Genomic DNA, 71530 nt, shown 5'->3' on the forward strand with positions numbered 1-71530 from the left:
ATAACTTAAGTGACTAAATTTTGATGACCTCACAGACAGCTGTGTCTGTAAATTTTTCTGCGGCAACTTCCTTCGCGGTCATCGTTGGCGTGGGTTGCCATAGCCAAATATGGTCATGTTAACCAGTTCACCAATAAGGATGCTATGCAGGATGCCCTGCATAATCATGTGGGCACAAGAGTGGGCGTTCAATGTGGGTGGGCAAAGCTGGGGGAAGGGGGGGGGGGGGGAAGGGGGGCGTCCCATCACTTCTCCAACGAGAGGCGATATGTCTGGAAGTTTCTTATTTCTTTTCCTGTACTTTCCCTCTACCTTTGTCTTTGTGAGCTTTGAGAAGAAATTCTGCGCTTTAAAAAAACTGTGAGACGGCGTCACAGGAGTGATGGGTATAGTAGTACAGAAGACGGCTCCGCCAAAACACTTAATCTGTGGAACTATGCCATGCGCATGCGTCTCGTCGAGACGACCGACTGGCGGCGAAACGAAGAAAGTACCAAGAGAAAGCGAGACAGCAAACAAGTGGCGTACCACTGCCACCGCGGCTGCAGCAGGAACAGCTAGACCCAAACCGGTAGTGCCGCAGTACGGGAGGGAGGAGGAGAGGGGTGGCCAGAGCGGTGGCGCTCCCTTTCGGGGCCCACAACAGGTGCGGTCGTTGCGTGGCGGTGGAGCTCTCTGCCTGGCGCTGTTCCGATCGCTGACACCGCGTCAGCGATAATGAAAAGGTTGACCGCGCATCGCGTGCGCTCCGGAGTGAGGTGAGCAGGGTAGAGGAGGGGGGGGGGGCGCTTTTTCATCCTCTACTCTGAGTGGGAGGGAGGGCTGCTAAGGCCAAAGGGTTTTTTTTCCCTGTTGGATGTGATGGTGGATGCGTACTTCCTTTCCACCCTCTCCTGTTATTCTTTGTACCCTTTGTTTTTCGCGGAATGACGGGCGCGTATCCGAAGGCGGAACGCGTTCTCCGAGTTAAGTGCAGCACTGGCCTTGGAAAGTACGGCAGGGCAGGCAGTCTCGGTGCACGGACGCGTGCTTCTCCGGGACTGGGGAGTTCTTACGCTGTAGCCACCATTGTCGGAGGGGAGCACATGAAATGATGAGCCTGAACCGAATGAAACATTGCGGTACGTTCCGTTGCGCCTTGAATGTGCGCCTCTTAAAGCGGGATGAAGAAAAGGCGTGGTGGAAACGGCAACATAACTGCTTTCTTTTGACACACCCCTACAATGCGTACAATAATAACAGAGGGATGTTTCTGTAAGTATTCATCTTCTCTTTCTCACATAAGCTTTCCATATTTTCTTTCATTGTTGAGTTAACAATGCCTGAAGAGCCGAGAGGAAAAAATTCGCGGTGGTTTGGGTCTGGTTAAACCTGGAGTGACGCGATAGCTACAGCTGGCCGAGTGGAATTTGGTCACGTGACCAACCACGTGATTAGCCACGGCACCGCGCCGACGGCAGCTGCTCCGCACCACGTGACAGCGTGGCGGCGCAGCCACGCTGTCACGTGGTTGGTCACGTGGCGCGGAGCAGCTGCCGGCGCCGCCACGCTGAAGCCTCGAAATGCTACCGTAATGTAGCTATCGCTACAATATCAAACCGCAGCGCTGCAGGTTATTGCAGCTAAAGTGTTGTAGAAAACTTTCGAGTCGACTCTGTGATTCATAGTCTGGACAGAGACAAATGCATTCATCGCATAAGTTACAAATTTCCTTTTTTTTTCGTGAAAGGGTAATTTATCCGCTGGATTTTATCCCGAGTGCAGGTGCTCGAAAGGCATCAGGATGCGATACTGCGGTACATAGGACTGCATGTACCAATCCTTAAGTACCTTTAACGGTAGATCAGACTTTTATTCTCACAAACCTAACATTGAAATAATTAAAAAGAACTGCCACATGTTCGCAGCCGCAATGGTACACAAGTAACACAGATCTGTCGGACAGGTATATATATGGCTGCTTGCTTTCTTTTTGACAAGCCTGCACAGCTCCGTCTGTAGTTTCCAGGGCAGTTTTGTGCAAGAAAGCAGCACTGATTTCTCCGTGTTTAATAGAAGGATTCCAGCGTTTTTCCTGCGGCTACCGTATACATCTTTCTTTGCGAAAGCCTGTTGGGATTCTCAGAATTGACAGCTGTGCTGGTCTCCATTTGTGATCTATACACCATTCGTCGTAGAAGCCAGGCTAAAATCTGAAAACTGCGCGTAAAATATGGTACCCTCTTTCACACAGTCACATGCTAACGAAGATGGATCACACAACCACATGGCAACGAAGGTAGACTTTTGGGCAGGTCTATATTCTATAAGTATACGTTGGAGCACAAAAGGGACATCGGAGGGACGTTGCTGGATGTATAATCTACGTCTGCCCGCGGTGTCCATTTGGCGCTATGGGCTATACATATGTATGACAACGATTATGAGGAAGGGGGAGAAGTACTCTCTGTAAGAGCGACTTGAATACCTTGAGCTCAGCCAAGCGACTACGTTCAGGTTCAAGTTAATCGCATTTTCCTCCTCCTTATACAGTCTTTGAATTCAGTGAGCTCTGCTGGCTCCCCAGACCGCGGTGGCGCTTAACTCCTTCAAGGCCAGCCGTGATTCTTAACTTCAGAGCCTACTGCACGGTACTGTAGACATCGAGTCCTCGTCGTCTCCTGTCGTCATCAACCAGGCGGTGAAAAAAAAATGAAAACAAGGCATGGCATAAGGCCCGAAGCGAGACCCCCTCCCTTGCCAGCCAGCGAGGCACGCGGCTAGGCGCATCCAGTCTGTGACAATCGGCGTCAGCAGCGCCGGCGTGCCGCCTGGCGGCGGCCACGCGAGCGTCGGCGGTCGGTCGCGTGCCGACCGTCCTGCCGCTCTGCGGCGGCGGACGCCGTTGTCCCCCTCGTCGGCGCTCGGACCAAGCTCGTGCCTCTGCCGCCGTTGGCGAAGGGCGTTAAACGCTTTCCGGGAGTGGCGGCGCGTGCTGGAGGCGGCGGCGGCCGCCACGCGACCACCGACAGCGCCCCACGGGTGTGTTTGCTTTTTTTTGTCCGGAGAATAGAGCGAGGGAAGCGGAGTGGGTGTGCGACGGACGTCTATCTGTCCGTTGGCGCGTGCGCAGCCGCAGGTTTGTCGCGTGTGTACAGGAAGCCCATAGCTGGGAGGCGACTGCCCGGCCGAGATATCAATTTGACCGGAGAGCAATTTAATGCTCATCATCACAGGACAGAGAGCGAGAGGAAGCAGATGTTTATTTCTCTTCCTCTTTCAGAGCGATGGCGGTACAAGGAACTTTTTCGCGAGTATGGACAGCGTGGGCCTCGCAGTGGACTATAGTAGTAACAGTAGTAGTGGTAGTAGTAGTGCAGCAGCGGTGTAAGTAACAGAGAACAGGCAGGAAACTGTGGGCTTTTGGTAGCTCTGGTATATTGGATTCATTGTTCCGAAGCTGCGCGTTGAGGAACACAGCACTGGAGAGCTCGTATTAATTTCCAACACCTGGGGTTAATTCGCATACACTGGCACCGCTCAGAACACGGCCATCATTTACACTTGCTCTGCGTCGAAACACGGCTGCGGCATCCCGGGATTAAGCCCTCGAACTTTTGGCCCGCCGGAAGGACGCGGTAGCAACTGAACCGCCGTGGAGAGCCTGTTGCCGAAATGATGGTGCGCCATATCAGGCCAATAGTGCTCCGAGCCGAATGATCAGAATCTACTGCGAACAACTCTACTCATTCAACTGCGTACACTCAACACTGTTCGTTGAAAAGGAAAGGAAACTGGTGGTCCAAAGTCTACGCATTTTAAAACACCCTGCTTGGCTCATGTTGGGCCTAGCGTGGCCCAAACAGGCTGGCGTATGCTTTCTGAGGAGTCATGAAACCTGTGTGTTTTGTGCTCAAAGCTCCTCTGCTCTGGCTTAATGTCCCGTCGCTGCAGTAGGCACGAAAAGCTTCCACTGCAGTTTTTTTAAGCACGAATCGTACCTTGAGTTTGTGGACGGATTAATGTCCCGGCGCTGCTGTAGCCACGAAAAACTTCCATTTCAGTTTTTTTTTTTCAAAGCAGGAATCCGTCCACAAGTTTGTGAACAGAGGTGTAGCGGACCATCCAGCATTCGTGCAGCACTAGAAAGCTATACGGATGAGCTCTCGACAACATGGGTTCAAAGAAACGGTACTGTTCTTCCTAGTGTTTATAAAATGAAGTCATTCCTCTGAACTTAGGAATGGGAAGAAACAACTCATTATTTCCCAAATGACAAGGTTTTATTAAAAAAAATATTTTTCCACTGACGGTATCTCTTAAGCATTGAAGCGTACCCCTTTTTCCACCCGCTTGGGCCATGGGAGCGAATCGGCCGCCGAGGATTAATAGCGTCATGCCTCATATAATGATATCAAGCTTTACGACGTCATGCTTAGCTGGCGCTTCAGGTTTGAATCCATCTTTCGATATAACACGAGCTACATTATTGGGATATAAAGCTGACTTTGGCGGACTTACACTGAAGGGGAGAAATTGACCACTGAAGCGTTGAAGGCGGTAAATTATGGAAGAGAGATACAGGAGGACTGCGTACCTATGAGGATGGGCGTACGTGTTTAAAGCCCACGCAGTAAAGAGGCGAAACTCCAATGTGTATGCAACAATCCGATGAAACCAATTCACTAAAAAACCGAGCTTGGAAACCGAGTTCTTTTTTCTATTTTGACATGTGCATTACGTAACCCAATCACAGAACGCTATGAGAGATTTGATTACCTGGAAAGGAAACATGAAGAAAAAAACTGCACAATGTCGCATAAACTTTGCGTTTAGGAAGCATTATCACAGAGTGATTCAGTGAAGCTGAAACACACGCTGCTATGACTGACGTAGGCTAAAACGACCGAGCCACAATCTACTAAATAAGGTGTTTTTGTCTACGGGCAGGATTTTCAGAGGATCACAAAATGAAGATAAAGAAGCCAGTAAAAATGTGTCGGCTACTTTTTCTGAAGGTTAGTCACGCTAGGGAATTGCTGTCTAGGTAACAAGCGTGCATGTGGAGTATACGCGTATCAGCAGGCTTGGGGAAGCTTAACGCTCAGTCACGCAGCAGTGGCCACTACACTCTTATCGGTGAATTCCCTATCTCAGCACGTCATGTTGGAACGTTGCCCCTCGACAATCTCGTTCGTCGCTCAGTCGTTTCAGGCGTTGGCGACAGTTTTGCTTGGCAATGAAAGGAAGGCTACAGGGGCGGAACAGCCGTAACTGTGTCACTGAGCCAAAGAGTTCGTCAGCACGAAGGTATGCTTGGTTGGGGTTACAGGTGCGTTATTTGCTGCCCTATAGGGGATACTGCACAGCTCCCGGGACAAGGGATTGGGAATAAGATTGGGAGAGAGGGTTGGGCATTGGCTAGAAGCACTTGGGGCAAGGGTGAAGGCCGGAAGGCTTTGAAGGGCCTGAAGTCGCTGTTTGTTGGGAGTACAGTATTTGGGTTTCTGTTTCGGCAGGGAGTCCCAGGTTGCGGTATGTATTAAAGAGCGCGATTCTCTGTGTCGTAAGTGGGGCAGGCCATAAGCTGGTGTCTAATCGTTTCTGTGTAACCACAGGATGAGCAGTTAGGAGAAGCGGCGAGGCCTCTGGAGTACCTACTGAACTCCGTCCAGCAGCAGCCGATCCTTAGTCACAAAAGAAGTGAGCGTTCATGTCTGGTGAGACCATGTTTCGGGAGCAGCTTAAATGGAATGCCAGTGGAAATTCTAGTGTCTGGATGGTATTTGGTGAGGGTTCTTCGTATGATGTGGCGGGAGTAGTCACAGGGAGATACGTAAGGTGATGTGGGGGGGGGGGGGGGGGTTCTTCCTTATGGGCTGCCTTTGCTAAGGTGTACAGTTCTTCATTCCCCGGGATGCCCAAATGTGATGGTATCCAGTGAAGAGAGGGTCCCCACACTTGCAGAGGCTGGAGTAAGGCCACTATCCCTCCTTCTCCTCCAACGAGACCTACACGTAATTGATCGTCTGCACCATGCCCCAGGGCCCTCCTCTCAAGGCTCAGATCCAAACCATGTCCTCAAGAGCAGGGAAGCTATGCACAACATACGATGGGATCAGTGCTCGTCCCATCTGCCCCAGATCAGTTCTCCCTCCACCACCTACTCGGCCTTCCCTAACCATTTCCACACAACTTGAAGGGGTAAAAAAAAGGCATTCTCCTACCGCCCATATCAAGCAGACAACCTATGCCATCCTTGAGGAGAAACTTAAAGACAAACTCCTTATCTTCACACATAACTCTGCTCTCCCAACTTCCGGGAAAGCCACGAAGGTGTGCCTGTCCGAGTGTCGTGCTGCTCTCTCAGCGGTAACTTCTCTCAATCACTGGTGCAGTTGGCGCCCTCTATGGAAGCTTCTTGTAACTAGGTCTGCCTAGCAAATTGCTTGTCATAATAAAAAAAAAACTTATTTTCTTAGCTCTGAACGTTGAAAGTTGGCAGGTGTGTTAAAAATAGGCCTCAAATAACAAATGTATGAAATATACTATGTTTTAAAAGAAAACTAATTACTGCAAGCGGGGACTATTTTCTGCTACGTAGCCACAGAGGGTGCATATCTGCTCCGTAGCTTCCGCTCCATTGCCAGAAAAGTTGTCGTGTAGTATAGAATGTGGCCGTTCCCCAAGCTAAGATGCATGGCTGCACCATGTCCTTCCGCAAAAGGACCTCTTCGGAGCCTTTGCAGCACAGCGCGTGTTCAGTCAGCCTTGTTATCGGCGCAGTCACAGTCCAGCCTGCTCGTTGATCCAGGTCAGGTAGGGAGCGACGGCTGTGTAGATGCCGGGCTGGCGTGGCTTGGCGCATCCGACGCCGGTGGAAACGATGCCCACCAATATCCACTGGCTTCCGTTCCTCGTCACGAGGGGGCCGCCACTGTCACCCTGAGGTAAAGGACAAGTAACAGTGCGCAAGCCCGAGTTGGTTTGGCAAACATTGGTGCGGTCAAAGCCGCTGTAGCAAACCCTAGAATGTTTCCGAAGTAATATAACAGTTATAACAACAATAATACCTTTATTTTCCATTACGAAGTGCGTAAATTCGCTGATATGCAGACAGATGACTGCTTTTCTCAATGCTATAGGCGCACCAACAGGCCACGAAGAAAATGCCCTTTCTTGCAGGCAATAGCCTGTAAGCAGCCCTGTTACCATCGTTGAAAGTACATCACAGCATGTTTTGATGCAGTTCGGGAGTTATAAGGTTCTCTGCTCCAATCTGCTGGGCACTGCGGCTCTAACACTCTTAGGCATTTTGCAGTACCGTGACATGTGCTCCTGTATATGTGGTGATTGAATTTAAAATGATGACCTTGTGTAAGGCGATCGCCTGTGAACGCATGTATCAAATATAGGCGAAAGCCTGCGTATGGCACTACATACCGCATCTGCACGGAAAGCTGTCGAAATCACGTGAATGCGTGCCAACTCCTGACTGCAGATCATAAGCACTCTGCCCTTCCGGCATAGCCCCATGCACGGCTCAAAATTTGTGGCCCCTAGATTGCAAGTTTGGTCTGCGCAGTAAAATGGAGTTTGTTGCGCACTTTAATGACTCTTGAGATGCCACTACGCGCGCTTGGTCCCCCGCCGTCACTGAAAGCAGAATACGTCAATAGAATAAAGATATTTAACGCTGGAATATTCAATTCAGAGTAATTAAGGAACCTGCGGTTGCTATGGCGACGCGTCGAAACTGTGTCGAATAGAAGTCAGAATAAGGCAGCATTGAACGCTAGGGCGGAGGTGCGTGCAGTGTAGAGGGGGGTTTCGGTGGCTGCAGCTGTGAGACGCGACCCACGGTAGAACATGCAGTACACATGCGTTGCGTGCACAACATAGTCGAACCTCGTTATAACGAAACGGTTTATAACGAAGGAATGAAGATTCCCCTTTTAAGCTCGGTCAACACGAACTATAACGATACTCCAGCTTTTTAACGAAGTAACAATCGGGCCCCTTCAACTTTGTTGTAACCAGGTTCAACTGTACACTTAAGTTCAGGCTGATTACTCAGAAATGTGAAGGCTAGCGAGCGAGCCTCCGGATCATTTCGAACGCGCATCTGTTTGATGGTCCCGAAGTCGAAGTGCTGAGGATGAGGTTTCCTTTTAGTTGTTAAAGGTTGTGGCAACAAAGCGACGGATAACGTGGCCGTAATATGGGGTTTCAGTGCCCGAACGCTGCTAGACTTGATTGCCCTTCTTTTGCCCTTCTATGCACTTAACATGTCTTGTGTCGCGACAGCAACCTCTATTCGGTCACAGGAAACCCGTTGTGTCTTTTGAGACAATGGTGCATTATGTCGGTAGGATTATGTCACGGATGCACAGCTGAACTTCGTTATAATGTAGTCGAATGGGCCCCGCGGTTTTCGTTATAGCCGTTGCTTCGTTGTAACGGCACACAACCTTGGTTGCAATTGTTGCATGCCAGCGGCCGCACCTTCCACTGTGTATAACGACGGCAACATAGCCGGTGTTTAGTGTGCCATCAATACGCACTATAAAAGTTTTCAACACGTGCGACGAGCGCCCACCAGGTGGACGAATATACGTACACCAATCAATTAGCCTTGCAAACGCACGCCTATGTCCTCCGCAGCATAGATGGGGTTCAGAGCCACGCAACGAGGTTTGGAGCAGTAATGTCGCAGAGGACAGGCAAAGGCCTGTTAAGATTATTCAGCCCTGTTTTCTAGGTATTCAAGCAGATAGGGCCGCTGTAAAAGGGGACTCGCGAGTGCGGTTTCTTCGACAGTGCATGTTTGAGTTAGCTTCGTCGCACCGCTTGTTAGCGCGAGGGCCATACCACTTCTCTGCAGGACAGAAATGCCATGCGAAAAATGCCAGACCTAAGGCTTTGATGAAGTATGCCTATTAGTTAACGGGATTTATTTTACACTTCCATTTTCCGCCGCTTGACCCTGTGCAACCAGTAGGACCTCGATACCTTCAGGAACACCAAGCACACTGCCAAACGTGTTTAACCCCGCGACTATGCTGCGAAAACGGAGACTATACTTCACATATAGCCAGAGAAGCACATCGTGTTTGCGTGGGCCATGTGCAGTGAGGATGTTGGAGAACGGGAGAATTGCAGTTTGCCACATTGAATCGGTACTGAAGTGTTCGGCACCAAAGACATTGAATCGGTACTAAGTGTTAGGCACCATTACATTGAGTTGCTCAGAGCGAAATGTCTAGTGGGGTTCTATGGAGGCACGTTATCTCACCGTGGGACAATGTTGATTCGTAATAACAAAATATCAAGTACATGGCCTTATGTAGCAGCTGGTCAGAGGAATGGCTACCCCTTCATTATATACATAGTATTGTTATAAAGAGTTTCGTCATAGCGAGGTTCGGCTGTACTAGCGGCACATGTTCAGACCGCAGTCTCATTGTGCGCATTACAGCCAGAAAACTGCACTCGACAGAAGTATTAAAAAGCTCGGCTTTTCCGCACATTGGTAGATGTTTACCTGGATAGCAATGACTGAGGCCCATCTCAACCGTCTCGATAGGTTAAGCCTAAAGTTAGCACCTTCACATTCGCCCTGACTGCACTGTGGCCTGCCGATGATGACGCTGCCGAAAAATCCTGCCTTCAACACACGGCAATAGTGGCGAATGTCTTACTGAACAGGCGTCCCTGGCTCCGCGCTCGTAGCCGGCGCAGAGCTGCATCTGCCCGATCTCGCGGTCCGTGAACCAAGTCTGGCACTGCTTGCGGTCCACGACTGGCAGCGCCACCTCGCGGAGAAAATGGCGGCTCTGGGTCCCTGCGTATCGTGTTCAAACCACGTTACAGAGTATTCTGACTGTAAAGCGCAGAGAGCAGATGCTTTTTTAAAAAAGACAAGGCGCCACAAGTACGCGCACAAAAACACAAGTATAGACGAAGAACAGGCGAGGAGACGAAGGACAGGCGCACTGTCTTTTTCAAAAACGCAAAACCAACTGGCCCTGACCCTCATCTCCTCGTCTTTATGTGCGTGTACTTGTAGCGCCATGTCTTTTTTCAAAAATGCAAAACCAACTAGCCCTGTCCCTCGTCTCCTCGTCATGTTCGTGTACTTGTAGCGCCATGTCTTTTTCAAAAACGCAAAACCAACTAGCCCAGTCCCTCGCCTCCTCGACTTTATTTGCGTGTACTTGTAGCGCCATGTCTTTTTCAAAAACGCAAAACCAACTAGCCCTGTCCCTCGCCTCCTGGTCTTTATGTGCGTGTACTTGTAGCGCCATGTCTTTTTCAAAAACACAAAACCAACTAGCCCTGACCCTCGTCTTCTCGTCTTAATGCGCGCGTACTTGTAGCGTCATGACTTTTTCAAAAACGCAAAACCAACTAGCCCTGACCTCTTCTTTATGTGCGTGTACTTGTAGCGTCATGTCTTTTTCAAAAACACAAAAGCAACTAGCCCTGTCCCTCGTCTCCTCGTCTTAATGCGCGCGTACTTGTAGCGCCATGCCTTTTTCAATAACGCAAAATCAACTAGCTCTGTCTCTCGTCTCCTCGTCTTAATGCGCGCGTACTTGTAGCGTCATGCCTTTTTCAAAAACGCAAAATCAACTAGCTCTGTCTCTCGTCTCCTCGTCTTTATTTGCGTGTACTTGTAGCGCCATGTCTTTTTCAAAAACACAAAAGCAACTAGCCCGGTCCCTCGTCTTAATGCGCGCGTACTTGTAGCGCCATGCCTTTTTCAATAACGCAAATTCAACTAGCTCTGTCTCTCGTCTCCTCGTCTTAATGCGCGCGTACTTGTAGCGCCATGCCTTTTTCAAAAACGCAAAATCAACTAGCTCTGTCTCTCGTCTCCTCGTCTTTATTTGCGTGTACTTGTAGCGCCATGTCTTTTTCAAAAACACAAAACCAACTAGCCCTGTCCCTCGTCTCCTCGTCTTAATGCGCGCGTACTTGTAGCGCCATGCCTTTTTCAAAAACGCAAAGTCAGCTAGCTCTGTCTCTCGTCTCCTCGTCTTTATTTGCGCGTACTTGTAGCGTCATGTCTTTTTCAAAAACACAAAACCAACTAGCCCTGACCCTCGTCTCCTCGTCTTTATGTGCGTGAACTTGTAGCGCCATGTGTTTTTCAAAAACACAAAACCAACTAGCCCTGTCCCTCGTCTCCTCGTCTTAATGCGCGCGTACTTGTAGCGCCATGCCTTTTTCAAAAACACAAAACCAACTTGCCCTGTCCCTCGTCTCCTCGTCTTAATGCGGGCGTACTTGTAGCGCCATGTCTTTTTCAAAAACGCAAAATCGACTAGCTCTGTCTCTCGTCTCCTCGTCTTTATTTGCGTGTACTTGTAGCTCCATGTCTTTCAAAAACGCATAACCAACTAGCCCGGCAACGTAAGTTAAATATGCGAATCAGTGAGGTAGAGTACGGTAGCCGAAACAGATTACGACAAATGTGCAAAAATTGTCCTATACATTAGGCTGTAATTTATAAGAACACAAGTTGGCGACAGCAGACCACGACCCACCGTATAGCTGTGCTAACCAATCACAGCAGCAAACTAAATCTACATTCCTCCGGTCCACCCCGATACGAGGTTGGCAATTAGGATTTTAAAACTTTTGTGCTTGTAATTTAATCTTGCCGTTGTCTTTTACTTTAGCGAAAAAGAAATGCTTTAAAGAGATACTATTATTTTCCGCGGGGGAATAATCGGCCGCGGTCATGTATGTATTCGGAGCTTCACTGTAGATTTAAGTTTCATACGAGTATAAAGACAAGCTATAAGTAGTGTACAAAGCTAGGACAATCATTTTCTTGATTCACAAGCCGCCGCTTTAATTTGATAGCATTGGTGCCGGAGCGATTGCCCCGAAACACATTTTCTAGCACGTTCATCCCCCTTGCTTCACAATAACTTTGTTCTGTTGGCGTAAATAAAATACCTATTGGTGCGTGGTTTTCAACCTTATTAAAATCACGTTGACAGGCGCTTTTTGAAGAACATTTATAAATGCCGCACGTGGACGCAAAATCGACCCATGTTTTGGTTTCTTTTTTGCGATTGCTACAGCGGTGACTCAGTGGTTATAGCGCTCGGGTGCTGACCCGAAAGACGCGGGTTCGATCCCAGCCGCGGCGGTCGAATTTCGATGGAGGCGAAATTTTAGAGGCCCGTCTGCTGTGCAACGTCAGTGCACGTTACAGAACCCCTGGTGGTTGAAATTTCCGGAACCCTCCACTACGGCGCCCTTTATAGCCTGAGTCACTTTAGCACATGAAACACCCATAAACCATAAGCCATCTTTTTGTGATTAGCACCCTTCGCCAGGGCCTGCTTTTTCACCGTCACAGCGCGTGACAGACGTGCACACTCTAAACAGAAAGGAGTGAAAAGGGAGTAATCTGTACTCTAACGATAAGGGAGTGCGCTAGAGGAGAGCTTACACCCATTTAACTCCCATATAAGCGTATTCGTTTTTTAGAGTGCACGTAGAAACAGACGACAAATAATGGCGACAAATTCTGCCGTCCGCGAAGAGTGTTCCAAGGCTTCCAGACGCTGAAGGGCCTCTGAAAAAGTCCTAGGCTCTGGTATTTTCATTCCTTCTTTAAAACGTGAGAATGTAATAGTTTTCTTAAACTCGAGTCAGGCACTCGTCATATTTCTATCGATGGTACGGCAGAAACACAAATTCGAAACGGTCGAGCGTTCCATTTAACAGTTCCTTAGCTTAGAGATCCCGCTTGACTACCCTTTCACACGATAACGGTGACGCATTTTTCCTGCGAAAGTAATAACGCGACAGCCGATCACGTTCGAGTTTTACCGTTACTAGCAACCCGAATGAGAGACGTTTGGCACGAGCGCTCTTTTTGGCAAGAGAAACAGAATTAACTTTCAAATATTAGAAGGGCTGGTCAGAAAGAGTGAAACAAGGTAGTGGCCCCGTAGACCAGGCGCATGTTCTGGAAGATGTATTCCTTACATTTGCTCTCGTCTACGAGTACCCGAGAAGTGGGCGGTGAACTCCAGCTCACTACTTTTCTGCAATGCAGAGAAAACTGTCAAAATTCCACTGTGCAGAGAAACGTCTGAGAAGTGCCGTTCCTACTTCCTGCGTTCGCTGTCTTTCTTTTAATGGGCCGCACAATTTCTTTTTTAATGCGCCTTTCTTGAGCAGAGTTTCTTTTTCCAGCGAACATATTAACCATTTCTCCGCAAATATGGTTCTATACCCCAAGAAAGGAGCGCCGCACTACCGCTGTTGTCGAAGTGATCGACCAGTTCATTGTCCAGAAATTAATAGTGTAAGAAAAACAAAATAAATCATATGTACCGGTAAAGAGTTATTGACTATAAATACTAATAAGCGCTTCTAGAGGTCCTATAATAATGCTGACATCATTACGGCTTAATACGGTTGCACGTGATCTGCCAAGAAACGCCTACAAACGCCTCTCCTGAAAGTAGACCGGCCACTAAACCCGCACACCGGCGATAACTTTCTGGGCTTCCGTGAAGTCAATGTGAACGGTGGAGAACGGCGGGCCTCCCTGTCAACGCTTTCGCTTCTAAAGTCTGCTCTCGAGCATCCCTTCGCATTGCACTCTACTTACGGTCCAAGGTGACCCCCCATCCTGCGACGCGGCACAGCGTCCCCTTGGGCGGCCAATAGTCGGCGTCAACAGGTAGACACACCGGCTGCACCGACTCCGACTCCTGGACAGGGGCGTTCAGCTCGACCAGGGCGATGTCGTGTTCCTTGCGCCAAAGCCACGGCGTCGTGTGCTGCAGTGCAGATCGACAAAGGCGCGCTCACTTAGCCAGTACAGCTGAATCGTGGTATCTGTCAGGCCATTTACGGATTCGCCGTAGTATAGTTGTGTGTGTTTGGACAGAAAAAAAAGTGGTATGGTTTTAACATAGTTAAATCGAGCAGGCGTGCGAAAGCATGTACTCATTATTCGCCTCTTCTTTCTGTCATCTGAATGCGCACGCAGTCGCGGTTCTCGCTCTTCATCTTCACACCCCCTCTCCACTCGGCGGTAGCTTGCGCTTCCGAACTTACCCGAGCCCTCTCCCATTGGCTGCAGCTTGCGCGACGCTCCTCCGGACAAACCCGAGTTTACCCGAGTTACTCCGAAGTTTCACGCAAGATTCTTGGTTGAGTTTGACTCTGCTAAGTATATAGTGTTTTCGCGATAAAGGCCGTCAGTCACCATTTAAGTGTCCCGTGAATGTCTAATGGCGTCATCTCTGAGGGATCACGTCATCACCTCTGCCCGTGCTGTGTTCACCAAGAAACCTTTGGTCAGAGCATTTGCTAAATTGACCGTATATAGGACACGTCGTATCAAAATTCGGCACTCCGATGGATGAAAAACTTGAAGGCTAGCTGATTGTCCCGCCACCTACGACATTTGGTGGAGTGCCCACGGCTGTTGGAAACATGGAGTACTGCCAACGACTGCCTATCAAGTTCATAGGCAGCGCAACCACCTGCTAATCTTAACAAAATGGCGGGATATTAAGGCCGAATTTTCATCCAGAGTTTAGCGAGAAGTGCAGTTAAATGATGCCGGTGTTCACCAGGTGGCGAATGGGAATGTGCCACCTGTGTTCTAGTGGACTAGGTCTTTCGAGTCTACTTATTAGACGCAACACCGCTCGCTAGGGTGGTTTCAAATATAGCGGGGCGGTTTCGCTATCAATACGGAGATGAAGAAGTATGGAAGTCTATCTTTTGGTACGCGTTTAATTGCAGCGCGAAAGTAATCACATCCGGTTTTACTTGTCCCCTCCCTCCAAGCTGATTTTTTAACCGCTGTAGAACTCTGCTAGCACTTTTTACAATTTGCTTATAGTGTTCATCTTGTTCCTGTTGTTTCGCGTTGTTATATACATTGTATAACACCGCAGCGCTGATGTTACGCTTTGTACTTTTCACGCGCTGCACTTCTAAACTCTCAACAGAAAGGAGCAAAAAGTGAGTAAGCTGTCCTCTAGCCGTTTTATAAAAAGGGTGTGCGCTAGATGACAGCTTACTCATTTTTAAATCCCATATCGGCGTATAAGCGTTTAAAGTGTATAATAGCCCCATAGGGCTACATTATGTCCAAAGTGGCACAATACGCAACAACACTTTTCCCAGTTCATTATTTCGTCCCTTTATCTTTATTATCACTGACGAAGAAATATCAGATAATTAAGCGTGGCAAGCAACCCCCATGCATGGCAATCTATGAAAACACTTCGTCTATTTATGGGCCAGAAGCAGCTGGGTAAACTATACAAAAGGGCGCATTCTCGTGAGAGCCCACACCCTATCAATTTGGATAATTTTTTTGGGGGGGGATACCGAAATAATCTGCGATTCGCTGATGACATTGCCTTGCTGAGTCACTCTGGAGATGAACTGAAAGGCATGATCAATGATTAATTTAGACACGCAGAGCAGGACGGTGGGTCTAAAAATTTACATGCAGAAAACCAAAGTAATGATCAACAGTTTAGTCTACTTGGGGCAGGTAGAGACAGCCGATCTGGACCATGAGAGGGAAGTAACTAAAAGAATAAGAATGGGGTGGAGTCCACATGGCAGTTTCTCTCAGATTATGAATGGCAGTTTACCAATATGCCTCAAGAGAAAAATATACAACAGCTGTATCTTACCTGTACTCACCTGCGGGGCAGAGCAGAAATGTGGGGGCTGACGAAAAGGGTTCAGCTCAAGTTAAGGACAACGAAGCGAGCCATGGAAAGAAAAATGACAGGTGTAGCGTTAGGAGACTGAAAGTGGGCTGAGTGGGAGAGGGAACAAACGCGGGTTGAGGAAATCCTAGTCGAAATCAAGAGTTAGGAATGAGCTTGGGCTGGGCATGTTATGTGAAGGAAAGATAACCGCTGGTCCTTAAGAATAACGGAGCGGATTCTAAGAGAAGGCAAGCGTAGCAGGGACAGGCAGAAGGTTAGGTGGACGGATGAGAATAGGAAGTTTGCAGGTATGCGGGGGGCGCAGCTGGCAAAGGACAGGGTTAATTGGAGAGACATGGGAGAGGCTTTTGCCCTGCAGTGAGTGTAGCAGGCTGCTGCTGATTATTATTATTATTATTATTATTATTATTATTATTATTATTATTATTGGACTAGCAGATAAGTGCGAGAGTTTTTAAAGCGAAAGCTTTACTGGTCGCAGGTTGAGCAGTTTCGTGTGATTCCTGGAGAGCAGTGCTGCGCATGCGCGAGGAGCAGTGACGACACACGGCGCATTTCTCTCTCTCGCTTCCTAGTCACAACTGCGCATGCGCCACTAGTAGCACCGAGCCACAGGTGTTCCGCCGCTGCGCAGCGCTGCGCCTTTCCTCAAAATCCAACTTTCAATTTTCAGTTTCCTCTTGCCTCTTTCCCTCCCTCCTTTATCCCTTCCTTTACGGCGCGGTTCGGGTGTCCACCGAGATATGTGAGAGAGTTACTGTGCTTTGCGCGCTTGCCGCGCCATCTGGCATGACGTCACACCGCGCGGCTCGCCGCCGCCGACGTTTGGTATGACGTCACACCGAGTTCCTCGTTGTTGCGCTCGCCTCCGCTCGCTTCGCTAGCTGTGTCGCATGCCTGATAACATGTCGGAGGATTGAAAAGGAGAGCTCGCGTGCACCGCAACCACAGTTGTGTCGTCTTTAACGTGGAAACAACATAGCTAGACAACCAGACTAACCCGGACTTGCAATCAAGATTTGCCAGGGCTAACCATGCTATGCGTTAGCTTTCGCTACGTATATCCTGGCATAGCCGAGCTAAGCCACTAAACCTCAGCGTTCATTGTGTGACCAACCTCTCGCGATCAACCATTAATTTAACCGCCACCTGCCAGGGTTGGCGCGTTGCCTATCCAGTGCGCGGAACGCACTCAACGTTAGAGGCCAAGCCGCGTCTACTTACCCGATACACTACAGCTTTGGCTCTCTAACTAGATTGAGCAGTAGTTGAAGCGCTGATAATTTTTGCTCACGAGTTTTTGCTCATAAAAAAAAATTGTTTGGTCGATTTGCGTAGTTAGGCTAAATGTGAATTAGGTGCGCTAGCAATTCGGGTCTCACTCCGGTTCCGGTGTTCGGATCCAGTGTTCCCGGATGGAAGTTGTTCAGATAGCGTTAATGGGTAAGTGTCCGTAAAAGCGGAATTGGGCATTCTGCCCATTCATAGATCCCTGTGAGTCTTCCTAGCCCTTCTGGTGCAGTTGTGCAGAGGTCAAGCGATGTGCCACTGCCCTTCTATAACAGGTGCTGCCATCGGTGGGACTTTGGTTGCTTGGGCTGGGTTGCGATTCAGGTTGCCCTTCCCGAGCAGTCTCTCACGTTTAATTGAGCTGCCGTTTGACATGGTTGGCAGGCTGCTCACCTGCCACAAAACAAGCTTCAGACAAAGAAAAGCACACAACGGCTAAATGCGAGGAATGGCCACCATAAGTGCTAGCGCACTAAAATAGCCACGCTTAGATACCTTTTTTTTAGGTTACGGCATACGCTTTCGTTGCGAAGAAAAAAGACACGCAAGACAAAGCATTCGCTTTATGCAGTAAGATGCTCAGCCATTGATGAAGCTTACGTTCCACGGCTTGAAACCGTTGTAACCCGGATGAATGATGATGCGGTGTGCATAGCGAACCACGGTCTCGTCCTCCTGCAGGATGATGCCGTGCCTTCTCAGGTTCACCACCCACTTGTCCGGCTTCAGTGAGCTGCGGGAAGAACTGTGCATGAGAACGATCTTCACCGATCGCACCACGTCAAAAGAATGACATCGAAAACAGTGTTTGAATTCGTACTACAACACAGTTGAGCTTTCTTAACTTTCTTTTTCATTTATGAGTTTATGAAAAATTCTTAGATTAATAAAATGCGGCGAACTATTGAAAGTAAAATGGTGTGATTAACGGAGTGGAAAAAAAGTGCCAGGTATTATTACTAATTTACGAAATACTACAGGTCGAAACCCAAGCAGGAGCGGCATACATGAACAGGAAAAGAGAAGTTTTACAGTACGCGTAAAACACACACACACACACGCACACACACACACACACACACACACACACACACACACACACACACACACACACACACACACACACACACACACACACACACACACACACACACACACACACACACACACACACACACACACACACACACACACACACACACACACACACACACACACACACACACACACACACACACACACACACACACACACACACACACACACACACAAATCATTGTACAGAAAATGGAATAGCGTAGGGGTACAATGTATACTATAGAAAAGCTACCGCGGTACTATGTAACGTTGATGAAAAAGCGCGAGTTTGAGAAGTACACGCATAAAATACTACAAAAACAGCAAACAAAAAAGTTCGCGAATTAAGCACAGACAGGCGTGAAATACGTGCACATAAATAATTAAAGGCAAGCATGTTTTGGCCATTTGTCTCTGGACTTTAAAATGTTTCTCAGTCATAATCAGAGATAGATGACAGTTATCAGGGACGTAGTTCCAATCAGTTACAGTTCGAGGAAAAAGGTAATATTGGAATGCGTTTGTCCTTACGAAGTACGGCGTTAAAGGAAGCGAATGAAAATATAATCCAGTTAATCACACGTAAGTGAAAGTCTTGAAGGAAATGGACATGTGCGAGGCATGTGATGTGCAGAGTAATTAACGGTCGTTGGGGTAATTGAGTAGACACAAAGGAAACAAAAACTTACGAGGCAAAGAGTCGGGTGGTAAAATGAGGCGGAAATCTTGCCTATAGAGGGCTTTTTTTCTTTATTGCTTGCTAATATAGGGCAGCTGCGGCTGACAGAGGAACGGGAGAACTATAGAGATCAGTGGCGGAAGCATTTCTCTTGCCGTCGACGTAAGTCGAGTAATGATGATGATGATGACAACAGTGACTACTGATCTGCTATGCTGAACCTCCGCACATGTGCGAGCAGTATGGAGGCGTACCCATGAATGAGAGAGCAGCAAAAATGGCACGTGCGAGAAACTATGGTCTTACAAAATATGCTAATTCCTGTCCCGACGTCCCTTTTTTTTTGCCGTGAGAGCTTGCGAAACACATTTAGCTGAAATTAATAAATTTTTACGTGTCAAAGGTAAATTCTGGTTGTTTACGGCGTCCCTTATAGCCTCAGTAGATTTGGGACGTTAAACCCCAATAAACCAATAAACCAAACGAAGGTGGTTATTTCTAATACCCAGGAAGATGTCTTGCTATGACATCAGCGAATTCTTGCCGGCATCCCTGATCTTTTTTTTCTTGGCTGATTTCCTTTTTCGTAATGCAATGCGTATTCGCAAACACTTGCGGAGTGTGCTTTGAAATATAGGCAAGATCTCGGATCGGTATACAGCTCATGCCTGCTCTCGCAGCTTTGTCTCAACCGCATATTTTGCTGAAATCTGATAGTATGTCGCTTTGAAGAAGGCGCGGAAAATCTCAGTCTGGCAACCAACACGCAAATAAACGTACGCAAACTGTTTCTTTAAAAGCCGCATGATGGAGCCACTTTCTAGAAGTACCTATTCGCCATGAGCTCTACTTTGCCGCAGTACACGTTTGTATTACAGCAAAGCTTGCCTTCTTACAGATGCGAGCGAAAATGTTTCGTCAGGAAATAAAAGGCGCTCTAATAGCCTCATTCCTGGTGGATATCTTAACCATGCCACCAGAAAAACGATGGAGGGCTAAGAAGATGCATACAGAAGCAGCTCTGCAGTGACAGTGCTTGGATTAATTTCGGCCACTGGGTTTTCTACATTGCGTGTACACCGGCATCGCGCAGGACACACTGGCGTCTTTGCATTTTGTTTCCATCGAATTGCATCCGCCGTGGCTGCATTCGAGCACCCGACTTCTTGTTCAGCAGCTAAACCTGACATCTGGACAGCCGTGACAAACGATATTCTCACGGTGTTTTCGAAATGACCACAAGATGGAGTCACTTGCCAGAAACTCCAATGTGTCGCGAGGTCGGTTTTGCCGCAATACAAATCTGTACAACGGTGAAAGGTACCTTTATAACCGCTAAGACGAAGATCACAAAAAATAAGTAAAATAATGTTTCGCTCACTCTCTGAAGCAATGTGCAGCGGTGACAAGCCACCTGGGTGCGATCAACGTGGCGGTGCACTTGTATCCGTTGGGTTCCTCCCTGGGCATGCGCAGTTGGGCGATCCAGGGCCACCGGTCCAGAGAGGCCTCGGTGCCGCCCACGATCCTGTCGGTGTCTGTCGGGGCACTGCCGCAGCTTGCCCGAAGACGAGGCGTCGACAGGCACGTTATTACACACCAGCAACCATGGCGCGTAACGAGCCACACATATCACTACACGCACTGCCCGCAACTCTATCATACAAGATAAAAGTGTAAGTGGATGTGAGGAAAGGAAAGACACATTAAATGTCGCACTACCGGTGGACACCTTCATCGCGCCGTGAAGGGAGGGAGGGACAAAAGGAAGAAGTGAAAGGAGAAAGAGGTAGCGTAATGGAGGGCTCCGGAAAATTTTCGACCGCCTGGTGTTCTGTAACGTGCACTGACATCGCACAGCACACGGGCGTCTGGGCCAAGTAGTAAACGTGGCGACACGTAACAAGAGGGTAAGGCTGCAGGAGGTTATGAAGAGGCAAACAGGGGCACAAACTAATAGTCACCATACCTTACAGCAATTTTATATCGAATACATACCTTTTCATCCTACAGCGGTTTTAGGAGCAAATTCAATTGTTGATATGTCGTGCATTTTTAGCTTTTTTAGAGAAACGGGATTTCTCGATAAACTCTATATTTTTTACCCACTGGTCTGTTTGAATTTTAATACACCTCAGCCCTTTTCTCACCCCGAGAAGAAGGCTAAGGTCTTTATTTGGTTCGTTGGGAGTCTCGAGATCCTTGCCCAGCCAAGGATAGCTGCTGAGGTTGCCCAACCCTCTTTAAAGCTTTTACAAGTAGCTATTTCTAAAATTTGCCTTTCTGCTCACTAAGCAGTACTAAGGTTTGAGGCCGTCTACACCACGAATGATTTTTCACATTTTTACAAAATTCAGCAAAAAAGTTTTCCTAGACCTTGTGCTTGTCGCATGATGGCCTCAGTTGCCTAAGTGCCATAAAACACAAAAGAACACATATATACGAACACTTATATTCCACGGTATATCATTTGCAATGAACGCGGTGCATAACGTTTGGTATTTTTAAAAACGGTATTTGTAGACTGCAAATTAAAAAAATTGACATGAAACTACTTGATTAGTATTTATGCTCACTTTGCAGCTTTTCGTTTCTGCCTTTTGTTGTTCCTGACATTTCTTTACTTGTCATCAAGTCCCTCCTCCTTTCTGTTTATTTTGCGCTTGAAACTTTTGTTAAACAATGAAACTATGTGTCTCAACAATTTTCCGCATTGTTTGCACAACCAAAAATTATTAGCAAAAATTCTAAGGAAGGTTTGCTTCACTTATTATGAGGCCATATAGAGTCAAATCTCTCTATAACGAAGACTTATAGCCAAATAATGATTATAATGAAGGAATGGCTATTCCCCTTCGAAACTACCATATTATTTCTTGGGTTCGAAATCTAGTTTTTACGAAATTAAATTTCGTTTTCACGAAGTAAAAGCAGAGTAAAAGCGCTCTGCTCCTCAAGCATTCAATCTGGCGTTTCCATTCTCCATCACAAGACAATAATATTTCGCAGCGAAGCTCAGGCGTCACGCGGAGAAGCCACCCAAAATTGGCACTCGCGATGGATTCGTCCCTCTCGCTTATTTTTAGCGAGGCCCGTATCAGCTTCGTTCTGAAAATGTCAATTCCTGTTGTATACAACGCTATTCCTCCAAAGAAGCCTTACACCGTGAGCACTCCCGACGCGACCGAAAATGGGTTAACCACCGGAACATAAATGTCAGCTTCGTCAGCTATCCTTCCGTGGACGACATGGGCTTCAGAGCCTGGAAAACGTGTTCTGGAGAAATACGGTGTACGCCGGAATAATTTAGACCACCTGGGGATCTTTAACGTGCACTGAAATCGCACAGTACACGGGCGCCTTAGCGTTTTGCCTCCATAAAAAGGCACTCGACCGCGGCGGCTGTGCTTTTATAGAGGCAAAATGCTAAGGCGTGTGCTGTGCGATGTCAATGCACGTTAAAGATCCCCAGGTGGTCGGGTCGAAAATATTCCGGAGCCGTCCACTACGGTACCTCTTTTTTCCTTTCTTCTTTCACTCCCTCCTTTATTCCTTACCTTACGGCGCGGTTCAGGTGTCCAACGGTATATGAGACAGATATTACGCCATTTACTTCCCCAAAAAACGATTAATATTAAATACGGTGCTGTACGATGTCAGTGCACGTTAAAGATTCCCAGGTGCTCGAAATTATTCCGGAGCCCTCCACTACGGCACCTCTTTCTTCCTTCCTTCTTTCACTCCCTCCTTTATCCCTTCCCTTACGGCGTGGTTCAGGTGTCCGCCGATATGTGAGACATAATGCGCCATCTCCTTTCCCTCCCAAAACAATTTTTTTTATTTAAATACGCTCGTAGACAACAGGAAGAGACTTGTTCTTAATGTCTAGCCAATTTTATTGATGCTAAAGCTGATACGGTCCGTGCTAAAAGCGGGCGGGCGCCGGCGATTCCATTGCCAGGGCCCGTTTTGGTTGGCTTCTCCGCATGATTCAGCAGCACGCCGGCTACAACGGCACCAGCCCACATCGACACCAGACTAAAACGTAACCTATGTTGTCTTAGGTTTACATGATGGTAGGTAGGTAAGCCCATTTTGCGAGATTTGCAACCAAGGCTACTTATGGCTATAACGAAAGAACGGCTGTAGCGAAGATATCGTGGGGCCCCTTCGCGCGAACTTCGTTGCAGTGAGGTTAAACTGTATTCTTGCACAGGCAAGACACGCTCAATTGGCTAACAGGACCTTGCGCGTCCTGCCTGGTGGCACTGGCGGCTTAGCACTCTTTTATTGCTATGTTGTCGGCCTCTCTTCATTAAGAAAACGTCCCTGAAAACAAGTAGTCTTCCGTTTGACATGAACTGATATTTTCTCTAATAAAAAGGCTAGCACTGAGATCGGGGCGGTGATGGCACTGTGCTATTTTGTACCTTATAGCGCAGTTATACTTTCCGCAGTCTCGAGTCTAACTGCCGTATAATTGCATTTTAGAGTGGTCTACATATAGAGCAATGCATTGTGTCAAAGAGAAGTTTGATACAGATAATTTAACGGCCAAAATTCAATATTAGAGGATCAGGTTGCTTATAACATGGTATGGTACAAAATCATCTTCAAGGACAAGTCGGGTTCAAAGCTCGGAAAACTTAAAATTTAGGGAAAAGATAATGGAGAGAACCTGCCAACGTCTCTTGGCAGTTGGCACTCGGTTTGTGTGCGACCCCATCGTTCTCTTAGAAAAATGGTCTATAGAGTTTCTATAAACTTTTTATAGGCTCTATTGCCTCCCTATAGATATTTTCTTTCGTTTATTCGCAATCTATAGATTTTCTGTAGAAAAAAGTCTATTGAAAGGGATGTCTATGAGATTTGTATTATCTATAGAGTTTCTATAGGATTTGTCAATAGAAAGTGTGCAGACCTTTTATACAAACATCAATGGACAGTCTGTAGACTGTATAAAAATTTTTGCAACGGTTGTCGCCTTCTTTGCTTTCATAGAAGGACGTAGTACGTAACATCTGAAGGCAGCTTTCTCGATACAAGTACGCAGTCCTCAGTGTATACGTACACAGCCGGCGGGGATGCGCTTGTGGTGCCGTTGGCCGAGGCGGGGCATTCTTCCTCGTCGGTCCCGTCTCCGCAGTCGTCCTTACCGTCGCACAGCTGGTCGGTGCTGGCACAGCGGTATCCGTTGCGGCAGCTCACCAGGTCTTCGGAGCACTCCACTAGAACAAGGCGCATACATGAATTCACGAGCATCGCATATAACTAACCAATTAGCACACCTTGCTCAGCATATGTATAGGAGGAAGAGAGAGGAATAAAAGAAGGCTGGGAGTCTGGGCATCTCTTGCCCGACATGCAAACTGAGTCTCAGCATTACTATACGGCGTCTTTTAATGCGGTAGCATTAGAACCCTCATATGGCCAGAATGCGTAAACGGTCAAAAAATTCGCCCATGGGTTGGACGAAAACAGCGTAACCAGGCTGAAATATTCTCATTGGCTGGAAGGATGGATGACAACAGACTGGAGCATTCCCATTGGCTAGAGGGAGGTGGTGTCACCAGACCGAAACTGACGTCACTTCCGTTGAAGGCATCAACAAGTTCGAATGCTATCGCATAGCACATAAAGAATTAGGTGTCCCCGTGAAATTTGTTTTTGCCTCTTTTCGCATTCACCATCAAGATGTCCGCCGAGATTGTGATGGTTACTTCCCCTTTCCTTAATGCATGAAACATTGAAATACACTTTTTTCGGGAGGTGGGTGGCGAGGGGGGCTCACAGTGGCTCATCATCATATTCATCATTATTATTATTATTATCATCATCATCATAATCATCATCATCGCATCTACTTTCGCCACGATTTCATCCTCGCCTGTCGGAGAGATTGCTCGCAGCTAACGTGTGCTGTTCATTTCTAATGTCATAGGGATCTTGAACAACCATAAAGCGCAACCAGTTGACGTGCAGACTTGGCTGGAAGTGTACGTTGTAATGAGCATCTCAGCCAAGCTGTACAGCCCTGCTTCAGCCATGTTAAACATGGCACAAAAACTGATCATTTGAGAATTATCTGCGTTGCAGAGCCATTAGCCCCTAAGAAAGCGGTCATGGGACCACCAAGGGATCACCAGCCTTAATTGGCTTTTCCAGGGACTAATTGTTCTTCCCGAAGATTGAGTTATCCATTTAGTCACAGTTTACTTACATTTTCTCAAGGATAAGCGGCGCGTTGAATTCACAAGCGAAGCTAACATTTCCTTGTTTCTACAAGGAACTTTTGAGTACACATTGGAGAGCAGCCGTCCTTGAGACGTCAGCGGCAGTCGGCACCTGCCTTACAAACATTTCTTTAGACAGTCTATAGACTGTCGATTGACTTTTGTCCATTAAAACTATGGATTACCTGTATAGACAAATTATATAGACTGGTCTATAGGAAATACGGACCCTATAGACCGTCTATAGACAATCTATATATTTATGACAATACACTTTTAGTAGACGGTTATCTATAGACAGGCTTTAGAATATGAATAGGCAAAAGGAAATCTCTATAAGGAGGCAAAAGTGTATATAATAAGTCTATAGATATAGACAGTCTATATGCCTTTTTTTAGGGGCGCGCACTCTCTAATTCTGTCCTTATAATGGGCAACGACTACTGAACGGAACTCTTGGCAGGCGGAGCTTCGCTCACGAAGGCGCTATAGATATAAGGGAAATAGAGCACAGAATTCAAATTGCGGGAACGGCAGAAGTTAGATGTTGTACACTTAATGCATGCGCGCTTGTGGGACGCTTAGGAAGAATTATTTAGGGACGATGTGGCCTGCGCGGCACCCTAATAATTATAGTACTTTTTTCGTGACCGACATGTGTGTCGAGCCTCTTAATGATTCCGGGTTCGATCCCGGCCGTGGCGGTCGAATTTCGATGGAGGCGAAATTCTAGAGGCCCGTGTGCTGTGCGATATTAGTGCACGTAAAAGAACCTTAGGTGGTCGAAATTTCCGGAGTCCTTCACTACGGCGTCCCTCATAGCCTGAGTTGCTTTGGGGCGTTAAACCCCTATGAACCAAACCAATCTTAATGATTCCATTTCTTAGTGTAACCTTAAACATGGTGAGACAATTTATTTTTTGGTTTTTTTTTTCATAAAGACACCGAGAATACCTCAAGGACACCGAACTCACGATACAGAACACACTTCTGCAGTGTTTTTGCATATGTCGTATTGTCAGCGCGTTTTCAGGTGACGGTCTTTTAGCTACCACTTAAAGGCTTTTATATTCCTCGCCGATATGCGAAGCCTCCATTCCCTTCAATTAACTCCAACTGAAGGCGCTACAGAGTCCATCGGCGAGAGTTTCAAAGCACAGCGCTCCAAAGAATCAGTTACAACGCATATACCCATTCGAGTTCAACGCCTATATCCAGGACCGCCGCAAGGGCGTGCCGTTGTAGGTGCCAGTAAGTCTAGCAGAACCTCGAGGCAAGACTTGGCTCGGCATTGAGCCTTCTCAGGCTTACCCTCCCTATAGGCGTGTTCGAAGTAGAACATGAACCCCTCTGCGGTGTGCAGGGCGCGGAACTCGAGCTCCAGGTGCACGGCTCCCGTCGAAGTGATCAGCTCGGCGGGCGCATCAGCGCCACAAAGTGTTGCCAGCAGGGGAGCTGCACGAGAGTCCCCATCGTGCACTCGAAGGACGCTATCGAGGCAGTTGTCGTCCAGCGCGAAATACTGGCTCACCAGACGCACAACCTGCGAGCATTTCCCCCCCAAAAAAACACACGGACCAACTAATTTTAACTACATCGCGCCAAAATACATGCGCTTGCGAGAAGCTTGCAAGCAAAGCAACCTCTCCAGGGCACGTAACTCGTCGAAATAGCCAAAATTTGTTCGTCCAGAGCGCCGACGGCAACCGCGTTTTCGAAATTCTAAAAACTGATTTTGATATTGCTTACGGTGGGTGACACGCCTCTCGATAATTAAGGAGCCTAACAGTAATAGTTAAAAAGTTAAACATTCAATCTTAGCTGTCCCATAACGGGACAGATTTCCTACCCGTTTTAGGATATTTTTTGGCGAGGTGGGGTGGACTAGAGGGCACAACCAATTTTAGTGGCCGCCATCTTGAATTCGAGAAACTGAAACTATGCCGACATTCCGTCCCCTGACGTCATATTCACGTAGTTCCACCTCTATCCACCATATTGGACCGTGACGTCATCTTTGGCGCGCGGCAGGTGGCTGTTTCTACCAAGACCTACGGAAGTAGAGACCTGCACATTTGGCGGAGTCCTATGGGACTGCGTGCGCCAACTTTCGTTAACTTTTTGGCTGTAGAGGACGCTCGATTGACCTGTTAGTCTGTCAGGATCATCATCTGCGTCTGCTTTCAACAAATGATTTTTCTCCTCTAACTGTCTCCCTGTGCATTTGTCCTGTCTTAATGTTTTGAAACCTAGTAATGAACGATGCAAATACGACATTTCTTTAAATCCTAGCGGGGAATATTCAGTTTTCGCGCATGCATGCGTGAAACTTTCTGGCATCTTTGCTAAGGCAATAGATGAATCATGAATACTCAAAACGTAGACAAATGACACAACTGTTACATCCTTGAAGTAAAATAATCGACGCCATCTAGCTGAACAGGTTAATTTTAGCGTCACGCCGCCCGTAGCTGCCCTTCCCTAGCGGCAAAAGGCATGAACTAGAAGGTGCGCGCTGGAGCAGTGCCAAATGTGCAGGTCTCTAGTTAAGTAGGTCTTGGTTTCTACAATGCTATTGTAGATGCGCTGTTTTCTAGTTCCAGCCACAGATCGATGGCGCTTTGATCTCAGGGTGGTTAAGAAAAAGGTTAAAGAAACAGAGAGAGATCTGTGGAAAGCAGGGATACTGACGAAATCGACACTGGGAACATACAGGATATTTAAGCAGGAAATTGCCAAAGAAAATATCTATGATAACTGTAGGGGAAGCTCTTTGTTGTTTGAGGCCAGGACGGGAGTTTTGAGGACTAAGACATATAGAGTCAGTTACCACGAGATAGACAAGTTGTGCGTCGCGTGCGGAGAGGAGGAGGAAACGGCTGAACACTTGGTACTTTTCTGTAAAGGGCTTCACCTTACAATGGGAAGCAGCGGGGCTGACTTATCTAAGGCATTGGGGTTTAGCGACGGTGAGGGGAAAGTAGGTTTTAAGCGGGTAGAGGTAACCAAGCGAAGGTTATCTGATTGGTGGCTAAAATAAAGACAAGAGTAAAATTTCATAAGTCATGGCTAGGTGGCTTGAGCCACAGCCCGATTTAAATGGTTCAGCGTTTTCCATTCATCCATCCATCCATCCATCCATCGGTAGGAGACCTCATGAAATCTCAAAACGTGATGAGTAGTTGCTGCCACAAATGGCGCTGCTATCAAGGGTGGTAGCAGACCCCACGAAATCTCGAAACGTGTTGAGCAAAAGCTAACGCTCTTAAAATTGTGTGAAGCCTTAGGTGAAACCCCCTGTACGGAAGAGGCTCATCCGCACAAGAAGGCTACCAGGAACGTGGTTCCACATTATGATCTTCAGAATTTCAGAATATAGCCTGAACGGTACTCCAGATACGCGCATGTGTAACGCTGTTCTACAGCAAACTTCTGTATCAGAATGGAACGTTATTCCACATATTTTGTTGATTTATATATTTATCTGGAACAAGGTTCCACATATTTTGTTGATTTATATATTTATCTGGAACAAGGTTGCACATATTTCGGTGGAACTTCTGAAGGCTAGTAATTGGAGCACCAAGTTCCAGTTACTAGCCAGATTAACCAGATTGAGTGTACGGCTACACTGCAGGAATATGATACAGAACGGGTTGGGTTTGCTGTGGCAACGTTTGAAGAACATATACATTAACATGAGGAGATTATGGCGCAGGAATATCGCCCGACTATAACAGCGCTGACTGTCGGCTTAGGCTTAAAGGGAAAGGCAACGACATGCATCGGCAGAAAACGTTCAAGAAAACCACCACAGGAGGCTGTTCACCTCAAAGAAAAACAACAAGAAAAAACGAGGTACGGGATTCGTACAGAGCATGTCGTGTACCTGCCGAATGCGCGAGTACTCATGCACTAGTTGATTAGGTCATTATACTCGTCACAGTTCAACATGAAACGCTTAAAGAATTTGCAGGTATTTAAATGAAGTAACCCTGTTTTGATTCCATTAAAGTCCCTCCTTCTCCTCCTCCGTGTTTTGAAGTCATGGCCAGTATAATATTTATTTGCCCCTATTAGAGCTACTATATCAACACTAGCGCTTAGAACGTAGGTGTTCTATTCGAATTCTGTTTGAGTCGTTTATTTCTGCCCTTCGCCACTGGGTGGAGCAATATTATACCATCTGTGTTTCAGTCGGTGTGGTGGCCGATGAGAAGAAAATATTCTAAAGGACTAGAATGGTTATAATATGCCATCCTAGGTTTGCGTCCGAATGCGCCAATGCCATGCGATATTCAGTAAGGTTAGACCATTAACGACACCTTGTGCTCCCGTAAAGCGTGAATTTCTTGCTGCCTTTGTCACATTGTCTGTGATGTGTGCGGCGCACACGGCGGCAGTAGTACGGTGGGTATAGGAAGTCACTGTTCGTGAAAGCTACAAGGCGTCGTCGTTTGTGCCTAGCAGTGCCTATACCCCCTGTATAAGTTCTTGCCAGCTTTCCTATTACGCAGACTGGCAAAGGTGTGGAGTGCGCACGGAAAAATAGCGTCGCCATAGCGTAGGAGTATAGGCTGTTACTCTAGCTAACTGCGGCTGTCACAGCAGCCGTCACAGTGCAGTACTAACAAGGTATTTTGTGCTCACAAAGACAAGCTTACTGTATAACTCGAATCGCTTCAGACTTTTGAGTTTACATGGTGACGAACTCAAAGCCACTCCGACTCTCTCTACTACGCGATTACGCGTTGACCTGAAACGAGAGGATGGGCTAAATAAGTGAACCCGCCTATCCATGACCTCGCACCTTAGTCGAGGTGTTGGTGTCCAGGGTCCAGGAACAGCGGCGGGTTCCGGGGCCATCGGCCACCTGCTTGAACTCGGCGCTGGCGTACGACGGCCCGTGCAGGTAGCCCTGCCTGGTGGCGATGTACACGCCACCGTTGCAAGCGGCGCTGGCGTTGAATGAAGGCACTGCCTCCAATCGTGCTGCAGTGAGGCGAGGGGGAAGTGGGAGGAGAGAAAACGAAAGTTACCTTGCCCAGTTCGCTGCTTTCATTGCAACGTGAGAAACAATGCTGAACTCCACACCCTCCCCCATGACCCACAGGTGACAGCGAAAGTTTGAACTCCCAAACCTCTTCTTCAGAGGTGTGTTCTCACCCGAGAGAGTGATTCGGTGCGGTGACACAGTAGCTTTGATGTTCGGCTGCTTATCCCAAGGACGCGGGTTCGATCCCGACCGCGGGGGCAGCATATCGAGAGAGGCGAAATACAAAAACGCCGGTGTGCAGTGCGTTGTCGGCACACTTTAAAGAACCCCATGTGGTTTAAATTCATCCCGAGCCCTCCACTACGCTGTCCCTCGGAGCCTGAGTCGCTTTATGGCGTTAAACTAAAGAGTTAATTTTTTTCTTTGGAATGTCTGTCTTTATTTATGCCGTAATATGTCGGTGTGATACTGGACACACTGGCATTATGATCTCAGTTATCGTCCCTGTTCTGCGCAGCATGTTTGAGTGATTTGATTCTATGAATGATTGTGTGTTTTCTTCTTCATGTTGGAACTTTATAGTTTAAGAGCGTTCGTTGTTGGGCTAGTCGGTCAATCATGGTAAATACAAGAGGGGTGGTACTGCGCACAAAAAGACAAGGACAAGAAGATAACACAACAGGCGCAGACTCGCGACTAACTTTATTGACAACACGACACTCCTTTAATAGTTTCAAACTGTCACATCACACACATGTGGAAACCAAAAACTTGTCTTCATTCTGGTACAGTTTGATAGAAGGGTCCCTTACGCAATCTTTACCTCTTGGAACTTTATATATGCCTCGTTCTAATCAATAAACATCAGATGCAGGTCAGCGCTCATCTGTGTCGTGTCTTCCTCGTAGTCCCTGTCAAAGTGGGCGTTGTGCTGTTCTGTTTTAAAATGACTTACCATCTCGCCCAAGCATCCGTTTTAACACACATTCTGTTTTAGATATTCTCGCGAAGTTTAACGAAAAATGGTTTCTTAGACAGGAGATATGGCCAAGAAAAGTTTTTTTTTTTTAACACTGCAGATGTTCCTGAATAACATGAGCATTTGACTCCGAATTTTCCCAGATCAGAAAGCCGTCTTATTTCAGAGGAAATGGATGAAACTCGATTGAATTCGGTCTTTAATCGTGAGCGGAATCGTACAAATCGAATAAGAAAGAGCTGAGCCTGACAAGGATTACAAAGAAAATAGCTATGCAGCTTACAGCATGCAATGGGTAGTTTAGAATAGCACAACGATGTCAGGAGAGAATAGTTCATTAATTTAACTTAACGAATTCGCACTTTTGTGGAGAACATCGAAAGAATTCTTGCATCGCACGCTACTACATGACAAGAAAACAAAATTATAGCATCGCGAAGTCGCTCGCTGGAGGGTGCATTCAGGCTCTACCTCTTTAATTGACAAAAAATTGCGCTAACGCGCAAGACAAACGAGAGAAGAGGTTGACGGGACAGTTGTAAATTTAAAACCATGAACCGTCTCGCCCAGTTCTAAGATATCGTTCTTCGCTGCCACACTCGGAAGACCACAGGGATGACAAGGAGGGGGGGGGGGGGGGATGAGTGATAGGATTGAATAAATCTTGCTAAGAGTAACACGCATTAGTTGGTGGGCCAGACATCTTGTTGCTTGCCCTCCGCATAAGAGTGACTTACACGTCATTTTGTAACCTGCTGCTAGCACTTTGAAATTCTGTAGCGTTGTCTGGCGGCAAGCCGTCCTGACAAGTGCGTTTCCTCACACCTCTTGCCCGATAACCCCAAAACAAAGATAATATGACCGGAATATCAGCCACTGCCCAGAGGCGATGAAACGCTGTGACGATCTGACCTCAAGTTTGAGCATTCAATAGCATCACTCCCCATTAAGGCATATAGACGTAATATTTCATCACCAATTAGCACCTGTAAACCCTGCCGGCCCAAGCAGCATCATCCGATAGAAGCACTGAACTGCTCTAACCGTAATGAATAAATGCAAAAGACAACAGTGGCTCAAGTAAATTAATGGTTTCTTGCTTGCCGCAGACCTTAAAAGACTCGGTTCACTTTCGGTCTTTATAACGGAGCAGTTTGTGCCACTTCAGCCCAACCGATTCTGCTTCCCAGAACCGAAGCCGGGTGACAAGATCATGCCTTCGCTCTCTGTCCGCTTAAATAACTCCAGAATCAAGCAGCCGAAATATGTATCAGTCTCAAACAGAACAGCTGGTCCACCGCGAAGTAAAAGAACGGAAATACTCATTGAATAATCACTTGAGGTCAATCTGCCGAGGCGAACTGCCCATCTAAAGTCAATCTCTCTCCCTCTCAGCCTTGCCTTCTTACCGAAAAACCCGACTCACGATAGCAGCTCAAAGGTCCTCGGAACACACCTGAACCCGGAGTAGTCCACCGGTAGCACGCAGCCGCTAGAAATACAAGGAGCCACTTCGTCGCCGAATCCCAGTAGTCTCGCCGCTTGCCCATCCTGTATGGATAGTTCCGACCCGTAGTTGTGCTACCCGTCTAGCGCGATTGCACAGCAGCACGACAGCGGAGTCGTCCTCTATCTTCGTAGTGTGATGTGCGCCGTGTCACCGCCCCCTTCACCTGAGAGCGCACGGGGAGCCCGCCTCTTATCACGGGGTCGCGATGGCGTGCCCAGCAATGACGTCGCGCTCGCCTGCATCCCCAATATCACCACGACGACGACGCGACGCGAAGTCGAGCCTTTTGTTTCATGCGCTCTTTTTCTGCTTCTCTGTTTGTTGCCGGGCTTTTCCGCGTATATACGCCGAGATAAAGGAGCTGCGCTGACGCCTCTAGAGAGAGGAGGTATGCGTGACAGGAAAACACGGAGCGGATGTACGCTGTTTTATGTGAAACGCATTGGCAGTATAGCGTGCAATGAAGAGCTTCTTGGTGGTGGTTTTTGTAGGGAAAGGGAATGGCGCGGTATCTGTCTCACATATCGGCGGACACCTGAACCGCACCGTAAGGGAAGGGATAAAGGAGGGTCTAAGAGAAGAAAGGAAGAAAGAAGTGTCGTAGTGATTTTCTAATGGCGCTGCGCTATTAAGCTTCACAGAGGATGAATTGCAGCGAAGGACCAAGGACCTAAACAGCACAGTAAAACAGTAACCCTAGAATTACCACCGAGGAAACTAATGTTTAACAGCCTCTGAAAGGAAGAAGTGTTTAGGATAAGTAGTGACGCATTGAAGGAAATAAGGGAGCACATATACTTGGGTAAGAAGTGAGCGCAGATCCAAGCCATAAGAACACCCGAAACTTCCCGTGTTGGAAGGGATGAAGGAGGGAGAAAATGAAAATTGGTTTTGAGGAAAGGAAATGACACAGTAACTGTAACGATGTAACGATGAGTGCAGATAACCTGCGTTACTGTAACGAAGATAAGGTTGCACTAACGGTTACGGATAACCAGTGTTACGGTTCTGTTGCGGTAACGAAGTAGATACCAAGGGAAAATACACATTTTCGGTGGCGTTAAATAGCACGCAGGGAAACGATATACGGTATTTTGTGGAACATAACAGCTGCAACTTGCTCAGAAAGGGCTGATCGGAGATCAATGGGCAAGACGTTTGTCCTTCCGTGGATCTATCCCGGCTGATAGTGATGTTGAGGGGGTGCGGGAATAGCAAAGGAAATACCTTCAATGGGGCTTGGCTCTTCGAAACTGGATGTCTGACGTCTTGATTCGCATCAGGAGTTTGATAAACGTTATCCACGTGGGCGGTCTGAAGTATAGAAGCCGCGTGGTCCTGGCATTTCCGCACTTTCAGGAATGTGTGATATCTGCGGTCATGATGCCGATTATATGATTTTAATTGGCAAGACACCTTGAGCAAATTGCGTCATGCTGCAGTGCTTTTGATCTTAAAGAGGCGGTGTCAAAGAACAATTTACCCGAGCATTTTATCTTAGAGGAAGCCTAGGCTAGTCCAGGAGAATGCTTGTGCATGTTGGAAAACCGATGGTTAGTAAGCGGTACTGGGAGTCGAACCCCGAACCTCCCGCATATAAGATTAGGCCGCCGCGTGAAATATCAAGGGCCCCACGTGGCCTTAGTGCCATAAAGGACGTATGAGCCGGGAAGTGGTGGCGCACTTAAGAAGTACAGGTGTCATTCTTTCTTATTGCCATTGAAGTGCGGCAGGCAAAAAAATAAAGAGGGGGGGCTTTCTCTTGAATCTTTCTTTCTCGTCCAGTGTAGCGTTTAAGGACTAAGCCTATAAAGCCAGCCGTATCAAGTACAATAGAGAGTGTAAACATGTTAACATTTTTATGCTTGCAGAAGTAGAGGAAGTCCTCACATTACTCTAGAAATGGCCTTTTAAACAAAATTATCGAAACAGGGTCAAGTGCTACCCACAAGAGCACAGAAGGCCTTTTGGCAGGTTACTCCCTGCAAAAGCTATAGCCCTGCCGTCAATTTCTGTGGTCTTGCTGCATTTGCAAGTGATTGACGAATACAATAAATTATCATCACAGCTGAAATGTGTTTCAAGTATCTGCGTCCAATTTCATCGTTTTTATACACGGAGGAATAGGGACCGCAGCGGTAAACTAGTGGTCTGAGTATCCACCTCGCAAGCGGGAGGTGGGGGGTTCGATCCCCAGTGCCGCCGGGTACCCACCGGTGATACAATGGGTACAAGTTCCCCTGGTCTGGTGCTCGGCTTACTTAGGGTGAAATGCTTGGGAAATGGGTCGTTGACCCCACCTTGAGAAGAAGAAAATAACCTGTGCCATGGCGCTGTTTGGCCATAGATGCCCTTGCGCCGTAAAAATCCATCATCATCCATCATACACGCATGGAATAAACATATTTCACGATTGCTTTGGTTTGGTTTGGTTTGATTTGGTCAATAGGGGTTTAACGTCCAAAACCGACTCAGGCTATGAGGGACGCCGTATTGAAGGGCTCCGGAAACTTCGACCACCTGAGGTTCTGTAACGTGCACTGACACCGCGCAGTACGCGGGCCTCTAGAACTTCGCCTCCATCGAAATTCGATCGCTGCGCCAGGGATCGAACCCGCGTCTTTCGGGTCAGCAGCCGAGCAGCATAACCACTGAGCCACCGCATATGCACTCATATTTTATTACTAGGTCTGCATAGCTTTTTTGCATATGTGGAAAGTAGAGACCACTAGAGTCACTAAATAAAGACAAGTCTTTATTTAGTGACTCTAGAGACCACTATAATGGCAAAATACGCGAAATTTACAACTTTTATGCGGAGTTTTTATTGCTTGAGTAGTAGAAATTTAAACATTGTCGCTTGCACATAGCTGCTGTACAGTACACGGCACGTACATTATCACGTGCAGGCCCCATCGACAGCTATACCAGGACTGGCTAGCGAGTTTCTTTAAGAATCGGCTATTTCAGAGATAGGCCAAATTTGGCACCTTTGTTAGAAGCAAAAAGAACCGTCGCAAAGGTCACGCAGAAGAGGCACACGTCCGCTCCAGGCCTGAGATACCACTTGTCTGCGGCTTTTTCTGCGCCCGTCGTCTGATGCGATGCGCCGCGTCGTTCCTGGCCGGAAGGAGTGCGCACGGGCCTTCGACGCGGCCAGGAGGCCAAGGCTACTGGAGCGACGTGCTGCTGCTACATGGGACAACCTCGCGCCACATAGACTCTGCAGCGAATATGCGCGTGTGTACATGCATACGTCTCTTCTTCCCGACCTGCTGGACCAGTCACACTGCTGACAGCTTAAGCAGTCAGCATGCCCATAGTATCGTTCTTCTTTAGTTGGGCAGCCCACGAATACGGCCTCGGATGTCTTCCGCTGTCTCCATGATTGAAACATTGACCTAATTGGGAATGGTGAAAAGAACGCATTGAAGCGTTTATAATAATAATAATAATAATTGGTTTTTTTGGGGAAAGGAAATGGCGCAGTATCTGTCTCATATATCTTTGGACACCTGAACCGCGCCGTAAGGGAAGGTATAAAGGAGGGAGTGTTTCGTAGAATCGGTTTTCCAACATATTGGGACCAGCGAACAGACAGGATCACCAGAAGAAGGCCTACACGCGCTGCCCCATGTACTCCTTCTGGTGATCCCGTCTGTTCGCTGGCCCAATATGTTCGATTCACACCAACTGGCCTGCATGTTTACATTGTTAAATTGGTTTTCTTAGCTATACAGGAGGGATTCTACGTGAAAAACAGAGAGATTCTACGTGAAAAACCGAGAGATTCAACGTTCTACAAAATTTATATTATTTTTACTTTCTTCAACTCGGTGCCAGATGTTTATGAAACTTTTCAAGTCAATCGAAAACTTTTCATTTCTATGACTGCCGTTTCTTTATAGCCTTGATGCGCCTGTCGGTACGCTTGGTGGCTTGATGCCGCGCCCTACACAACAGAGCTGTCTTTTTCGAAGCCTGTTCATTGTTATTTTTATAGCACTGCCGCAGAGAGCTCCTTGGGCTGTTTCCGCGATGCTGGGAAATATCTGATTATAAAATCCGTTGAAAACGGAATTCTGGGAATGGTTATCTTCAGACGCTCCAGATGATTGTTCGTGGCGTTACACGCCGAATTATGTGAAAATCGTTGTAATACATCCGCTTTGCATGCCTAATGCCCACATAGGAATGCATGTCGCACCTACAATGTTAATTAAAAAAAATCGTTGTGAATATTTACCGATTCTTAGTTTGTAGTCGACATACTCTGCACAATCTCTACTTGATGAGTAATAGGTATCCAGATACATACGATTCGGCCTGCCCCTTCTGTGGAACGGTTGGCACACCCTTTCTTATAATTTTGGAATGTCAACAAGAAGAAAGCAAGAAGGAGGTGCCGTAGTGGAGGGCTTCGGAATAATTTCGACCACCTGGGGATCTTTAACGTGCACTGACATCGCATAGCACACGGGCGCCTTAGCGTTTTTCCTCCATAAAAACGCAGCCGCCGCGGTCGAGTTCCCGGGTTCGAACCCGACCGCGGCGGCTGCGTTTTTATGGAGGAAAAACGCCAAGGCGCCCGTGTGCTGTAGGATGTCAGTGCACGTTAAAGATCCCCGGGTGGTCGAAATTATTCCGGAGCCCTCCACTACGGCACCTCCTTCTTCCTTTCTTCTTTCACTCCCTTCCTTATCCCTTTTCTTACGGCGCGGTTCAAGTGTCCAACGATATATGAGACAGATACTGCGCCATTTCCTTTCCCCCCAAAACCAATTATTATTATTAACAAAACCCACACTTGGACAGCAATCCCGATCCTTCATATGAGCACTGGGAGGTAACTCTTCATAGCCGCAGTCCCCTCGATCAGAAATCGTTGATTGTGAGGGGCCAGATTATGATGGCGACCAATGGGTTCTCCTACTGAACCCACCCAGTATTTATGCTTTTAATAAATGTTTTTCCTCCTCCTTGACCGATTCTTAAAAGTGTGTGAAGTGTCTGGCCTTGCCAGTCAGCGTGGGCTTTGGACACTGCTTTTTTTAAAGCGTTTTGCTTTTGAGGATTAAATCGGTGAACCACTTTGGTACGTTAAAAATTTGCACATTTGGGACATTAGTAAGGCTCAGCTTTGTGTATGAATAAACGAATTATTCATATTGCAGTGGCAACGCTGCCAAAATTCAGCCGGAAATGCAGCAAACAGTGGACAAGAAGACGCTGTGCTCCTTCAAGATGGTTTCTCGCGCACACTCTACGCTTCCTCGTCTTCTGCTCGCCCAGCAGAAAGCGGAAATATACTCTTAGTGATTACGCACTCGCACAAAACTCGCGCTCCTTCTATGATTTTGCACAGCTCAGTAAAAAAAAAAAAACTGACGACATATGAATGCGCGAAATGAAATCGGTTCTTGAACATCGTTCAGTTTTCAGAAAGAAAGAGCTAGGAATCTGGTTGAAGGAATCGCACAAGGATGAACAATATAACGGCAAGGCCATTATCATGTCAGGACGTTTCGTTTCTCTTTTTTTTTTGTCGCAGCCTTTACACAAATAGCGCAGTGTTGATACGCTACAACGACCTTTTAGCAGACGGCACTGCAGGCCTCAATGCTCGTGCTATTAGTGCAGCGACGTTTCTTGGACCACTGGCACGTGCGCCATTAGAAGATGAAAGCAAGCTCATGACAAGATGGGCCAGAGCGAGAGCAAACAGCAAGTCAAGCAAGGTGGCGTGGTCCTCTCGGACAGCGATAAGAAGGCCATCCGCGACGCCTGGCAGGCGTTCTGCAAGTCTCACCCGGAGCCGGGCCCGGTGCTCTTCTCGGCGCTGCTGGACAAGCATCCCGGGTATGGGGATATGTTCAACGACTTCAGGGACGTGCCTAAAGACGCCCTGACTCAGGTGCCCATGTTCAAGTGAGTCGAGAAAGATCGTTTCGTCAGCGGCCGAAATGCAAAACCAGGACGGGGAGACCTGCATCCCCTTTTTGAAGGGCGCCCGGTCTTGCCTTGAACGGCGTGCCTCGGCGTAGGCCTCTCCGTCGGCCTCGGCGTAACCGAGCGTGTCGGAGGATAAAATTGAGAGAACGGAGAGTGCAGCGGAGGGCGAAAGACAGTCATAGACCGTGTAACGGCTCGCAGAAAAAAAAAGGAAGAAAAAGATTGTTCTGCAGCACGCTCAAAGGCTCGGGTTCTCTCTATCCCGTCTCAAGGCCCTGGTCCTCCTCTACCCGCGACCTTGCCGAAGTGGTGCGCGTAGGCCTATGGTTCGAGATGGTTGGAGCCCTCTCGAGAAGACAGAGTGAGGGAGACGCAGCTTGACGCGAGCAGCGGTGCCTATACTTTCTATTTCGGCGCCGCCGCCCGCTTCATGCTTGGCTTTTCGGCATCACCATTGCTCACGCGTCAACAGCTTGATTGATGCGCTATACCGACTTCGGCGTGCGGCGATCGCTTCTTCCCTCTTCCCCCAGCCTGTCTAAATGGACTCTTTATGGAAAATTATTATGCTGAAGTGCAGCTGTGCAGGCCGTTGCCCGTGGCATTTTGCCGCACCGTTTTAATTAGCGTGTGATCGTATATGGAACCGACATAAATTGCATTATTTAATAATCAGGAAGAATGTCATTTCTTCTCTGCAATGTAGACATTTTCTTTAAACACCCTGAACTGAATTAAATCCCCCTCTCTATTACATACTAATTCGTACGTGGCTGAAGGGAGTAGCAAAATACTGTATTGAGACATCAAATTAAACGACCAGCAGGCTTAACGGACCAGGGTTAGTTGATCTTCAGGCGTGGATGACTCCTGCTAGACACGCCAAAAGACATGGGGGGGGGGAGTCCAATGGGTAGTGGATTAGGGACCGTCCATGAGATACGGGCACGGCACTGCTACCGATAGAGTTTTAGCATAGCGCATTATGGCAGACGTATATCGAATTTACGCACGCCTGCTACGCGCAAGTGTAGTTGCACAATGTGGATCAAGGTGGAGAGTGCACCTCCCTCAGAGCATGCGCAGCAGTCATACGTTAATCCAATCATATCATTGTTTATCATTATCATCAGCCTAATTACGTCCCCTACAATGCAAAGTACCGATATTTCTACAATTATCCCTGTCATATGCCTGCAGCGGCAATTGTCTTATCCCAACCCGGTTCACGACGATAATGTTACTTATCCGCTTCGCTAAAACTCAGTTCTCCACCCTCCAGGGTATTGAAAATCTCGGAATGTTGTTTGTTTTAGAGCGGAAAGCTCTACTCCTCTATGCTGAGCCTGAAGGTCAACTGGCTCTAGGATTTGACCTCTAACGGGAGGTGCGCCGCATGTGCAAAATCGCGCGTGGCAGGTGCCTCGATCGATCTCCTAGGTCGCTTGGTTTGGGTGGGATGTGGCTCTAAATTCTGCTACCCTCTGCGGGGATCACTGTTCAGAACCAATGTGCCTTGATCTTCATCGACTATATTGCTGCGCGCTTGACAGTCACGTCCGCCGCTCTGTACGCTCATCGTGTTATTTGCTCTCGCTAAGGAAGTCTTGAAAAAATAAAGATGAACCATTTGAACCGTGTCTAACTTATGCTTAACAGAGCTTAACAAGGCGGCCTCGAACTATTCGTTTGTTTATCTAGGGAATGGAAAAGTAACAGGATTGCAATTGAGACTGCTTAAGAGCGGAGATGTGAAAGCCTTTCCTCTTTTCCCCTCCATTTTTCATTTTTATTCTATTTGGAATTTTTTATTTTTATCCGTTTTTATTTTTCATTATTTTGTTTTTATTTTTGCTTTATTTTTAATGCTAAGTAAGCCTTCTCAGCATTTACATCGTTTTTCATCGAATCAGCCACAAAAAACTGCTTAGAACACAGCATTTATTTTCATTAATTCAATTTTATTAACTAATTACAATTCATCAACCAAACTTCTCCTATTTCAAGATCTACTCACGCACTACCTAACACGTACAGTCAAACTTATTCACATTTATCTTCACAGCACGACATAATCGTGCGGACAAAATTTGCGGACACTTTTTGCTGACGCGACGTAACCATATAATGCTTTCACATTAATATAAACGGGAGGGACCCAGACCCACGGTCCAAATTGCGCTCCTTTTAAAAGTGTTTGTCCTGCAATGAACTGCACTCGAATGGGGGTGAATTATAATCATGATGATATTGTGTAATGGTGCCATGTCTTCTAATCCCGGCCCTGCACCCTGACGCTTCTGTCTTGCGCAGGACGCACTCATCGGCGATGGGAAAGTTCCTGAGCGACGTGGTCGAGGTGCTGGACAAGCCCGTGCTCCTCGCGGACTTGGTGAGGACCAACGCCCTCGAGCACACCACACGAAACGGCGTGCTTCCGCTGCACTTCGAGTCATTGTGGAGCCTCATCGGGGCCCGCTTGAGCTCTGACGCGCAGCTCACGCGTGCCGCCGCCTCGTCTTGGGAAAAACTCCTCAAGGTGACCGCGCGCAACGTGCAGCGCGATTATACTGTCCTCGAAAGCATCATTACAACGCAACTATATACAGTATTGTGCGTTTTTATCGCTGACACTTTCAAAAATTTCCCCGCCTCAACCGCTGGCTCGTTTGCGGTGAAACTGCACACAGAGCTTGCGTATTATGGTAACTTTAGTATCGTAGCAAGTTTGACAATGGTACTTACTTAGTTCAGGCGCACATGATGCGAAAACGTAAGCGTCTACGAGAGATCGACGAGCCAAAACCCGCAGACGACGCTTTTTCGCTGAGAACCGGCAGAATGGCAGAATGATGCTGACGAACAACGGAGCATGACAACGTGCTTAGTGAAGCTCCGCCCACATTTAGGACTGGCGCACAGAATTCCTCCACGACAAAAAGTAGTCCGTTGTTAAAACATCTCTTGTCACCTAAACCAGAAGCTAATCACGAGAAAAAAGTTATAAGCTCTAGAATTTTGATACCTGGCTTAATAAAGCCAAACATTAAACATCTGATTTCATTTACTTTTGTGACTGGCTAGCGGAGCAATACAGCACGCCACGGATCGTGGCCCAGTGTTAACAACCACTGTTTTTTAAAGTTGTATCCTACTATAGTCAACTTATTGGCAATAATTCCCAGGAATGTGCGGTATTTGTGCGATGAATGGGATGAGGAGCGTAGTCCCTGCAGCCCAGCCGGACTGTATGTTGCAACGCTTCGTTTCATACATCAGGTACAACGCTGTCAAAGCTAGCGCTCTTGTTTGCGCTGCCAGCATCTGCGACAAAAAGTAGTGCGCTCCTTGTGGCAAGTGATACATATTAATGGCTTTGCCTGCAGGCTTAATACATGACATGTTTGTCATCAGCTTGATTAAATGCGCTCTTACTGCTGACAACAAGCTGTCGCTTTCTCGTGCCTTCAACCACTCGGCGACAGAACAAGCGCGGAGTAGCACGCCTGCCTTTATTTTTCCATACGGACTACTTCCGTACATTTCACAGCGTTGCATCTGATGTATGAAATGGAGTATAGACGGCCTGTGCCTGTAACTCATTTTCTTCCTACTCATCTTGCTTTTGTCTCAACCAAATGAACAAAAAACGAAGTGAAACGTTACAAAATGCAGAAAAAGCTTCCACTGGGCGCATGGAGGAGGTGATAGGCGAGTTGGGATGGGATATATGTCGAGATGGTGATTTCTTTTTAAGGGCTTTTACGTGAGCTCGCTGGCTTGCACCCACAGTTGCATATGCTGACTCTGTGGTAGTGCTTTGTTCACTACAGTCACCGTGACCATGCAGCATGCAACTATCTATAGTCAATGTTCACACCCTGTTACCCCTTTGCCTTTCAAAGCGCTAACATTGCAGAAAAGAGAACTTCGGTGACAAAGAAGCACTATAGGTTGTTTCCAAGGTTCTCTAGAATACGAATAACGATTACAGCTACGTGTCTACATGATTAGCATACACAAGGCTGATCTCAAAGCCTAGCTAAGGATTCTGTGGAATAGTGATCAACAGACTATGTACTCTGGGTACTAGATCATGCACTATGATCTCATAATCACCTAGAGGGAAAGCAGACAGCGCTGCACTTCAGCCACAATGGAGAGGCACAGGAATGCCGGGGAAATGAGGTTACGTATTTGGCTTGGCTATTGTTGGACATGAAACATATTAATTCTGTGATAAAATTGTGACTTTTATAAGGGCAAACCTAAAAAATTTCTGTCAGTGTTTCCATACCAGCTTAACACTTGTTCAATTCATTGAAGAAATGAAAAATGCACTATCAAAATAATTTAATCTACTTGCAGAGGAGAGAGTCACGGCTTGGTTGTCGATTCAAAGGAAGATTCCCCGTTTTCAGCCGAATACAAGCCAAGCCAAAAAACTGGCTGTGGTTTAACTGCTGCTGAACCTGGTTAGAGAGGGAAAGCTGCGGTGTATCGGGCAAGTAGGCACGGCTTGGCGTCTGTACTGTTGAGTGCATTCCGCACACTAGATAGGCAACGTGCCGACCTTGCTACCCTGGCAGGAGGCATTTATATTAATGATTGATCGCAATATGTTGATCACCCAATAAACACTGCAGCCTATTCTACTGCCCTCTACCGGCGAATCGAAAGGTCAAAGGTCAAATGGTGCGACACCATAATGGACCACATATGGTAAGGCGTATAGCCACACTTGACCTCTGGCTGACTTGAAGATCAACTGGCAACACACGGCGAAATCTGCTTTACCTAGCGTAGTGAAGCTTTCACTTCAATAGAAACCTTGTCTTCCTAGCATTCCAGCGGTGGGTGAAGTGCTGTATCAGAAACTCTCATAGACAGTGGTGCCAGCTTTCACCTCTCGGTAATATTGAGACTACAGCACCGATGTCATCCGGCCGTCAAGTTTGAGACCAGCATGGCGGTAACATGCGTGTTTTCCCGATCCGTTTATCGCCACCTGCTCTGGCCTGCACTGTGGAAGCCCTTCCTTGGGCTCCATCATGGCACCCATGACGTCGCGTTCAATCCATATGTATGCATCCTAACGGTGCGTGATCTGATGAACATGCAGTGAGCGAATATTATAAATTCTGAACACTGCTCGAAGGCACTTACAGGTCACCTCACTATACTGTTTAAAAGGATTGCATTTGGCTTGTTTGATACGGCTGCATAGAGGACAGGTTTCCAGCACACAATGCAAACAGACACCGCATGCAAAGAGATACTATGCCCGAGTGTGGTTTCTGCAAACTTCGAGTACCATGCTCTCGCACGCTATGTTTAGTCACCCCAAAGCAATGAAGCAACAGATTAAAAGCCACAGACTTCTTGAAAATCTCCAAAAATGCGCTTGAAAGAGAGAGAACAATGCCAGAAGAATTTCCCTGGCACATGATGCAGTGACGACGCCAACCATACCAACTTCTGCAACACAGTATGTCGCCCAGTATTAAAGAGATACTGAAGACAACTTCATCTAATTGTTGTTCTCAGTAAAAATTGATTCTCCAGCCCATTTTGGCCGTTGCAAAAGGGCTAGTGGCAAGAACGGGCCAGACACAACTGAGACAAGTTTCTGAGGCAAAAGAACGCAGTTTATTAGGAAGCTTGGTTCATATTTGAACAGCGCAATAAAACAACGGGACACAACGAAGAAAGGACACCACAAGCGCTGACTCGCAACTAGATTTTTAATTCATGTCAAAGCATCTCAAATACTAAGAACGCCAAACACAAACAAGAGGGAAAAACCAAAAGAAAAACGACACAAAGCTGCTAATCATGCCCACAAATGTGACAATCAGCACGAGCGCGAGACTACACATCTTGGGCGGATAAAAACATCATCTCTTTATCAGTTAGTGTGACAGAAGGATCACTAATGCAGCTAACAGCTATCAGGTGCAGCGTAGCGTGGTAGATGTACTGAAGGTTTTCAGAGAATGCGCGATGGGACTAACTTTCACGACTAAACTTCCTAAACAAGATGTACTTCAATTTCTGGACTTAAGACTGTTGTAGGAAGAGCGTCATGTGTGCTGGGAATATTTCCCTCGCTCTACCAAGTCTTTTCTAAATTACCAATCAAGCCACACAAAACTGGTAAAAAATGGCATTGTTTTTTCTAGCCTGAAATCTGCCATGAACAAGTCATGTCTTGAAAGAATCAATGAAAGTATTTTGCGTCAAGTTGGCCGATTAAAATCTAGCGGTTACCCTTCTCATGTGATTTCCAGGGAATGCGATAAGCTTCTTAGATGGATCAAGAGCGGGGATAAGCCAAAAAGAGAAAAAAAGAAGTTTGTGGTGGTGCCTTACACGCATGGTGTGGGACATGGTTTGAAGAATGTTGCGGTGAGATACGATGTTGATGTGGTCTTTTCAGCGCCTAAAAAACTTAGAGGTGTTTGCAGGCAGGTGGAAGAGAAGGCTAAGGCAACAACCGCGAAGAAAAAGACTGGGGGTTGTCAGACCAACCACAAGAGCCCTTTTGTGCCCTGTAATGTGGGGGTTGTCTACAGGATTCCGTGCACTTGCGGGTTGAGTTATATTGGCCAGACAGGACGTTGCATCAACGCTCGTCTTAGTGAGCACCACAGGTCCCGAGATAATGGGTCTTCTTGTAACCTTGCCCGCCACTGGAGAGAAGGTACTTGCACCCCTCTGTTGTCTAACACCGTCATCCTAGGAAAACATAATGACAGCCTAACGTGGGAAATTTTGGAGGCTTTTCACATCCGCTTGGAACCTGATAGCTGCATTAGTGATCCTTCTGTCACACTAACTGATAAAGAGATGATGTTTTTATCCAGCCAAGATGTGTAGTCTCGCGCTCGTGCTGATTGTCACCTTTGTGGGCATGATTAGCAGCTTTGTGTCGTTTTTCTTTTGGTTTTTCCCTCTTGTTTGTGTTTGACGTTCTTAGTATTTAAGATGCTTGGACGTGAATTAAAAATCTAGTTGCGAGTCAGCGCTTGTGGTGTCCTTTCTTCGTTGTGTCCCGTTGTTTTATTGCGCTGTTCAAATATGAATCAATACCAACTCGCCCAGTTCGCAGCTTTAAGGAAGCTTGGTATTTTATAGCCAACTTAAATAGATGATGACAAAGAAAGGAAAGTGAACATGGTGTTCGAAAATAGTGATGAGCAGCAAACAGCAGGTAAGTGCACATGCGGCAATGACGAAGCTGTTCGTAGCTCTGGCTATGTTCACTTCTGTCCCCTGCAGTAAAAGGCGCAATTATAAGTGAGAAAATTTGATTTAAAAACCTTCCATCCAGTCGAAACTTGTGACGTCCTTGCCGAAAAGGACGGGTTACAACCATTTGGGATCCGCACCCAAAATGTCGACACACACATTTCAATTGCGAAATCAGCCACTGGTGACAACACTTGTAGTTAGAATTTTTTTTCGCGTGTGTGGATTATAAAAGCTCTGTTTTCGGTGACAGGGCCGGCACCTCTGTGATTAGAACATGGTGCCACACAACTTAAACACTACAGACAGACTTCTATTTGTTTTACATACCTCCTCGTCTACCAGAATCTGAAAGGCTGTAGTAGCATGACCGAAATCTCTACAGCTCGATTAATCACGTGTCACGCGCAGGCGATGCAGGCGCTAACGGTGGAAGTGTATGAGAGCATGGGCATCATCAGCACCCAGAAAGAGGCAGCGCCTACAAGCAGCGTCAGTGTACAAGGAATGATGCCCGGCAAGCAGCCAGACATCAAGGAGGCGGCGGCGACGTCCAAATCGGAGGCCAGTAATTTCGAAACCAAGAGCAGCAGTGCACCGAAGATGACAAAAACAAAAGCCAGCAATTTGGAAAGCAAGACAACCGGTGAGATGCAGCCAAAATCAAATACCAGGGAGGCACAAGGATCAGAAATGGAAACCATTGCCCCCGAAGAAAGGAGTGCCAGCAACTCTAAAGGTTCAAAGTCGAAATCGAGCTTGCCCAAAAAGCAAGAACGCCAGTGATACCTAATACAATTACAAAAACCTTTATTTCAACACCCCGTCCGATGTCGGGCGTGCACCCAGAAAGCCTCAGATAGGCTTGACGAAAGAGTGCACCCCCTTCCTATAGGAAAAAGTGGAAAGCAAAAGTCTGTACAGTGTGAAGACAAAAAAAAAAAGCAATCTGGTATTCTTAGCTAGATATTCGAGCATAATTTTTTTTCAGTAATCAAGTTACAAGTATTGAAATAACATGAATGATACACAGAAAAGACTAAAAAAAATTCAAGAAAAAAAATCAATCTCTTCAGGAGGTACAGAACAAATCAAGCTTGTTGCCAGGTCTTGAAGACTCGCTGTGCGAATTAAGTTTAGGGATTAGAAAGTGAAGCATCTGACGACCTTGGTTCATCCTAAAAGATGGCACATACCAGATGCCACTGCTTCGTGATACGGAATATTTATTTCTTGGTTGCTGAAATTGGCCAAATCACCAAAAAAAGGAACAGGGATTTCTTAGGCTTCTTCCATAGCACTGATTTAACCATGCGTTACATTGTTCAGTTACTGCCGGTATTTTTGACGATGAAAAAAAGAGGCTGGGTACAAGTATAAAACAACATTTGCAACGATACAGATGGCCATTTCCTGTATTTTGCGTAAACTATACGTGTTTGAAAATGTCGTTGCACCTAACACCAAGTGACAATAGAAAATGTTTAAAAATGGTACCTGGATAGGAATAAAAAACATGTAAATTTGGCATCTTAACTAGATTATCAATATGCAAGCCCGATGACATGTTACATTGCAATGTCATACCTAGAAGAAAGCTGTTTCATTCCATGTTGAACCAAGAGTAAGAATGGGTAGACGGTCCAGTGGCTCTTTTGGTAAAAAAAAAGAACTGCTTTGGACAGTGAATCCAAAAGGGACATAAACACCAAAGAATACAGCAGCTTCACAGGTCCCAGAAACTTCAAAGAAACCTGTGTTGTCTGATACGCTATCAATCTGAAAGGGGATACGACCCAAGATGGGTATGAGAGTTCAAAAGGCACACAGTATGCTGAAGTACTGCAGTGAAATGTAATGCAATATATTTATTCGCTTCATATTTATTAGGAAGCAATAAATAAAATGCTGAAGCACAAAAGCCAGCAACAGTCCTTAAAAATGAAGCAAAAGTTTGCATTCACAATTGCTTCACTATAGAAAAACACATCCAAAACATTCACTTTTCAGGTTACATTATTTATGCATTCTTTCCATAAATGTAAATATATCGCTGCATCAACACTTTTAAATGCATCACAGTCTGCGACACTTGCCATATAAAGCTCCATATAAACTGATCTGTCTAGCCAGCATATCATGCATACATTTCTTTCAAATTGCCTTGTCTTCAGTGAAATTAAGATTGTTGGAAGTACCTGCACATTCACTGAAATGTGAAATAAATATTTTTGCAGATTGATTATTTAACCTAATATGCACTGAATGGAAAATAGTCAAATGTCAAGGTATCACATAGCATCTCTATATCACTACCATGAAATCATGCAAGCTTCTTGGATGTTATATGAGAGGCAGTTATGCCTACTGAACACATGATGCCTCATTTGTTCTATTTTTTGTTTTCCTTACTGTGCTTGCACCTTCCACGAGAAAGACCACTGCGATAGCATGATTGTCGAGTATGTGAAAAACTGCTGTTCCAACATCTAAATGTGTCAAATTGCCCTTGCAATTCATGACTATGCCACACCCGACTATACTGTCCATATATCTACCACAGACACAATACGGTCTTTGTCAAAAGTATGCAGGCCACTTGCTACCTGCTGCTTATCTGCACAAGAAACTCTAGCAAAGACACTTCTCTGCTTCAAGGCCTGTAGAAAAAGGCAGCTGCGCAGTTCCACTGAACATTGCCTAGATCTTTTGTTGCTCGTAAAGTGGTCCACATGCTATTGGTGAAGACCGCACATATTGGAGACTGCCTTCCTTGGGAAAAGAGGGCACCGAAACCTAACCATAAGCAGGTTAACCACACTACACATCTAGGAATGGCAATGAAAGGCAAAGGATCTCAAAAGTAGACTGCATATCTCTTCTTGGGCTGTGCTTGTATGTATATAGTAGGCATTGACAGGCTTGAAGATGTAGTGAAAGCACCAAGCTGTATCTGCTTCAGTATTTTTGGGCTAACAGGTGTCCCACGATGCCAGGACACCTACTTTCAAGAGTCAAGCAGTTGGTGCTGGTGGTGTGAAGAACTGGGTGCTCCTCCACAATCAGTACATTGCACAACAATAAAACAAAAGTGAATACAGTCAACCCAGTATGCACAGCGCAAACAACACAAAACAAAAACAGTTTGCCTGTGAACAACAAGCCACCTGTCAAGATGCAAAATATCACAATCCACTTTCACTGTTTGCAGGAAGATTTCTTTGGAAAGGCTGGGTAGAAACCATCCTTCTTTAAACTACTAACAAAACCTAAAATATGGAAACAATAAATGTGCTTTAACAGGTGCTCATGATTCATTTTTTTCTACATAGGACATCAAATCCCTGTGATGGGAATTTTAAGCTGAACTGTAAAGAAACATCAAACATGGAAACAACAAATGTGTTTTAAGAGATCCTTCCATAATTATTTTTTTGTGCACAGTACATCAGGCCACTATGATGGTTAAAACAAACTCAACACAATGCAACAGTTATACACGGCAAATGTCTTAAAATGAAGCACATGCTAAAGACCAAACCCTTCGCTGCAAACATAAGCTTGCTACTTGAACAATGATGTCATATATATATATATATATATATATATATATATATATATATATATATATATATATATATATATATATATATATATGTGTGTGTGTGTGTGTGTGTGTGTGTGTGTGTGTGTGTGTGTGTGTGTGTGTGTGTGTGTGTGTGTGTGTGTGTGTGTGTGTGTGTGTGTGTGTGTGTGTGTGTTGATAGTCAACAGCAGTATTCATTACACCCTATTGCAAAACCTTGTCACCATACTCCATTTCACACATAGCAGGCAATGCTACGGAGACTATGGAAGGAGTGTGTCCACGATACCATATTACTTCACCACGTATCATTCGTTCTTTTCGAAACTCCGGAGAGTCTTTGGACGAAAAGAAAAGGGCGGTAAAAAACGATGTAGTAGCTTTGAAATCATGGTAGAACCTGTTAGGCGCTCAGTGTTCGGACCCTCTGGCTGTAATGTTCACTGAATGTGAACTGCTTTTTGGGCGTGGATTGAGTAGGAGCGACTTGCCGCGCCAACCACGTATCATACCGCCAGATGTAATTCTTGCCCAGTGAAGTCTTGATGATAGATTGGTTTTTTGGAGAAAGGAATTGGCGCAGTATCTGTCTCACATATCAGCGAACACCTGAACAATGTCATAAGGGAAGGGATAAAGGAGGGAGTGAAAGAAGAAAAGAAGAGGTGCCGTAGTGGAGGGCTCCAGAATAATTTCGACCACCTGGGGATCTTTAAAGTGCACTGACATCACACAGCACACTTGCGCCTTAGCGTTTCGCCTCCATCGAAACGCAGCCGCTGCGGTCGGGTTCGAACCCGGGAACTCTGGATCAGTAGCCGAGCGCCCTAACCACTGAGCCACCACGGCGGGTCTCTCGATGAGTGCAAGTATGCAAATATGGCAAGAGGAAAAATGAAGTCCAGGAGGTGCCAATCGCGGCACTTAAGGTTTGTTGCGACGAAATAGGCTTGTGTGCACTTTGGTTGTATGGTATGGTAATAAAAACTACTTTTTGGGTGTGGACTTAGCCTGCGCGAACCGGTGTGCTAGCTTTGGCAGCATTGCCTGCTATGTATGAAATGGAGTGTATTAGGTGCATCACTTCATCAAATTTGGTTCAGGATTAATCAACAACCATTTATTTCCAACAATATTAACTGGATGATAGTGACAATGCAGAGGATCAAAGGCAGGCCATAACAATCCAATTAGATATTTAATCTCATCTACCCAGCTTCACACTTCAGAGAAAACAACCAGAAAAGCTGCTAGTTTGAACTCCTCCAAGTAATCAGGAAGGTTCACCAAATGGAAGTCCAGAAAAAGAACAATTTTTAGCTCCCTGTACATGCACAAAGTTTCTCCACATCTCTTTCATACAAACAAAAGAGCACACTACATTTGCAACCTCTCAGCAGAGTGTAACAGAGACAAAAGTGATTAGAAAACCGAATGTAATCGACAACACACTGTGGAATCTAAAGAGGTCACTCAAGCCCAGTGCTTCCTTTGAGGGGACAAACAGAACGACACAGCATTCAATAACCAGCATGGTAGCTGTTGCCATACTTCTCATTTAATTTTATAAAAAATTAAGCCTTAATGAAGTAGCTGACTAAGCATAGCTGCTACATTAGTCCTGTTAATTAGAGTGGTGCTCTAGCAATTTCTAAGGCACATTGAGAACACCTAAAGAAGCCTTCATATTCTATTTTAGGGCAGAACAGGGTCTCGAAACGTTCAGCCAGTTATTCTTGAGAGAATGTGCCAATGAAAGCTTCCAAACACACGGATGCCCTTCTTTACAGCTAGATATTGTGCTCCGCGTTATATCATGACAAAGTAGGAGAATTGCCAGAAGGCCTTTGTTTCAGAATACAGCCCAAAGAGAGTGAACATGACAGTTACTATGCTCTAAAAACAAAACTGCCGCCTCAGCATAACACAACAGGCTTCCTCCTTACAGCGGTGAGCTAATGAACAAGCTATTAATCTGTATTCATAATACTTCTAAAACCATGGTTGCTAGAAAGAATGGAAGTGCTTTCATGCACACTAGCAACTGCATGTAAATAAATAATGTTTTATTATACTGTGGTACTGCATGCTTTATAACTAGGTAGATGCTGGTTTGCATTGTAACAATGCTTCAGAAAACTTATGGGTATCCAAGGCTATAATAGTTTGTCACCTGTTTTTCTTTACAGTACCAAATTCATCCTTAAAAGCATGAAATGCTCGTACATTAACCTTTCCACAGTATTCTCAGTGTTTTAATTGCACAAATATACCTTATTAAAAAAGCTCTCCTTAACCATTCTACTCATGGTGATTTATTAGACATTCTCGGATGATGAGCCCGCTAAACTGCACAGTGATCAAAATATTTCAATACAACAGCACTTCGCATTGCAAATATTAAACTATGAATTTTATCATATATAGCATAGCTTCTTAGCAACTGCACTAAAGATATAAAATATTGATGCAAAAAACAAAGGACACATAACGCTGTTCTAAGCAAAAAGAGACACTAGTGTAGTTTTACACTGCAAAAACACAAGGCATTCACATATTGCGCTTCTTTCATGCTGAGCACAAATGATCTTGTCACATAGCCATTGCTGTAACCTTAACAAACATGTCCTCTGGGTTTCTTCAATCCTTCAAAACATTTCAAGCATTTTACACACAAGCAAAAATTTTCAAAGCTCATGAATTGCTTCAGTGCATAAACCAGGAAGAAGTGAGGCAAGTCAATTATTGCAAGAACAATTGTTGCATCCTGCCAAGCTTCCACTCATAACAAAAATGTGATGCTCACATTAAAACCTTATTCTATAATGCGTGGTGGAAAAAGAAGCGCGTAAAGGTGAAGACGGAACGAAGAAACAAGGACGAGCACTACACTCTCAACTGAACAATGAACACGCTCTCAACTGAACATTGAATACACTCTTAACTGAACGCACTCTCAACTGAACGGTCATGTACCATCTCACGTACAAAAAACCACTACTTGACTACTCGTCAAACTTGGCTAGGGAACGATGAAGGATTGCAATTATTCCTCATGCACACAGAATGTCACATGGGTTAGAAAATGTCGCAGTGTGGTACAATGTTCCAGTAGATTTCTCTGCTCCCGCTAAGTTAGCCAAAATATGCACTAAGGTGTGGAGCCCACAGCACGATAGCAAAAAAAGAAAAGAAAAAACGAGTGCAGTATTAAGCACAGAGCACCGTTCACCACTTGCTGCATTGAGGTGGTTTACAAGTTGTAATATTGTGGGGCCACGTACATCAGGCAGACAGGCCGATGTATAAATGAGAGATTGGGGGAACACAACAGGCTGCTAGACGAGGACTCTCTCAACAATCTGCTGAAAAACTGCCACAAGTGCAAGACCAATGATGCAAAGAAAAAGAAAAAATTCATCCCTTTGTTTGCAAAAGTGACAGTTCTTTTCTGGCACCGAGAGCAATTAGTCTGGGAATTGATGGCAGCTTTCTACATGTGAATGTGCCAGTGAATTTGCATCAGTCAGCCTTCTGTGACACTGACCGACAGGGAATTCCATTTTTAGCATCCTCTTTGGGCTATCAGGGAAGTATCTGAGCTGTGTTTCTTGGTTTCTGCTCTTAGGTGAATTTTTTCTTATGATGATTGCTGCTTTGATGATTCACTATTTTTACCATTTTCTATTTATACCTGTACATTCAGGGATAAATGTTCAGTTGAGAGTGTGGCATTCGTCCTTGTTTCTTCGTTCCGTCTTCGCCTTTACGCACTTTTTCAATCATACACCTGAGTCAACCTGCCCAACTTTTTGCTGTAATCTATAATGCGCTCTCTTTCCCGCTTTTCCAGAAAATGAACAGGAAAACAAAAGGCGGCGGGGAGTGCAAGGACCTACAAATTGTTACAAATCCCTTGGTATAGATATCAGCAGTTAACATCACGTTATAAAGATTTCGGCTCTTACACTGCCCAATTCCCAAAATGATGCAGAGTAGCAGGGACAAAACCACACCATTACAGGAACACTGCAAAGTCAAAATAGGTGTCCAGATAAAATACGACTAACAGTATACATTCAGGCCATAATTGATAACGTTAGCAATCGGTAATGATAGTTGTAGTGTACTTACTCCTAACAAGAAAAGGTATCAAACTGCACACCTATTTCTCACTAGACATCGGTATCAGACATTCTAAATTAAAAGCATTCAAAGAAGGCAGGCTGCCCACTCAATGTTTGCATTAATTTGTTGATGTACAGCATCAAAGTTAACAGTTAGCAATGCCTTTTCCCACATTTTCTATGCATTCAGAAGATAAGAGATGGACTGGTCTAATTAACAAAAAAAAAGTTCTCCATAAGCTGACATTTAGTATGAACTCATCATGTGACTATCTTCTGTGATAAAAATTATAATAAAAGATAAACTCAAGCCTCAAGATGAACAAAAAATAAAAAGCAGCTCTTGAGACCACCATATATTGCCTTGCACATCACTCAGAGTATTTCAGTTCAGCTGCAGAGCGCACCCCCAAAAACAGGACATCAGGCTCAGGATTGATTGTCCTGAGTTCAGGATTTTATGCCCTGAAATCTTCTGCATGCATTTTAGAAAGTTGACCTGTGTCAGTTTTGCTCTGGCACCGAGTCATGTAAACAATCTTCGGACAACATTCAACACAAGTTCCCTTCTTGCCTCTTTCATGTCAAACAGCTTCCCATGTGAGACTACATCCTCCAAGGCACAATCAATCAGTGATTAAAAGCTAATAGTACAAGACACTGATAAAGTTTCTCAATCATCTGACATAGACAAACAGGACAGGACGTGAACAACTTTAAAACTATGCTTTCACATTTTTTGATGTGCCAAACTTCAGTTTGTCCTTACGTATCTCTTGCAGGTGAAATAACTTGAAGAAATGTAAGCTAGCACCACTACTACAAGCATACCCGAGTCTTTGAGTCTTGCAAAGTCTTAACCACATCCCAAAATCTCACAAGCTCATTAGGAGTATGTGAATATGTCACCACACTAATGTCATTCAACAACAGCCAGAGGAAGCAAGCCAGCAAAAACACAGCTCATATAAAAGGTGCCCATTTGCTTCTACAGTGACATGAATAGAGACAAAGATCTTGTCAGCCACAACAGGTGGCTACAGGACAAGATACCAACCACAGAGCGTCCATCTCAAGTTTCACCTTGATAGGAATTCCAGCAACTGTGCTTGTAGCTATACAGCATCCATTAAATAATGAGGGAAGAGGAGCTTACACAAGAACTAAAAGTCGGCGATTGTGTTTTGAAAGTCTGGCTTTCACCCATTGTCTTTCACATCTTGCAGAGATTTAGACATTTAACCACTTTTTCTTGCTTTTTGTTTTCACAAGAGCATACACCACAAATGTACCAGTTAAAAACCTACGTGCGCATCTTATGCGTATATGGTACATATTTACCAAATTTTTTGTCAAACAGCACTGATAATCAAACTCTTCAGTTTCATATATTACTTCGATCAGTAACTATTTCTAAATTAACTATACAGCATCCATTAAATAATGAGGGAAGAGGAGCTTACACAAGAACTAAAAGTCGGCGATTGTGTTTTGAAAGTCTGGCTTTCACCCATTGTCTTTCACATCTTGCAGAGATTTAGACATTTAACCACTTTTTCTTGCTTTTTGTTTTCACAAGAGCATACACCACAAATGTACCAGTTAAAAACCTACGTGCGCATCTTATGCGTATATGGTACATATTTATCAAATTTTTTGTCAAACAGCACTGATAATCAAACTCTTCAGTTTCATATATTACTTCGATCAGTAACTATTTCTAAATTAACTATAGTAACTGCTTCCAGTACAAAATGAATACTTCAGTCAAGTATACCATTGTCAAAAAAAATATATTGAAGCAGGACGATGCTCGAACTTGTACATTCCTTATTCTAAATTCTGCGTATAGGACACTTCACGCATTAGCCAATAACAATGACATGGCGTTCCAGGCCACTGCACATAGAATGAGAGATTGCAATGAAGGAAGGTTTGGTTTACGGGGTGTTAACATCCCAAAGTGACTCGTGCTATGAGGGACGCCGTAGTGAAGGGCTCCGGAAATTTCGACCACCTGGGGTTCTTTAACGTGCACTGACATCGAACAGTACACGAGCCTCTAGAATTTCGCCTCCATCAAAATTCGACCACTGCGGCCGGGATCAAACCCGCGTCTTTCGGGTCAGCAGCCGAGTGCCATAAATATTGCAACAAAGAGTTCAGTAAAAGAAGTAGGTTGCTTCATGAGCCATAGCACTAATTATGTTACCTCAAACAACGGTTGTAAGGTGAACACAGGCCAACCTCAAATGAAGCGTTAAACTGTCCCGTTGCTACTCACCATCAGTGAAGAGGGGGTCTGCTTTGCATGGCTGAAAAGAACTTGAAACACAGAGCATGGTCACTCTAGAGTTGCAGTCACATAAGAAGAATGTGGTACTACTGCAAATGTCCTCAGAAAGCACTAGGAGCTATCCTGTGGATGCACAAAGTATAATCGGGTGCATGATGATGTGTCCTCAGGATGTCACGAAGCGTGCCTTGTCACTCGTAGTTGGAGTACACTCCACCGACAACTGGTGGTCCACAGAAGGTGCATCGTTCACAGAAGGCGCCTGCTGAGTTGGAGAGGTGTCAGCGGTGGCTGGTGCCTCCTGAGTGTGAGAGGTGTCGGCGGTGGCTGGCGCCTCCTGAGTTGGAGAGGTGTCGGCGGTGTCTGAAGCAGCAGCCCCGTTGTCACCGCCATTGTTGCTGGAAATGCATATGGCGCTGGGCATGCCCAGTGGGGTCACTTCGATCTGCCCTCTCTGCCGTGCACTCCACACACAGCACGCAAACACCACCAGAAGTGAGACCACGCCGAAGGTGATGGTTCCAATGGCCCACAAGGAGGTTTCGATATCCACGGGACCTGCGCCAATGCAGGGTAGGCACTCCTGTCAGTCAATATTCAAGGCATAAAATATTTTGAGATTTCTACAATTCAGAAGGAAGACAATCACGGGCAATAACATAAACAGGTGTACTCAATCCCCCTAACCTTGTAAGCACATTTTTCCAGACTCAGCCAAATTAAATCCATAGACAGTGCTAGATAACTACATCACATTACATCGATAGATAGTGGATTCGCTGCCACGGTGTAGCGGTTATGGCATTCGGCTGCTGACCCGAAAGATGCGAGTATGTAGTTTCAATTCACTACAACTCTTAAACCAGCCTGCTTCAAGAGCTGGAATGATAACAAATGACGTATCAACAGCCAACAGACGTATCAACAGCCTCACATAACCTAAACATCAACTACACGTCACAGCCATCATTTGGTTGATGAAACCAAAACTAAAACAGCGTCAAAAAGACATTCAATTAAAATTATTTATCGGTCGTGAGCGCATATCACTGGGTAATCCATGTATATTAATGTCTAATGCATCATTTGGAAGAAGAAAACATGCAAGCAAAACTTTAATGTCTATAACAAGGTTGTGTTACTTTGGCTCTCGCTAGTTTTCGTCACTCCATTCACACACAAGCAGCTATACTTCATCTCAGTAGTTCCTTGCAGCACTACCAATGCAGCAACGAGTGCAGAGGCAATGCTCTCACACTGCAGAATGTAGTGCCACTATAAAATGGGCATATGAGACAGCGTAAACAAAAAAATAGCATGGTTCGAAGTGTACATGTGCCAGACGCTATTTAAAATCAAACCTAACTATACACTCGCGTTATGCATGCTATTTCCTGAGTTTAGCGCGCGTGGCTCTTGCATACGCTAAAATGTTGTTTCCAAAATTGTGGCGCCCTTTGAAGCAGGACACCTCACCTCAGGCAGAATTTGTCCTTGTTACTGCCATTTTTAGTACGTTCACTGGCCTCAAATTAAACGCCGGGTTTTTGTTGCATCTTGTTGCTTAAAACAAAACATGTTATAGATGTGTTATTTATATTTAACTAAAAAAATATTTGGAAGGAGTGTGCGAGTCAAAGAAGAAATATATCATGGCAAACAGTGAAAACCAGCCAAAGCAGTCACACAATTTTAACCACCTCCAAGTTCAAGAAACTGCACTCTGCTCAACCACGGTCTCTACTGCACTTTTTTTTTTCAGTAGCTAACCACTGAAAAACCTCGACTGTGCAACAAAGAGTAAAGAGCAACTGGAAGAGCACTCACGAGGGCACTGTCCGGGCAAGGGAGCATGTGTTCCACCACAGCGGTTGTGGCCATCGCAGAAAATTTCTGAGGCGACGCAGCGCTTGTTGACGCAATGGCGCTTAAATTCGGGGCAGCTGCCATCACTACTCACTGCAATAAGGAAAGAGAATCATGCATATCATATGTAGGCACTTCCTAAGAACTTGGCACAGTTCAAAAAAGTGACAGATTTTTAACGCAGTTAAACTGAGTAGACGTGTGACAGCATGTGTTTAGCTTGGTTGGCTCCTGGTTTTGCTTTGCTGGGCATCGGCACGCCTGGCAACGATATTAGACTCAGGCTAAGCGCTCAATGAGGTTAAGCTGATCTGATCTGTTTGTGCCGCAGATAGAAGCTGATGAAGACTACAAGATGCAATGCATAGCGTGAGAGTGTGTTGCAGTTTAACATGAGGCATCATTGGCTGCGGTGATAGCATAGTGCTCTCGTGCAGTAGCCAGCGAAGTTGATCTGTTTACACTGTGGTGGGGGTTCGAAACCCAGCGCCAGACGGCAATTAGCTGATCTCTTGCGCTTATTTTAGAAATAGTTTGCAACGTCATAATGAGGGTGCCATCTTTAGGTTCGGAAAGGCTGGGCGTTTTCCTAATCCATTTATTGCCAACCAGTTCCTGCATATAGAGTGGAAGCTTGGCTGTGCACCCAAAGATGGCACCTGTGACGTCAAGTGCAAAACATCTGGAATGTTCAAAGTTAATTCTTGCTTAATATAAACTTCTCATGCTTGTTGTCCACGGCTTGGCTTAATCTGAAGATAAGTTCGAAACTAAAGAGAAGGTGGCCGAACACAGGCACTGAACACTTTTTTTTTTCAGGTATAGAATACCTTACATAATTACACAAACAAGCTAAAAATGCTAGGTTTCGCCTAAGAAGTGACCACCAGCTTCAACACTTCTCTCATTTTTTTGTTTCTAAATCATTCTTTCCCATATTCATTACGAATAGCCATATCATTTTCGTGCCCAATCTAAGACTGCCATGACTTCATGATAATACCTTTCCGTGTCATGGATGCATTTAAAATGCCAATGGCTTAAGAGCAGTGTTGGCAATATGTAACATTTCATATCATAATGCCAACCAAGAAGCTGTAGCTTGAGTAGCAAGGTATAAAACAGGGCTAAACAAGGGTAGCAATAGTTGTTTCATCAATCATTGACTTCAGAGACCTATCTTGTATAGGTTTTGAATGACTGTTTCCAGAAAGTGGTTCAGTTCATCTGTTCGTCACAGAAAAGCACATTTCAAGAGGGTAGTATTCAGGTAGAAATCAGATCTAACAATGTGTACAATCGTGCCCCATTAGTACAGCCATTGTTAATATGAACGACTGAAATCTTAGACAACTTTTGTGGGAACCAAACGTTTTCAATGTTTTTACGACTTGTTAACAAGGAAACATTGTCTAGACAATAAACAAGGTGAATATGCACAGAGCCCACTAAGGTCCATGTATATTTGTTGCGTTGCATTAATATGGATAGCAAGGAGGACAAAATCCTGACAATGACTAAAAGATGTTCTGCTACTTGTATTTTGAGTGCAGGCCACCACCAAAAGGCAGCACAGAAGTGCAGTTGCCGCAGCCGCAGCCTCTGTACACGTGTGTATCATTTCATGCTTTACAATAGCAAGGCGCCCAGTAGATGCACCTTGCCATTTGTCACACTGCATGAATAGCTGCCAAAAAAATTCCCTCCATGTAGTCTGTGCTATGTTGAAAACCACATTCAGCAGGTATCAGCGGATTGGGCACAGAGTTCTTGAAACGCGAACAGTCGTATTGCAGGAGAAACATTATCACACCTTGATGCGACATTATCCGTCTCAAGAGGTACTTCGATAGAGCTTCAATCTGCACGGCATTATTTTAAAGATAATGGCGAACAGAATAATTTCCAGAATTACCAGAATTTCCACTTCACTACTGGCCATTATGCAAAGAAGCACACTGTAATCATAGTCTGTTTTCAGAATATTTATTACTTTTTTTTTAACGATTCCTTGAGGACGACTCGCTTTATGGACACTTTTGGTCAGGAACCAGTGACCAATTAACAAGGCACGACTGTGTATCAAACTTGTTTAGGGTACATAAACTTAGAGAAATCAGATCTTATCAGAAAACAAAGGGCTGTATATATAGAGGATGCCAATAAGCACCAAACAAGCTTTTCAAGAAATCTCAAATTGTTTTCAATACAGTACAGTCTAATGTGACTTGCAGGCCTGTAACCCAATAAACTTTGCTGACATGATGGTCAATAATCCCCTAATAACAGTGACGGTGAATATTGAAACCAAGTGGCTAGCTAGAATCATGCATTTCAATCAGCCAATTCTCGAAAATATGCTGCACTGAAGCACTTCAAACCAAGTAGACTAGGCCTTGAGTCAGATTCCTAATCCGTATAGCCTGTGGAGCCTCAAAGGGGCACTCTACTTACTTCTATCAACAAAAAATTTTTGCAGTAATCAAAACCTTCATATCAAAATAAACGAATACCCGGCTGTGGTGCTAAGAAACGCAGCAGAATTTAAAACCTACCTAATTCTTATATATGGTAGTCTCTTTTTGTCATAGCAGTAGGTGTCTGCAAACCCTGACATCAGCGGACATGAAATAGGTATGTCATGTCTACTTGCATATAGAATGCATTTCTTTTCCCAAAACACCTCTGAAAATTTGGGTGGGGGGGGGTGCTCATTGCGCAGGGTAAAATATCAGAAAAAATCTGAAATGGTAAATGGCCCAACGAGCAGTCTGGTGAAACAAATACTTCATCCTGTATGACTAACCTTAACATAAAACAAAACACTCTCTTCAGCATAGTTCCAGTGCTCAAGAGTCCAGTCAACAACCTTTATCTCAAAGCCACACACATAAATCACTCAGTGGCCCATATTGATCTCTAAACAAAGCATAATTACAGTTCACTCATGCACAACTCAGAGCAATCAATGCAATTAGATAGCACAGAGAAACCATTTGCATTCAGGCAAGGTTTGTATTGGTACTTCGATCCCTTGAAAAAAATGTTGGCTACTGATCCTGTAGGATGATATTTAAATTCTTGACATTTGAAAGATGACGCTTTATGGTATTCTGTACTTGTTTTGCCTGCTGGTGAGTTCACTATCATCAGCAGCAGATTGCGCTATAAATGTGGAATGTGTTTTTATTGTACAAGGAAAAAAAATTTCCTATTTGGGGACAGCAGTAAGTAGCGCGCTCATTACAGGAGTGCATACAGTAGTCAGTACAGTGATTCTATACAACTCTAAGGAAATGACGACTGCCGTTTGCGGCTGCGTGACGCAAAGAACGCATTGAAAATAATGAGCATGGCATTAACAGTATTTTTAGAACTGTGGCTGAGAGCACTGAGGTGGTTTTAAATATACTATCAATAAGATAAAACTAGTGATATCTACTGCACATGACAGCAACCACTTTTGCTTGCAACACCCCTGGAAGCATAGTGGCTACCTGCCTTTCTGAAAACATTTGAAGAGATGATAGTAAAGCATGGCTAAACCATGCAAAAAATGTTGGTTAGTTGCGAGTGAAAAAAAAAAATTAGGGCATCTGAAGTTTCTTCAACAAAACATAAAAATAATGATATGTATTGGACTCTGTCCAATTCATAAAGTATATAGATATCAACCACAAGCAACACTGCTCGACTGTTATCCACTTTTTTGAGCCCGCCAAGTTCTAACACAGTACGTTGGCTCTGGCCCGCCAATTTAAAATATAAATTTTTACCAGAACCATTAGAGCTAGTCATTAATGCCATCATAGGGAAGGATCTACAAGGAAATGCCAGTATTTTTATACTGGTCCTCGGCAGTAGACTGTCCCTCTAACGGTTTCAAAGGGTGCTGAGCAACTCCTCGCGTCTTGACTCCCCTCCCTTCTTGCCTAACACACAAGCAAAGAAGATGCAAACACACAGTCTGTCCGAAAAATGGCCACACTCAATGGCAATAACTGTCTGCACAGTGAAACTGTCTGCTATAAGCCATAAACATATGACAAGCCACAAAATAAAGTGGGCAGAAGGTAAGGTGGGGGTTAATGCATGCGTGGATTTAAGTGCTCGGGGAACACCAAAAGCACTTCAATGAATCCGAGGGTTCTATGGAACCAATTTCAGAACCCCTGCCTTAAGTCATTATCTTCGATTTGCATCAGACAGTACTCTTCACTGTTCTACACACACTCACCATTAGTAAATGGTGTAAGCACCAAGAAGAAGCGGCTCCCTAGCGGTGTGGCGTTGACGTCAAGCACGATGGGGCTGTTATCTGGTGGTGCGAAGAATGTTACCTGCAGAGCCGGCGTAACCTCATGATAGTCTACCTGGTGCCCGCAGAAGGGCCCTCCCACGGTCACATTGCTGGCGGTAGTTAAGCGGAGGTAGTTCTTGGTGCAGTTGGGCGATGATGTCAGATTCAGTGACTCCACGGTGACCAGGAGACCAGCAGCAAAGCGGACTCGCACGCGGCAGTGGTCTTGGGACGAATGGAGCCACATGTAGGCTGCCTTAGGGACATTGACCACTCTTGACTGGCGCTCACAGAGCAGTGTGAAATCATCTGAAATGCGAGAGGCCAAATTACAGCCCTTGCCACGCCTGGAAGCAGAACTAAGCATAAAATGGCCAGAAACCAATGGAGGACCGGAAAACATTACAATCAACGAATAATTGCGACGCACAACCGCAAACAGCCCTTGCCACGCCTGGAAGCAGAACTAAGCATAAAATGGCCAGAAACCAATGGAGGACCGGAAAACATTACAATCAACGAATAATTGCGACGCACAACCGCAACTGTCACCTTTTACACTGTGAAGTAGAATTTTTTGTCATCCTACGATGTATAGCAAAAGCTCATTAATTCGACCCCCCTTAATTTCGAAATCTGGGTAATTTGGGCACCCGGACTAGTCCAGTCAAAAATATGTACTATTCTATGGTATGATACTCTAATTTGGTGCAATTTGGCTGTGCTTTGGCTGATTTGGACAGGCTGTGGAGCTCGTATGTGTGCATAGCACACATACGAGTTGATGGCAATGGTGAGTGATGAGCTAAGAAGTCTGGCTACTAAAGCATGAGTGGCACTGGTGTCCATACCGCAATGTAAAGGCACCATACTCTTCGCTAAGATAATCAGTCAGGAAGGTGCGATGGGAGGCCTTTTCATTTTGAGTTGCACTCCACTGCTTTTTCTTTGTCTTCAATGTGTGTGCATAGCGGATCATGCTGCCAGCTTTCTTTGTATCACCACAGAGCCTGTAATTGGCTTACGTTAAAGGAGTATAGACACCAAATTTTTGGCTGCATGTTCTCTTATTTGCAATGATGCAGAATACATTAGAACACATAGATCACTGCTTGGTATTGGCCTAGGACAGATAAATAATTTCTAATTGAATTTCTTCTCGCACTTGTTCTGGCTTCAATTTGAACATCCAAGTGATAGTTATAATGTCATAGATCAGTATAGGTCCCGTGTGTCATGCAAAGAACTGTGACATAATTCCTGATATGTTGTTTTAATTCACAAACTAATTCACAACGCTAAAGGCAGCCTGCCTCAAGAGCTGGAATCCCAGTGAGTGAAGAAGCAGCTGTTATACTGCAGTTTTCTTTATGCCCTACGTTGCCTATACTTACCTTTGAAGTCACAATCGCCACTTAGCTGTTCAAATCGAAACAGCTGAGAGAACTCTGATTATAAAATTTATAGGCAAGTATCAACCATACGGTTATCCCTGTACAGTAATGACATACGCATCATTACAAAGAAAACATGTATTCCTGTATTCTTTAATCCCCAGTGAAGTTGGCTGTAATACGCCGACTGTCCTTTCTAGCTACTGACGAGACCAGCTTGTGTGTTTTCTGAGGTTCTATGAAGGCAAGTAAGTCTCGTCCAAAGCACAGTTTGCTGACAGATGGCAGTACGGGTACTAACTGATCATTCTGGTACCATTTTCTAAAAAACAATGTGTCTTTTAGTTAGGGGATTAAGTAGTGTGCATGTAATACAGGACAAGCATTTTCTTTCATGTGGTGCATTTGTCGGGGGCGGGCTGTCGACGCCCTGAGCCAAGAACATGTTGTATTTGTGTCGGTTCACTGACAGTGCATGTGCACTCCACCATTTGGCAGAACTCTAAACATATCTGCTGCTATGCAATTTTCTGGCAGGAGCAGATTAGCAATGTTTCACAAAATAAAGATATGTTTATGTCTTGGACAACGTTACTGTCGCACCACATCTGCATTTTGGCTACAAAAAAATACATATCAATATGATGAGTGCTGAGACATTTAATTTTTCTGAGTGAAGTCCGACACTGGTATAAACCTCTAAACTACATTCAAGATGCCAGTTTATGTTGCTAGCTGTTAATGCCCTCTCCTGTTTACTTTTACATGGGCCCTGTGTGCCTCCCCAACCTCTTTGAGAATTCTTTAAGGTTGCTCACAGTGTATAAAATACCATTCATATTTCAGTGGGCAGTCAATGACCAGGTCAAGCAGTGCTGTATTAGCCACACCTGTATAGCTTCGTTTTATAGAAAAATTGATTGTGGCTTTACTTGATAATGAGAGCCTGCGGCTTGTTTTTGCAGAGCTATGGCATTGACTTTCCATCAAGCAAATATTTGGAATGTTCTCCATTTGTCTTAATCACTTTGTACGCTCTGTTCAGTTTCCTTCACCATTTTTCACTGGCCATGGGTCATTCAGTGTGCATGCAGCAGGAAGCAACACCACCTGTGTTCTCTCCAGTAGGACGTGCACTGGTGTCTTCTTTATGCTGTTTCTCACCTATATGTCACATGTACTTGAGTTTTCTTGACTGCAACCACATCTACAACTCACGTGACAACGTTAAAATACGGTGTTCTGCATATCATAAAGACCACCTACGGGTGAAAACACTGAATCTGAAACATGCTACTACATCTATTGCAAACACAACATAGCTCGCAACTAATTTGTTCATTTTATTAAAGGGCAGTCAGTCAGTACATATATAGGCAGCTATGAGACTGTTTTCCACATTAAAAAAATACACTAAAAGGCATGAATACTGAAATAAACATGTGCACTCATCAGGAAAAAATATGTGAAAACTTTACAACTGGTAAACCTGTGAAAAAGTTTTAAAAAATGCACAATCACTTACTGAACTAAAACAATATACGACAGTAGGTGCAACAATTTTCAGACTGCAGAATTCGAAAGAAGGGAATCAAAAACGTTGCAAGAAAATTAACAGGGTTATACAACACACCTGAGTTTCATGAATAGAGAGCACACAAGTATGAAAGGAAGACAGATAGTATATTATGACCACACTGTCAGGTAAAGCACTCCAGTCATATAATTCACTAATTCAACTAATAACGCAAAAACCTCAATGCACATTAGAGCAACACTGAAAGTCCAATGGTTTCAGTTCGCTGGCTGTCAGCGAGCGATCAGCACGACAGCTCACACCGAGCGCAGTCCCAGTCAGCAGCGGCAGCAGCTTTCGCCGTAATCGCTGCCAGCCCGTCACGAGGAAATGTCACAACTCGGCAGTGTTCGTAAATCATAGATACACGTACTTACACGCGCGATTCCTATCTGGGCAGTCTCTGCGACGCTCATATCGGCGATATCGGTATTGCGCTTCAGAGCAGTGACATCACCGGATACCATGTGGCTCTCCAAACGTCCGCTGCCATGAAAAGTTCCTCTTAAGTAAAGTCTGTCTACGTAATTAAAAATAGCTTTTAGGCGATCCTGACAGCTCCTCTTGGCACCTAGATCACTGTATGTCGTACTCCTCGTGCTTAAATCACTTCCGCATGGAGCTCTATGCGTTACGCGCCGCCAAAAAGCTTAAACACCTGCCTCTCTTTCACATTACAATTGCTACATATTTAAATTTCTGACGACACCGCCACAAAGAGAAACGGTCTTCATCGTTGAGCGATCGGTTCCCAGCTGAGATGGAGATCAAAAGTGACTCACGTGAAGGCATATATATCGCATCGGCGAGCGTGCACAACAGCGCGACGGAAAGTAGCACGATCGTGCACGTTCGCAAAGTCATGGTCACAGTCTTTCTTCAGATCGCCGTTTCCGGACCAGAGACGCCGACGCACTGCTGACGCGCTCGCTAAGCTACATTCAAAAAGTACAGCACCCAAAGCAAGCAGGAAGAGCGTATAGTTAGTTATGAGTCAGATGTCAAGGCCGAAACGAGAGCTGCCTGCCGTCTACGGACGCGCTTCCATGCCTCCATTCAACGCAGTCCCGATGCAACACTGTCTACACAGGCCTGCGGCCCTGCGGTGATCGCGCAGGTTGCGAATATCCTCGCAAGAAGCCTTGCATATTACGCGCACAGGTGTACAGTTACAGCGGTTACAGATCGTACAGGAGGACGCGAAAACATTCCATTACGGTCGCTGAGGGTCATGCTAAGGATGCATAGCGCGAGCAGCGCGGCACGACAACGACAAGCGTCAAGTTTGTAAACAAGGGTGGCGCTCTGGTCGGCAGCGAAGTGAATTAAGTAGAGGGGGGGGGGGGATGTCAGGCAAGGACGTCTTCCCTCTCCTTTTAACGCGACAGCGTTAAGGCGCTTGTGTCGCAGAAAAGCCGGTGTCGTCAGCGTCTTTGGCCGTGAGCGAGAAATAGCGCGTCTCGGTGGACACCTGAACCGCGCCGTAAGGGAAGGGATTTTCATTTCCTTACCGCGCGGTACAGGTACCTAGCGAGAAATGTGACACAGGCGTCGTTTCCTTTCCTTAAAACCAATTTTCATTTCAATTTCATTCCCTTACGGCCCGGTTCGGGTGTCCACCGAGATATGCGAGACAGGCGTGCTTTCCTTTCCTTAAAAAAATTATTTTCATTTTTCATAATAATAATAATTGGTTTTTTGGGGAAAGGAAATGGCGCAGTATCTGTCACATATCGTTGGACACCTGGACCGCGCCGTAAGGGAATTTATAAAGGAGGGAGTGAAAGAACAAAGAGGTGCCGTAGTGGAGGGCTCCGGAATAATTTTGATCACCCGGGGATCTTTCACGTGCACTGACATCGCACAGCGCACGGGCGCCTTAGCGTTTTGCCTCCATAAAAACGCAGCCGCCGCGGTCGGGTTTTTATGGAGGCAAAGCGCTAATTAAGGCATTTTGGGGCAAAATGCTAAGGCGCCCGTGTGCTGTGCGATGTGAGTGCACTTTAAAGATCCCCAGGTGGTCGAAATTATTACGAAGCCCTCCACTACAGCACCTCTAATTCTTCCTTTCTTCTTTCACTCCCTCCTTTGTCCCTTCCCTTACGGCGCGCGGTTCCGGTGCCCACCAAGATATGTTGCCTTTCTTTAAAATGTCCGGGGCAAGGGGTGGCACCGGACGATGGTGTTCCGTGGATCCCTTGGCAACCCTGCAACATGCTGTCGCGTCCTGATCTGACGCTTTAGCGTCCTCCAAATTTTGTTCATGTTGTACCTACAAGGGTTAGAGACCAAACTAGAGAGGAGCGGACTAGGCTTCAACCTTTCTTTTTTTCAAGCAAGGAGAATGGATTAAACAGTCATTACTGAGACTAATGTACGTGTATGATATACTGCTAATGACTGACAACAAGGAAGATTTGCAGAAGTTGATAGACATCTGCGGTACACAGGGAGATTAAGTTTCATGTTTAGTAAAAAAAAATCTGCAGTCATGACATTTAATGATGAGGGCGGTGAGCGTAGTATACAGGAGTTCGCGCTATAGTAGTGGATAAGTACAGGTATTTTGGTATGTGGATAAATACCGGTGCTGATTATCTGAAAGAGCATGAAAAATATTTAATTAGTAAATCTAGTAGGAATGCAGCTGTCATGAAAAATAGAGCACTGTGGAATTACAATAGGTACGAAGTGGTAAGAGGGATCTGGAAAGGAGTGATGGTTCCTAGTCTGCGGTCCTGTGCATGAGAACAGATGTTCCAGCAAGGTTAGAAATCAAAACGTAACGCAGGGAGGCTAGCTTTGGGAGCACATGGCAATACACCAAATCAGGGGGTACAGGGTGATATGGGATGGGCGTCGTTCGAGAGCAGAGAAGCTAACAGTATGATAGCATTTGAGGAACGATTGAGAAAAATAGGGGAAAAGCAGTGGGCTAGGAAAGTTTTCAGATACTTTTACATGAAGAATGTGGACACAAAATGGAGAAAGCGAACTAGAAAATTGACACGCAAATATCTGGACAGTAGTTGGGGCAAATCTGCAATTAGTGGTTAAGAAAAAGGTTGAAGGAACAGAGAGAGCACTGTGGAAAAACAGGGATGCTGACGAAATTGGCACTGAGGACATACAGGATCTTTAAGCAGGAAATTGCCAAAGAAAATATCTGCGATAATTGTAGGGGAAGCTCTTTGTTGTTCGAGGCCAGTACGGGAATTTTGCGGAGACATATCAAGTCACGTACCACGAGATAGACACATTATGCGTGTGGAGATGAGGAGGGAACAGCTGAACACTTGATACTTTTCTGTATCACCCTACAGTGGAAATCAGCAGGGTTGATTTATTCAAAGCTTTGGTGTTTTTAGGACAGTGAAGGAAAAACAGATTTTAAGTAGGCAGACGTAACCAGGGTAAGGCTACCTGATTAGTGGTTAAAATCAAGACGAGTAAAATTTCACGAGTCATGGCTAGGTGGCTTGAGCCACCGCCCCATTTAAGGGGTTCAGCCTTATCCATCCATACATGGGGTGTAGGCAAAAATGCAGAATGCCTACAATGCGCAAAGCGACACTGCCTTTAAAACCAAATCGCGTACGCGAGTATTTTAAAGCATACACGTTTATTCTGATTAGAAACGTTTTTGCTGATGCCCAGAGACCAGTACAGCACTTTTTCAGCCTTTTCGCTAGACGGAATTATTTGGTGGAGCGCTGCATCAGCTTCCTTCTCGGCTCCTAGTCGGCAGCAAAAACGCGGCTAGTTCACTGCATATATTCTCTTTGGGAGAGCTCGGCGTTTTTAAAGCAAAACCTTCACTACACTAGGTAAAGCTGATTTCGCAGTGCATTTCCAGGTGACATTAAAGTGAGCCAGAGGTCAAGTGTGGCTATAGGCCTTACCATATGTGATTGCGCATGGTGTCGCACCACTTGACCTTTGACCTTTCGATTCACTGGCAGAAGGCAGTAGAATAATAGGCCACAGCGTTCATTGGGTGACCAACCTCTCGTGACCAACCATTAATTAACTGCAACCTGCCAGGGTGGCACGGTGAGCGCACTGCTTATCTACTGTGCAGAACGCACTCAACGTTATAGACACCAAGCTGCACCTAGTTGCCCGATACACCACAGCCTTCCCTCTCAAACCAGGTTGAACCTCAGCTCGGTAGTTGAACCGCAGCTAATTTTTTTTTTTTCAGCTTGATTCCTCTCGCATTGGGCATTTCTCTCCCGCTGCGAGGAGCCAGAATGCCAGTGACGCCTAATACAATTGTAAATACCTCTATTTCAATATAGTGTGTGATGTTAGCGGCGCACCCGAAAAGCCTTAGATTGGCTTGACAAACGAGTGCACCCCCTTCCCACAGGAAAAAGTCGAAAGGAAGTCTGTAGAGAGTACAGAAAAAAAAACGTAAACTAGTATTCTTAGCAAGATATTCGGGTATAATTTTTTCAGGAATCAAGTTACAAGCACTGAAATAACACGAATGATACACAGAATAAGAAGATACAAACATTTAAAGAAAAAAAAATCTCTTCAGGAGAATCTCATCACGGTTTAGTGGCTTATATTTTGGCCTGAAACAAAAAAATCTGCTTTTGACAGCGAATCCAAAAGGGATGTAAACACGAAAGCATACATGAGCCTCACATATCTCATAAATTACAAAGGGAGCTGTGTTGTCTTATATGCTATATGAACCCGAAGGGGGGATGAAACACTAATTGGGCATGCGTGTACAAAAGGCATAGCAACTCCAAGCTGCCATGACCAGAGAACAAGAGCTGCGCAAAAGATGCCGCAGTGAAATGTAATACAAAATATTTATTCGCTTCATATTTCACAACAAGCAATAAATGAAATGCTGAAGCACAAAAGCCAGCAACAGCCATTATAAAATGAAGTAAAAATTTGCATTCCCAATCGCTTCACTACAAGAAAACACATCCAAAGAATGCACTTTTCAGGTCACATTATTCATGCATTCCCTCCATAAATATAAATACATCGTTGCATCAACAATTCTAAACGCATCACAGTCTCCAACACTTGACATATAGCTCCATGTAAACTAGTCTGTCTAGCCAGCAGACCCATTAATTGCTGCATATTATGCATACATTTCTTTCAAATTGCCTTGTCTTATCTTCAGTGAAATTAACTATAAGATTGTTGCAAGTACCTGCACATTCACTGAAACGTGGAATATTTTTGCAGAATGATTATTTAACTGTTACACACTGAATTGAAAATAATCAAATTTCAAGGTATCAGATAGCATTCCTATATCGCTACCATTAAATCATGCAAGATCCTTAGATGTTATACAAGAGCCAGTTATGTATAGTGAACACATATGCTATGATGCCTCTCTTCTTTTTTTTTTCCTTACAGTGTTTACACCTTGCACTAGAAAGACCACTACGATAGCATGATTGTCAAGAAGTGTGTGAAAATGTGCCGTTCCAAAATTTAAAAGTACCAGATTGCTATTGCAGTTAATAACTATGTCACGCCCAACTATATTGGCATATATCAACCACAAATGCAATACAGTCTTCATCAAAAGTATGCAAGCCACTTGCAACTTACTATTTGTCTGCACAAAGGCAGCTGCGCAGTTCCACTCAACATTGCCTAGATTTTTTGTTGCTCATAAAGTGGTCCACATACTGTTGGTGAAGGCCGCACATATTGGAGACTGCATTGGGAAAAGAGGTCACCGAAACCTAACCACAACATCTAGGAATAGCACTGAAAGGCAAAGGATTTCAAAAGCAGACTGCATATCTCTTTTTGGGCTGTGCTGGTATGTATATAGTATGCATTGACAGGCTTGAAGATGTAGTGAAAGCACCAAGACTGCAGCTGCTTCAGTATTTTTGGGCTAACAGGTGTCCCACAATGACAGGACACATAACTTCTAGAGTGAAGCAGTCGGTGCTGGTGATGTGAAGAACTGGGTGCTTCTATACAATTAGTACATTGCACAACAATAAACTAAAAGCAAATACAGTCAACCCAGCATGCACATGCAGCGCAAACAACATGAAACAAAAGCCATTTGCCTGTGAACAACAGGCCATCTGTCAGAAAGCAAAATATCACAATACACTGTCACTACTTCAGGAAGATTTCTTTGGAGAGGCTGGTTAGAAACCATCCTTCTTTAAACTACTTTAAACAAAATGTAAAGTACAGAAACAATAAATGTGCTTCAACAGGTGCTTACAGTTTTTTTCTGCATAGGACATCAAATTCCTGTGATGGGAGTTTTAAAGTGAACTGTAAAAAAGCCGCAAATATCGAACCAACAAATGTGTTTTAAAGGATCCCTCCAGAATTTTGTGCATAGTACATCAGGCCTCCATGATGTTAAAACAAAGTCTATACCATGCAGCAGTTACACATGGCAAATGCCTTAAAATCAAGCACATGCTAAAGGCCAAATCATTCATTACAAACACAAGCTTCTCACTTGGACAACAATGTCATATACATATATGACATTGTCATATACATATATGTCATATACATATATGACATATATAATATATATATATATATATATATATATATATATATATATATATATATATATATATATATATATATATATATATATATATATATATATTGTGAACAGCAGTATTCATTACATCTGAGTCATACCTTGGTCACTCATACTTT

General features: G+C 45.2%; 3 protein-coding genes across 5 annotated transcripts; 1 reads left to right on the forward strand and 2 right to left on the reverse strand.

The window, feature by feature from the left end:
• Positions 1 to 3225: 3225 nt before the first annotated feature.
• LOC144109914 (serine protease 33-like) lies at positions 3226 to 32651 on the reverse strand. 2 transcript variants are annotated; one of them, XM_077642681.1, is made up of 9 exons: positions 32433 to 32651; positions 29812 to 29993; positions 26313 to 26544; positions 23840 to 23996; positions 20150 to 20317; positions 17613 to 17745; positions 13625 to 13796; positions 9681 to 9823; positions 3226 to 6924 (listed from the first exon to the last, which is right to left on the reverse strand). In XM_077642681.1, exons 1-9 carry the CDS (start codon positions 32524 to 32526, stop codon positions 6766 to 6768), a joined length of 1440 nt encoding a protein of 479 aa, XP_077498807.1. In that variant the 5' UTR covers positions 32527 to 32651; the 3' UTR covers positions 3226 to 6765. The 2 variants fall into 2 exon arrangements, with proteins under 2 accessions (XP_077498807.1, XP_077498806.1); XM_077642680.1 differs by having other exon boundaries at positions 6621 to 6924; positions 20150 to 20326; positions 32433 to 32650.
• A 5481-nt stretch (positions 32652 to 38132) lies between these two features.
• On the forward strand, positions 38133 to 46555 carry LOC144109916 (globin-3-like). Its single transcript, XM_077642684.1, has 3 exons — positions 38133 to 38414; positions 40752 to 40977; positions 46101 to 46555. The coding sequence occupies exons 1-3, from the start codon at positions 38188 to 38190 to the stop codon at positions 46473 to 46475; spliced, it is 828 nt and encodes a 275-aa protein (XP_077498810.1). The 5' UTR covers positions 38133 to 38187; the 3' UTR covers positions 46476 to 46555.
• Positions 46556 to 50375: 3820 nt separating this feature from the next.
• LOC144109917 (uncharacterized) lies at positions 50376 to 66105 on the reverse strand. 2 transcript variants are annotated; one of them, XM_077642686.1, is made up of 4 exons: positions 65617 to 66105; positions 61802 to 62173; positions 57526 to 57657; positions 50376 to 56256 (listed from the first exon to the last, which is right to left on the reverse strand). In XM_077642686.1, exons 1-4 carry the CDS (start codon positions 65696 to 65698, stop codon positions 55865 to 55867), a joined length of 978 nt encoding a protein of 325 aa, XP_077498812.1. In that variant the 5' UTR covers positions 65699 to 66105; the 3' UTR covers positions 50376 to 55864. The 2 variants fall into 2 exon arrangements, with proteins under 2 accessions (XP_077498812.1, XP_077498811.1); XM_077642685.1 differs by lacking the exon at positions 65617 to 66105 and adding an exon at positions 65096 to 65346 and having other exon boundaries at positions 55687 to 56256.
• Between the last annotated feature and the right edge of the window lie 5425 nt (positions 66106 to 71530).

Source organism: Amblyomma americanum, chromosome 11 (genome assembly GCF_052857255.1).
Source record: "Amblyomma americanum isolate KBUSLIRL-KWMA chromosome 11, ASM5285725v1, whole genome shotgun sequence".
Lineage (NCBI taxonomy): Eukaryota > Metazoa > Arthropoda > Arachnida > Ixodida > Ixodidae > Amblyomma > Amblyomma americanum.

Coding starts and splice junctions, on each gene's coding strand:
- LOC144109916 (XM_077642684.1), top strand. CDS start 38,188: ATGGGCCAGAGCGAGAGCAAACAGCAAGTCAAGCAAGGTGGCGTGGTC. Junction 38,415..40,751: donor ACTCAGGTGCCCATGTTCAA/GTGAGTCGAGAA, acceptor TGTCTTGCGCAG/GACGCACTCATCGGCGATGG. Junction 40,978..46,100: donor CTTGGGAAAAACTCCTCAAG/GTGACCGCGCGC, acceptor TGTCACGCGCAG/GCGATGCAGGCGCTAACGGT.
- LOC144109914 (XM_077642680.1), bottom strand. CDS start 32,526: ATGGGCAAGCGGCGAGACTACTGGGATTCGGCGACGAAGTGGCTCCTT. Junction 23,997..26,312: donor CGAACACGCCTATAGGGAGG/GTAAGCCTGAGA, acceptor GCCTTGTTCTAG/TGGAGTGCTCCGAAGACCTG. Junction 13,797..17,612: donor ACGGTTTCAAGCCGTGGAAC/GTAAGCTTCATC, acceptor TCTGCACTGCAG/CACACGACGCCGTGGCTTTG.
- LOC144109917 (XM_077642685.1), bottom strand. CDS start 65,195: ATGATTTACGAACACTGCCGAGTTGTGACATTTCCTCGTGACGGGCTG. Junction 57,658..61,801: donor GCTTACACCATTTACTAATG/GTGAGTGTGTGT, acceptor TCCTTATTGCAG/TGAGTAGTGATGGCAGCTGC. Junction 56,257..57,525: donor CTTGCCCGGACAGTGCCCTC/GTGAGTGCTCTT, acceptor GCATTGGCGCAG/GTCCCGTGGATATCGAAACC.